At 41.8% G+C, this 72,089-nt stretch overlaps 1 protein-coding gene across 7 annotated transcripts; it reads right to left on the bottom strand.

Moving 5' to 3' along the window:
* Positions 1-36,182: 36,182 nt before the first annotated feature.
* Positions 36,183-68,308, bottom strand: SOCS5 (suppressor of cytokine signaling 5). 7 transcript variants are annotated; one of them, XM_036435218.2, is made up of 4 exons: positions 67,767-67,989; positions 66,998-67,116; positions 57,554-57,640; positions 36,183-39,557 (listed from the first exon to the last, which is right to left on the bottom strand). In XM_036435218.2, exon 4 carries the CDS (start codon positions 39,543-39,545, stop codon positions 37,935-37,937), a length of 1,611 nt encoding a protein of 536 aa, XP_036291111.1. In that variant the 5' UTR covers positions 39,546-39,557; positions 57,554-57,640; positions 66,998-67,116; positions 67,767-67,989; the 3' UTR covers positions 36,183-37,934. The 7 variants fall into 7 exon arrangements, with proteins under 7 accessions (XP_036291111.1, XP_036291113.1, XP_036291117.1 ...); XM_036435220.2 differs by lacking the exons at positions 66,998-67,116; positions 67,767-67,989 and adding an exon at positions 68,115-68,308; XM_036435224.2 differs by lacking the exon at positions 57,554-57,640.
* Positions 68,309-72,089: the final 3,781 nt, after the last annotated feature.

Below are 72,089 nucleotides of genomic sequence, written 5' to 3'. Positions count from 1 at the left end.
CAGTGTTTAGAGCGTTGGCGTGAGCATTGAAGGATCGAGGGTTCGATTCCCAGTCAAAGGCATGTACCTGGTTTGCAGGTTTGATCCCAGGTCTGTCTGGGCTCCTGGGATAGGAAACCAATCAATATGTCTCTCTCACATAGATGTTTCTCTCCCTTCCTTCCACTCTCTCTGAAAAGCAATGGAAAAAATATCCTTGGATTAGGATTAAAAAAAAAAACAAGAGAAAGTGAGGCAGTGAAGTCTGAGGTTAAACGGCAGAGTAGCAGGTACCTTGATGGCCTGGATACAGTGTCCTCCCGCATCACTTCGCCTCGTGGCACCTCAGGTCCTTTGATTCCTCCAATGTGAGATGGAGCAAGTTGTCCTATCATCTCTACTGCGGAGGGGTTACTTGATGATCAAAGGAAAGGCTCTGAACAAGGCCATGGAAAAATCCAGAGGCAAGGTAGAGTCCCCAGGGGCCACTCTGTCCACTCCTCCCTCCGCGTGGGCACAGACGAAGCCTTGTGTTAGCTCCGTGAGGCTCCCTGCCCCTGAGCCCCGGGAAAACCACCGAAGCCTCTGTGAGGGCCCCTGTGCTCCTGGCTCACCAGGCAGGAGGCCAGGGCTGGCTGAGGCCCCAGGAAGCAGAGCCTGGAGGTGAGCAGCGCCCGGCCCAGCTGTGCTCAGCTTGGAGCAGCTTCTGAAGACTCAGAGGGCCAGGGTGAGGAGGAACCTCAGGTCAGCCAGGCCACCCCCACTTCACAGTAGTGCAAGTTCAGGTTCAGGGCGGGGAGCCAGTTAGGGGCAGTGGCAGACCCTGGGCCGGAGATCCTGCTCCCAAGTCCAGTACACTTTCCACTTGGCCTGCTGCTGCAGCGGCCTCTGTGGGAAGGGCTCCTCTGACCCTTCTGGAAAATTCTTTGCAATCTGATGACATCTGAGCGGAACTGCACAATGTTAGAGTATCAGAGTGTTTTGACAAGCTCTAGCAAAGCACGAAGAACAAGTTGCTCCACAGTCCGGAGGGAATTTCCTGCGAATAGACTTTTTCAGGTAGGGAAGAGAGGGTTCTGAGCAGGAACATGGCCTTACTGGAGCAGCTGGAAGAACGCGGGGGCAGTAGCCGGAGGCAAAGCTGGTAGAGAAAACTTGGTGCCACCACCCCACCTTGAACTGGTCCACCCCAGCCCAAGGGGTTGGTATCTTTGGGGGAACATGGTTTTCTGGTCAATACTCTCTATCCCCTTCCTCACCCTCTACCTCGAGCCACCTCCTTCCTCAGTGTGGATGTGGGTGTCAGCCGCTGTCCTCCTGGGCAGAAGGCTTCGGGCGGTCCCAGCACAGGGGCACGTGATCTGATGGGGAACGAGAACACTGTAGATCTATTGAATAAGTTATCCTTCAGAGACTGGAACATATGGTTTCCAGAAGCATCAAGGCACTGGTTTCCTGCAGAGGGGGGAGAGAAAGTGTTGAAAGGGTGGGCAAGGTCAGGGGAGTGGAGGTAAGATCTACCTGGCACTAGTCCCGACTTCCTTAGGGCTGGCGGGGGGAGGACACTGCCTGCCTACAAGTGTGGGTCAGCTCCTCCTAGACCCTGGGCCCCCCCCCCCTGCCCTCTGGGGACCCTGCTCCCAGCACCTTTCCTGCAGCATCAGCAACAAGCTTCTGTTTCTGCCCATCTCCCTGGTGCAGCTCATGCCACCCACCAAAGTGAGCCTGTGGCCAAATGCTCCCCTCCCTCTGTCAAGAGATGTGTGTGAGGGAAGGGAAGTAAGGTCTTCCTAGTCCCCAGGCTGGATGGCAGGGCCCCGAACTCACCAGCCAATTGCAGATGTGCCTTCAGGATTGGGCCCAGAATGCCAAAGTTGACTCATGCTGGCGGAGGCAGGGAGACTTTCTCTTTTAAAAACAGTGCTCATTGCCAAAGCCAGTTTGGCTCAGTGGTAGAATGTCAGTATGCAGACTGAAAGGTCCCAGGTTCGATTCCGGTCAAGGGCATGTACGTTGGTTGCGGGCACATCCCCAGTAGGGAGTGTGCAAGAGGCAGCTGGTCGATGTTCCTCTCTCATCGACATTTCTAGCTCTCTATCTCTCTCCCTTCCTCTCTGTAAGAAAAAAATCAATAAAATATATTTAAAAAAAATAAAACACACCAAAAAACAGTGCTCATCGCTGCTAGATCTATAAAGGTAATGCGTGCTCTAGCTAGAAAACGACAGAGAGGAAAATAAAATCACACCTAAACTCTTTGCATGGCGATCACTAAAGTCAAGATTTTGCTTTTTTCCCCTCGAAATATTTTGTTGTTACATCGCTGACGTAAAGCTATAGAATGCACAGTTTTATTGCCTGCTTTTCCCTTAGCGAGTAGTTAAAAAGTCTTCACTTTGAAGGTGGCCTCATGGGGGCTGTCTCGGGTTCCCCCAGCCTGTTGCCTCCAGGCCTTGCCAGCGGGAGAACACGGGTGCCCAGGCAGCTGACTGTGAGGATCACTGGGGACCCTGGGGACCGCCCAGGCCTCTGCAGCAGAGGTGGGGCTGGAGAATCTACATTTTTTAAAAAGCCCCTCAGGATGCCCTGAAGCTCCACCAGCACCTGGACCCCCCCTTCTAGGAGCTCAGAGTGGAGGTGTCTCATTCAAATCTGACAAAATGAGATCTACCTTGTTGGGAAAGAGGGGTCTTGTTCATGGAGCCCAGGGTTGGGCGAACTGTAGGAGCTCAACACAATAGTAACTGCTGCCCAGCCTGTGGAACTCAGCTGGTTGGAGCATCATCCTGTGCACCAAAAGGTAGGGGGTTCGATTCCCGGTCAGGGCACATGCCCAGGTTTTGGGTTCGATCCCCAGTCAGGGTGTATGCAGAAGGCAGCTGATGGATGTTTCTCTTTTTCTCTCTCCCTCTTTCTAAAATCAAAATCGATAATAAAAAAATAGTTCTTTTGCACTATTTCCCAATAGGAGGGCACTGTTTCAACCCCCACCCCCACCCCTGGCGAGGGGTGTGCTGCCCCAGCAGGCAATGCTCCTCATTCTCCTTTGCATGAAATACAGAAGTCATGGTCACCTTTTCAGGAACACACCTGCTGTATGGCAGCCTTTAAAAAAGTCAGTACAGCCAAAACCAGTTTGGCTCACTGGATAGAGCGTCAGCCTTAGGACTGAAAGGTCCTGGGTTCAATTCCAGTCAAGGGCATGTACCTGGGTTGCGGGCACATCCCCAGTGGGGGTGTGTGTGTGTGAGGAGGCAGCTGATTGATGTTTCTCTCTCATCAATGATTCTAACTTTCTCTCTCTCTCCTTTTCTCTCTGTAAAAATTCAATAAAATATATATATATTTTTAAAAGTCAGAACACATTGCTATGAGAAAACACGTATAATCAGGCGGGCCCAGAAACACTGAGGCAGGTGGCCACAGGACCAGGGAAGACCTGGGGGGTCTCCATGGCGAGGGGCTCTCAGAACCCCTCTTCCCATTCAGTGACGGAGGTGAGACTGAGAGAGGGGGAGAGGGCAGAGCCTTCACTGAGTGTCTGCTCCTGTGCAGTGCAGCTGCAAACATCTGGCACAAACCATTTGTCACCAGCTGCTGATGAGATAAGCCCAGAAATTGTGAACAAACGCTCACACACATTTAGAGCCACTTGCTATTGCCACAGTACAAGTGTGTGATCTTCTTCTTCTTCTTCTTTTTTTGTGTGTAATTCATTTCTGTTGTATTTCACAAAAGCATGGGTTGGTGACTACTTGGGTGTTTTAAGATCGGTCCTTCACAGGAAGGTTCAAAGCACCGGACTAGAGAATATCGTCTGATGTCTGTCCACACACAGCTTCTGCAGGGGCTTGCATTAGGGGTTCTTTTATCCCTCATCATCTTCCCAGGAAGGCAGAACCCGCCCTGATATTTGCTAAGCTTCAGCCAGAGGAAGGCAACTCTACTCTTGCGTCCCCTGTCCCACCCCAACCACGAGGTGGGGCCCAGGCTCCCCAGGAAGACCCCAGAGAGAGTTTGGGGCTCCCGATTTCCCCAGGAGATGGGGGCATCGACCCTCAGGGTGGGCTGAGCTGACAGAGGGACTGCTATGTTCCCAAGGCCTCACAGGAACAAAATTCCCAAGAAAGTCTCTGCTCTTCATTTAAAAAAAAAAAAAAATTATTGAAGAAGGAAGAGGAAGAGAAAAATAAAACACTTATGAGAGAGAATCATTGATAGGCTGCTTCCTGCATTCCCCCCACTGCAACTGGGCATATGCCCTGACTGGGAATTGAACCGTGACCTTCTGGTTGACACTGAACCACTGAGCCACGCCAGCCGAGGCCAGGCTCTGCCCTGTCTTGAATCACCTGTCCATGTGATTCACCTGGCCTTCCCTCCTGTTCCATCCTGTCCCTGCTGCTGTAGCTGCTGTCCTGAGCTTGCAATCCACTAATAGTCAGGATCTGCGATACACTGAGGTGGGGACTAGCTGCCCTGGGACACAGCAAATGAAGGTATTTTTGGTAAGCACTTACTCTGATTAACTTATTTAATTTTCATGATGACCTCGTGAGACAGGTCCTATTTTTACCTTCATTGCATAGGAGAATCTCGAGGCGGTTAAGGGACACGATTAACATCACTCAGCCAGGGGCAGGATTGGAGGTCACCTTGAGCCTGTCCTATTCCAGGCCCCGGGGCCCAAACCACAGTTGGACGGCATCGTGGACCTGCCCGCCAGGGGACTGCAGACTGGTTGGCACCGCTCCCTGCCCCTCACCTGGCAGAGAGAACTTGGGTAGGCCGCAGAGGCACCGGGACTCTGCGGGACCTTTGAAGGCTCCCAGGAGAGGCAGGCACTCTTGACTGCAGGACCAGAAACCTAGAGGGGGGAGGACAGCGGGGCGGAGCCAGGGAGGAGTTCGGGGAAGGAGGCCGCTGCCCTCAAGGCTCTGCTCCATGGCCTCGCTGGGATCCCCTGGGAGCACACTCATATCCTGTGTCCCTGGCCCTCTCTCCCCAGACATGATCTCACTCCTCCTCACCCCCTGGGCCCCAGAGAAGAGGCTATTGTTTCCTCCCACACTCGAGAATTTAGAGAATCTCAAGACCCTTTCCCGATGTCAGGGCAGCCCAGGCTCTCCCCGGGACAGGGCTGGGCGGCCCTCTGTACCCCATGCTCCTCCGCCCCTAACATAGCACCGCCTCTGCAGCTTATCCCATCGTCTCTCAGCCTCCAAAGTGCATCTTTTGTGCTTTTTCTTCCTTTAAGAAAGAAGACTATGCACTAGGAATCCTGGAGGAGGGAAGAGCCTGTTGGGAGTTCTCCTGCCTTCCACTTCTCAGTGTCCCACTGCCACCTCTGGTGTTCTGTGCTCTGTGGAGGGGGCAGAGTGGGACCAGGCACCTGGCAGCCAGAGCTCCACGCCAGTACCTGGCTGCCTTAAACTCTCAGGGGCCAGTCATTCACACCCTCAGCCTCCTCATCCTATAAAATGGGGGGAGGGTGAAATGGGAAATGGCTGTGGGAGCTCTTTGCCAGCTCTAAGTGGCTCTGTCTAATTTGGTTCCCTCCCACTCGTGGCTTATTCTAGTCTTGGCCAGCCGAAGTCTACTGCTTCCAGGAAGACCTACCTGACTACCCCAGTATGGACTGCGTCTTCAGCCTGGAGGGTCACCACCCACGTTTGGTGACCTGTTTGTTGTGTGTTCCTGCAGCCTTAGAGAGCCACGAGTACCCAGGCATCCCTTTCATGAGTGTCTGTTGGAATCCGCCATGCTGCCTCCACAGCAGGAGCTCAGCTTGATCCACTCTTAACCTCCATGTCTTAGGGCTTCTCCTGTTCCAAGTGCTTTTACCGGAAGGGCCAGATTTGAGGGATCTCTTAACCACACAGACAGACGGTTGTGGAGAGATTTTTATTATTCCTACTATACTGGTGAGGAGAGTGAGACTGTGAAAGCCCAAGAGACATGGCTAAGATCACAGGACTGAGTGTTCAGTTGCAGAGTCCGAATCTGAACAATCTTAACAATCCCCAGGTGGCCACGTTTGCTCGGACCTGACTGAAGCCAAGAGAGCACCCAAAGTGCTTGCACTTGGGGTCCTGACCTCTGCAGTGGGCTTTTGCCTTTTCAGCTTCCCCCTGATCCTCCTGCCTGGCACTCTGATCCCCTCCCTGCCCCTCACCTGGCAGAGAGAACTTCTACAGGCCTCGGAGGCACAGGGGCGCTAGATACTCGTAGGTCTGCATCCCGGAAGCAGCAGGCGGGGCTGTGTTCTTGGTAGGACAAACAGTCCTGGTTCCCATGGGCCCCAGAGGCCAGGACGGGGTTTTAAATAGCCAGTGACAGGCCGATGGTGAGGCCCAGTTTAAATTAGTTGTCAGTGCTTGATTGAATCAGGTTTAATTGTTAGTTGGTGCTGAAATGATGAATGAGGCATGGCTTTAAATAGAAACCATAAGTGTTCCGGCCTCGCCCTAGGCGGGAACTGCAAGTGCAGTTCGGGTCTCATATTCAAAGGGCTCCTGGAAGGGGAGGGGAGAGAGAGGGTGCACTGAGCTGGGCTGGCTGGGCTGCTTCACCTGTTCCCCGGTGGTTTATTATTTTAGGAGAGTGATCCGAGAAGAGCCTGATGGGTGCTCAGGAAGGGGAGGGCTCAATGGTTCCACCAATCAATCAATCAATCCATCAAGCAATTCATCAATCACTTTTTTAAAAATATGTTTTATTGATTTTTTACAGAGAGGAAGGGAGAAGGATAGAAATTTAGAAACATCGATGATGAGAGAGAAACATCGATCAGCTGCCTCCTGCACATCCCCAACTGAGGATGTGCCTGCAACCAAGGTACATGCCCTTGACTGGAATCGAACCTGGGACCTTCCAGTCTGCAGGCCGATGCTCTATCCAGTGAGCCAAACTGGTTTCAGCTCATCAATCACTTTCTCATTGCCCTTTGACTCAGCTGGCTTCTTCCCCTCTGCAACTTTGCAGTTGTGCCCAGACCAATCTTCCCAGATTCAACAAAGGAAGGGGGTGGGGGGGAGGGGATGACAGAGCAGGAAATAAAGTTCACAGAGTTTGGGAGCCAGGGGCCCTGCCTTTGGCCTCACTCTGCCCCTCATTAACTGTGTGGCCTTGGGAAGTCACAGGAGCTCTCTGCATCAGTTTCCACATCTGTATACTATACTAAGATGCAGCTCACCCTACCTACCTCTTGTTGAGGGACCGAGAGGGCGAATGTGGAGAAGGAGCTCGGAAAGCTGTCACCCATGCCGTCACTGCTGTGGATCAGTGTCTCCCCTAGTGGCCCTGGGCAGGCAGTGGAGTGGGGAGAGTAAACCCCAGTGTGATCTCTGGAGCCTAAGGGCCCTCCTCACCCACAGGTTACTGACCACCCAGCGGTGCTTTGGTGCTTTTCTTGGTGCCGCTGGAAATTTCTGGTTCTCTGGGCTGTGGCAGGAGTCCCCATTGGTCCCTCTCACTTGGGGCCTGCCTGGTAGGCTCACCTGGTCGTGCTCTCACCTCTGTCTTCTCCTAACTCACACCAGAGCCACGTGGGGCAGTCAGGTCAGAGAAGCCCACAGACCAGGGTTCTGACGACCAGTCTCCTTGAGAGGCACCCATGTCCATGTCCACCCCAGTTACGGGGCAGGACCAGGGGCAGTTCAGGGTCATCTGGGCCATCTTCCCATGTCTGAAGGGCGGGTGTGGCCAAGGGAAATTTAAATGTCCTCTTCTTGCCTGCAGCTAGACTTAGGACATCTGCCCGTGGGAGAAAGTGACAGGGAGGCAGGTCTCAGCTCGAGCCTGACGCACCTTTCCAGAGAAGCTTGCTCAGGGAATACTGGAGGGACTCAGACCAAGCCTGGAGGGACCTTCTGTGGAGAGTGGGGCAGGGGGACGCCTCCCGGGCTGGGACAGACAGAGCTGGGCTCAGAGCTGGAGGACCACACTCTGGTTCCACCGCTGCCTACCCGCTTCATGTCCTTGAGCCAACTGCTTCCTTCACCTCCCGGAGCCACAAGCTCCACGTTTGTGGGACACGGGGAAATCAGGTCTTTCTAAAAAAGGGTGGTGCGAGGGCTCCCAAATATAAACCAACAGGTGCAAAAGCCTTCTTGCGTGGCCCAGGGCTGGCATTTGATAAGTGTGGCCCAGACTGTGAACCTAAGTCAGGAGGGGACTCAGGCCGAGGACAGCGACCATCCCTGCAGCCCTGAGCATCGGTGACTCTCGTCAGTGCACTGGCCACAGGTGGCCAGATACCTGGGTGCAGACGCCGCTTGAGGAAGTGCCCTCAGGGTGGGCAGGGGATCTGCTAAGGGTAGGCAGTGGACTGCAGCCCCATGTCCTCAGTTTGATTTCCCCTCCTCCTCCTCCTCCTCCTCCTCCTCCTCCTCCTCCTCCTCCTCCTCCTCCTCCTCCTTCTTCTTCTTCTTCTTGTTCTTCTTCTTCTTCTTTTTAAAAAAATATATCTTATTGATTTTTTGCAGAAAGGAAGGGAGAGAGAGAGAGAGTTAGAAACATTGAAGAGAGAGAAACATTGACCAGCTGCCTCCTGCACACTCCCTACTGGGGATGTGCCCGCACATGCCCTGGACCAGAATCGAACCTGGGACCCTTGAGTCCGCAGGCTGACATTCTATCCACTGAGCCAAACTGGTCAGGGCTCCGCTTGACTTCTTTCGGGAGGGATTGTACAGAGGGGGCTGGCAGATCTTATGATCTGTCTGAAGCAGACAGAACGCTCTTATCACTCCCTGCTCCCAGGTCCACGTGGTGGAGAGGACTGTGGTGTGGACGTGCCGGGGGAAGATGGGAACTGACAGGCAGGGCCGCATTCTCCAGGTCCTCTTCCCACAGAGGCGTCCAGCGCGAGGAAGTCAGGCCCTCGCCGCGGTGCCAAAACAAACTCACATTGTTTCCAGCAACACAGAGGCCTCCAGTGAGGCCAGCTTTTGCCAAACCCTATAAGGAAGGAAGGCCAGGGGAGGGTGGAAAGGTTTGAAGTGGGAGGTGCCGCTCCCTCCTCCCCCAGCTTTCTCCTGATTTCCAGAAAACTCCATGGAGGCAAGCTCTACAGCAACTCCCAGAGGGCCCTGTGGAAACTGCGATTGTAGAGCAAAAAACGAAGGGACTGGAACTCCTATTTGCCAAATGTCAGTGTGGCAGGGCCTTTGCTTATGAGGAGAGTCCTGTAAGTGGGCTGGGGCTGCACACCGGCCTGGGTTCAAATTCTGACCTTGTCATTTTGCCGAAGCCGGTTTGGCTCAGTGGATAGAGCATCAGCCTGCAGACTGAAAGGTCCTGGGTTTGATTCCAGGGCGGGTGTGCAGGAGGAAGCTGGTCGATGTTTCTCCCTCATCGATGTTTCTAACTCTCTATCCCTCTCCCTTCCTCTCTGTAAAAAATCAATAAAATATATTTTAAAAAAAATTCTGACCTTTGTCATTTTTGAACTCTGTGGTCTGGGAGAGCAAATAACACCTCTGGGCTTCCGTGTCCTCCTCTTCTCAGGTGCAATGGAACGTACCGAAGGTTAGCTCAGATGACATAATCGAGTACTTGGCATGTCAAACGCACTCAGTTTAAGTGAGCTGTCCTTACAGCAAATGGCTGCTGTTGGTATTCATATTGATAACTTTCATGTGGACACTGAGGCTCAGGAGGGGTTGGGGCCATTTTCCAGAGCCTGGTGGTGAAGGAGGGACCGGCTCAGGATTCAAACTCGGGTCCACCTGGCTCCAAGGCCCACGCTTGCAGCACGTGCGTCTGAGATGGAGGCCCGACCGGGTTTCCCGATACAAGTTGCTCTGGGGCTGGGGAGTTGGAAAGCAGTGAAAACAACCTGCCAGGCATCATTTTCATGGCCCCTGTTCCCTAGACTTCACCGGCGTGGCCACCGAACAGCTGGGCCTGGCTGACCACCAGTGCCAAGGGTTCCCCTCGCCAGGCCCGGGGCTCCTCTGTCTCCGGAGCATCCGGCGGGAGTGCGTGTCTGTGCAGTCGGACCCCAGGCTCTGCACAGTTGGCTTCCCCTTCCTGCGTGGACAGCTCATTGAAGCTGAGCCAAAACAGCCCGGGGTTTTAAATTCTGGCGCTGTCACTCACTGGCTGGGTGACTTTGGGCTTGTTACTCACTCTCTCTGAACCTCTGTTTTCTCATCTCCAACACTGGAGCACTAATAGCTAGCTTTCGGAGTCCCCTTGAGAATTACATGAGAAAAGAAACATGACAGGAAGTGTCTGGAAGGTGTTACCCTGCCACCCCCCGCCCACCATCCCTGTGTCTTGAGACAAGTGTTCCTTAGGACCAATGGGGCCCAGGCCAGGACCTACTTTTCATCCTTCGATGTGGACTTTCTGCATGCCACTTTTAATGAAAAATGAATTACTCATGTGTTCATTTCATTAAGTGCTGCCCCCACAAAAGTGTGGGCTTATGCAATTCTCCAAAGACTGTCAACTGGAAGATATCTCAGAATTCCTCATAAATCAAAGGTTTCATTTTGCTGCCAAGACAGTCAACGTTCTCTGCTTTGAGTCAGGCGGAGGGTGGTGCCGGGCTGGGATTAGAGTCAGGAGACCCGCCTGCTGGCCCAAACACTGCCAATTATCAGCTCGGAAAGGAGCACCCTGCTTCTTGTTGCTGGGGCCTGGTTTCCTCTCTGGAAAATGGGTGATGTGGGGGTGGGAGTGCGAGCGGTGCTACCGGATGATCTTCTGTCTCTTCCACTTCTAATATCTGGGATCTTCATCTCTCCTTCTCTCTGATTCTTTCTACCCTCCAGGCTCTGCCTCTCCGGACCCCTTCCTACCCAATCGCTCTCTTCCTAGAATCTCTATCTCTCCTGTCAAGCAGGCCAGATCAGCCCAAGGCAGAGACTGTGGAGGGAAAACATCCACTCATTCCTGGCAGACAACAATCTTCTAATGCCCCTTTATTGCAAAAGCAGCCCTTCTTGGGGTGAAGAGAGGGGCAGCCAAAATTTGTGTTTCTATTATGGGGTCCAGAAAGGAGGGGTATTTGCCTTGGGGCTAAGGATGAATGCATTTAGAAGTAATAAAATGTCCCCTTCTCTGGCTGTGGGCTTTGTGGTTGCCTGGTGGTGCAGATTCTGGGCCACCCAGAGAAGTCCGTGACTATGGAGAGAATGGGGAAAAGGGCCCTGAGAGAATTCAGTCTCCTAAAAACCACAGTCATAGTTGGTCTCCTGGGGAGGAGAGGGAAGAGGAGAGCTAAAATGTTTGGGTTTCTCTACCACTGAGTCCATCTGATGGACAGTAAGAGGTATAAATAGAGGACTGGAAAGATTGCCAAGTGCAGAGGTTAGAAGAGGAGAAAGAGCTAGAGAAAGGGACAAGACAGAGATGGAGAGAGGCAGAAGGGATAGAGAGAGAAGCAAGGAACGGAAAGAGGAAGAGAGGAACAAGGAGAGGGAGAGGAAGAGATAAGGGAGAGAAGGGGGGGGGGGAGAGAAAAGTAGTCAAGAGGAAGGAAGGAAAGAGGGTCAGGATGTATCTCCAAACCCTGTCATCTGAGTGCCCAACCTCCATGACTGAGGGCTGGGGAGGGCAATCAGTAAGCAGCACTCACATGACATGGGTTTCCGACACCCCTCTCTGGGGTAATCTCTGTGTCCCAGGAAAGGCAGGTTTTGAACCTCCTCATCGCACAATTCTGGGAGCACTATTTACCTAAAACACAAAGTGAGCAAGTACCCTGGAGCTGTGGAAGGAAGTAGCAGGCCCTGGGTGGCTGGCAAACCCAACAGCATAATTAGATAGAGATATAATTAAATAGACAAAATATAGATGTATGTTTCATTCACTAAAATCATGCCTTAAATATGCTTTAAAATCTCTTCACTACTAAAAACAAACAAATAAATAAATTTTCTTCACTAGTTCTGAAAATAAAATCCCCTATTTATGCCCAGCTGTTGTGGCTGAGTGGTTGAGCGTAAACCTATGAACCAGGAGGTCACGGTTCAATTCCCTGGGTTGTGGACTCAATCCTCAGTCGAGGGGATGGGAGGTGGGGTGGGGTGGGGAAGGGTAGTATGTACAGGAGGCAGCCGATCATGATTCTCTCTCATCATTGATGTTTCTGTCTCTCTTTCCCTCTCCCTTCCTCTCTGAAATCAATAAAAATATATTAAGACAACAACAACAAATCCCCATTATGATCTCTATCCATCCATTTACCCTTCCATCCATTCATCTGGAGTCTATCCTTTTAAGCCAACTTTTAGTTGAGTATCTATAGTGTGCCCTGTACCCTATTTCATTGGGTCATCCATGAAAACTTCTGTCCTTGCCCTCACGTGGCTCACCCTCTATTGGGGAAACACACAAAAATATTTTTTGTAATATGTCATTATAAGTGGAATAATAAAAGTCTTACCAGTTGTTATCTGGGAAAAACAAAAGAAGACAATCTACTGTGGCAGGTAACTGTTTCAGGGAATCTATTATGTGGGTTTCCTGGCTGCCAGCAGGAGGTGCCCTGCTCTCTTGGTCACTCAACCATAGATAGACAGCTTGTTTGGCTACACTGACCTGACTTCAGGATTGGTGTCTACATTTTTCTTCCCTTTTAAAAGAATATCATTTAAAAAATGTATAAAACTAAAATTCGTATTTAGAAAGAACTATAAAGCATGTAGCTTTGTAACCACTCATGAGGTCAAGAAGTAGACTGGAGCCCGGTTGAAGTGACTCAGTGAGTTGAGCATCATCTCATGGACCAAGAGGTCCCAGGTTCGATTCTTGGCCAAGGCACATGCCTGAGTTGCAAGCTTGATCACTATTAGGCATGCAGGAGACAGCCGATGGATGTGTCTGTCTCATCAATGTTGATGTTTCTATCTCTCTATCCCTCTCCTTTCCTCTCTGAAATCAATTAAAAAATATATATATATATATTTAAAACTACATCCTCAAAAAAGAAAAAAAAATAGACTAGAACATCTCCAGTACCTATAAGCTTCCCTAACCCCTCCACTTCTCCCAATCAAAACTCCCCCCTAGTCCCCAGAGGTAACCATATCCTGACTTTTCTGTTCAGCATAACCTTGCTTTCCTACATGGTTTTACCATTTATATATGCACCCTAAACAATATTAGGGTGAACTGTAGAAAATTGCTATAATAGTGAAACAAAACTGGTTGAATATCAGCAATTTCATATAGGTTAAACTAGTAGTTTACTCTATTTTTAGATTTGGTAAATAAGTTATGCTTTTTTTCTTTTCTTTTCTTTTGTATACCAGCGATTAATTGACTCTGTGAAGCCTGCCATGCCTCCCTCTTCTAGGACCTATGAGTGTAACAAATTCTGTCATTTCATGTGCTTCTCTGAGTGTAATTTCCATGGCCATGTTGGAATGATCCTTAAAGACCCAACCAGGGAACCATTTAGAATACATTTTCCCATAGCTCTTTTTTTCTAGCATCATTTAAAAAAAAAAAGTCTGTTCTTTCCTACTGCTTTGTAATCATGCATATATCAAGTGTCTATATACATGTGGATCTGTTCATGGGCTCTCTATTCTGTTTTATTGACCCATTTCTCTATGCCTGTGCCAATGTCACACTGCCTTAATTATTATGGCTTTATAAAAGTCATGCTACCTGGTAGGATAATTCCTTCACCTTGTTTTTGTTTTTTTTCTTGAATACTTTCATACAAACTTTACAATGCATTTATTAAATTCTAGATGCATAGCTTTGTTGGAATTTTGATTGGGATGCATTGAATCTATATATAAATTTGGAAGAAATGACTTCTTTACAATGCTAAATCATCCACCCATGAATATAGTATACTCTTGTATTTCTTAGAGCATCCTTTAATGTTTCTCAGTAAAGTTTAATAATTTTTAAATAAAAATCTAGCATAACTTTTGTTAGATTCATTCATAAATATTTCATTTCTGTTGCAAACATAAATAATCTCACCCTCTATTGGGGAAACTTTTAAAATATTACATTTCACAATGCTTATTGTTCATATATTGAAACAAACTCATTTTTTGTACATTAATCTTATACCAAGCAATCTTGCTAAACTTTCTTACCAGATCTTAATATTATTTGTACTTAATACAATTTGTACTTAATATTATTTGTACGTACTTAAAGTTTTGTTTCTTTTATCTCAATATTAATCATTACTTTTTTTCCCTTTCTTTATTGACAAGTAGGGCTTCAGTACAATGTTGACAGAAAAAGTGATAGTAACCATTCGTCTTGTTCTCTGTCTCAGAGGTAGTAGTTGGACAAGATAACCTCTTACAATGCAAAGATTCTGATTTTCTTCATGATCATATGCTTACTCACAGCTCCCTAGTCTTTCTCCTGGTCCAGAGAAAGAGTCCTAACTTGCATTAAAAACTTTGAGAGTTGCTTATCTCTTTGGCCTAAATCTAGAAGATCCTGTAGTCTGATCTTATTCTCTCTCACAGGTCATAGGTGTTGAGTCATTTCCTCTGAAATTCAGTTCCTCCCAAACTCCCAAACCATTTCTGTTCCACATTTGAATCACAAATAATCTTCAGGAAAAACAACTAGTACGATGAGGAGAGGTTGGTTGCAACCATCTCCCTTTTTTGAAACTCTCCCTGACCTCCTTTAGGGTGGGAGAGAGGGACAGTGTCTTTGCTCCCTCATCGAAACGCTGCCCGAGAGAACGTAAGTGTGCTGTGCTACGCTATTTTCTCTCGGTGTCCGCGTGGCGTCCAGGTGTAAGAACGCCAGAAATTCCAATACAACTGGAATCACCAGATTAGCCCCCTTTCACCAGAGCAATGCCTAATGGTCCAATCTACAGTGATTGAGGACTGATATAACACACAGTTATTGGGAAAAGGTTTGCCAAATAAGTATTGAAGATAGTATTCACCATGTTAGTCAACATTCCTGGTATAAGAACCCACAGAATGCCTTTCTTTTGGGATGTAACATCAGCATGGTTCGTCTGGCCTGTTGAATGAACATGTTTCTGCCACGAAGTAATTACTGGAATTACTTTCAGAATATTTTAGATGCATTTTTATATTCTGTAAATCTTATTGTTCTGGGGCTTCTTGTTCATTGAAGCAATGTTTGGGGCAAGAGGTAAGAGGAAGGCAGATAGAATATTAGCTTGACATATTCAGATTAGATTAAAAAAAAAAAATATATATATATATATATATATATATATATATATATATATAAAATTAATTTTTTTACAGAGAGGAAGGGAGAGGGATAGAGAGCTAGAAACATCGATGAGAGAGAAACATTGACCAGCTGCCTCCTGCATACCCCCCCACTAGGGGGTATGTGCCCGCAACCAAGGTACATGCCCTTGACTGGAATCGAACATGGGACCCTTCAGTCCGCAGACCGACACTCTATCCACTGAGTTTTGTCTGGGGCTGTAACAAGGTTCTCAGATGGAAAGCTAGTAATTGTTAAGAGAAAAGGTTTTCTAAATGCTTTTGAACTCTTGTTTAACATAGCAAGAGTTTAGTGTATCTGACTCGATCTTTGAACAAGAAGAGGGGAAAGCCTGTTCCTTCCACTCTGACAGATTGCAGGGGAACAGGTAGTCAGGCACCACTGTCACCTCTTCCTGTCTTCCTCACCAGTGTGTCAGGGCACAACCTGGCATGTTGGGAGTTTTGAAGCATCCAGAGAAATATAAAGAGATAGCGAGTGTCTGGGCTGGAAGGGCCTTTATTCAGGCAGGTGTTGGGAGAACACAGTCATGGAGAAGCACCCACTCCGTGGCATGGAGGTGTGTCAGGGAGTAGTATGCGGGGGATCCCAAAACAGCATCTGAGCAGGTTCTGAGAGAACAGACTGCATGGCGGAGGACAGGCCTGGCAACGAGACCAAGCGGTCACCGGTCCTGGCACAGCACAATCCAAAGCCAGACGGGGCCGTTCCACCACAGTGACCATCCAATCAGGGAGCGGGCTAGGTCAGCCCCGGGCAGTGCAGAGCAGCGAGGATCCGGGTCATCCCTCAGGAATGCCAGGACCTTCTCCTGGCTCCCGGCGGTGCCTGGTGGGAGCCTCTCACTGCATCCCGCCGGCAATGAAAGCCGTTTCCCCAAGGCTGAGATTCACCGGAATCAGACAAGTCACCTAGAAAGACAATTTTGGTAACCGAATCAGATCGCAGATTTGACCAAATTGGACAAAATGGAGGGATTTTTGCCCCCCTCCTGATAAGTAATAGAGCTGATAAGAAAAAAGTAGATTATCTATAAGTAGAAAAATCACATTTTTTCCGCATTCACATTATAAAGTGGGTATGTGTGCCCCACTACTCATCGTTTTCACGGCACTAAGAACTATTTATCACATCACAGTCTCCTTTTAGTTTCAGAACCGACTGGCAATTGTACTCAACGGCGGCAAGTATCCTTGCTCAGGCGTGGACACCGCGCAGGCATGGAACTGAGCAGGTGGAGTTTGAGGTCCGCGGCTGACTGACGACTTTTCCGGGTCCTAGGAACTTTGACACTTGTGAGCCCCTTCCTCCATTAAAAAAAATAGCAAAAGTTATGTTTTAGAATGATGTTGGTACAGAGAAGACTATATAATGTTAATATTGTATGTTAACACATTTCCTCCAACCTAGATGTCCTTTACTTCTTCTGATATTAAAAGAAACTGTAAACATTTTCCTGCCAAAACCAGTTTGGCTCAGTGGATAGAGCGTCGGCCTGCAGACAGAAGGGTCCCAAGTTCGATTCCTGTCAAGGGCATGTACCTTGGTTGCAGGCACATCCCCATTGGAGGGTGTGCAGGACGCAGCTGATCGATGTTTCTAGCTCTCTACCCCTCTCCCTTCCTCTCTGTAAAAATAAATAAATAAATAAACAACCAAATAAATAAAATATATTAATAAAAAATAAATAAACATTTTCCTGGCCTCTTGAAAGTATCGTGGGCCCTGGGCCCCGTGCCTGCTGTGCCTAACAGAGGGGTTTTGCTTGCGCCTGCCCTTGCCTGGGCATACAGCTTTGCTCTTGCCTTTCTGGTCTGCAAAATGGGGTTGTTCGATTACAGGACCGAATGCGCTCAGGAACTCGGTGCACGGCGCTCATAGATGCTGCTTCTTTCCTTCAATTCCATGGATTTTTTCTCTTCAGTGATCTTGCTGCCTATGTGGTTTCCATTGTGAGTCACTTTGGGAGTAGGTGGATAGAACTTATAAATACAAATTCCTTTGTACTTCCTCAGCCCTCCGCACAATGCTTTGCTTTATAGGCTCAACCTTTGTTTATTGATGGTGCCGGTAAACAGCTCCCTCCCTTCCCAGCTTCCACCCACCACCCTGTCCCACCCGCGCCTGACAGACTCCAGAAGCTTCCCTCCTCCCTGTCTTTCCTTTCAGTTATCTCTCTCTGAATCCTTCTTTCCGCAGCGGCCTGCCCAGGGGGCTGTCCGAGTGAGGAAGGCACCCACGGGATGTCAGACACCGGCCTGGATGGTTTCCCCACAGTCCCACTTCCCTGAGGAGAAGACGGGGAGGAATTTGCTCCATAAATCACGGGACAAGGATGTCCCTGGGCCTGCCTGGCCACGGCCATAGTGTGTTAGGGCTCCGTGCGTTGCGGTTTCTATAAAACTGCCTGAGCGGTAACCCAAAGGAAGGCCTCTCCCGTGTCAGTGGAGATGCTTTTAGATGTTTCTGGGGGATTTCTGGGTGCTGTTTCAGTCAAACCCCATGGAAAACATCAAACCTCTCTAGGTGTGCACTCAGCTTTGTCATTGTCAGCTGGGCCTTGCCATTCACCCAGGTGAAAGCTTGTGCTGAAACCCCCTTCCTCAATGTTAGAGGGAGTGGCCCAGAAGTTAAGAGAGAATAGTAAGGAGCCACCACGATCAAGCTGTGGATTTTAAATGATGTGTCTAACCAGTTTGGCTCAGTGGATAGAGCGTCGGTCTGCGGACTGAAGGGTCCCAGGTTAGATTCTGGTCAATGCCATGTACCTTGGCTTCAGGCACATTCCCAGTAGAGGTTGTGCAGGAGGCAGCTGTTAGGTATTTCTCTCTCATCGATGTTTCTGGCTCTCTATCCTTCTCTTTTCCTCTCTGTAAAAAAAAACACCAATAAAATATATTTTAAAAATAAATAAAATGATGTGTCCACTGAGAAGGTAGAAACCGACCACACTTGCTTTATTCGCTAGGCCTTGGAGCGCTCATTCTCTGCCCGGCACAGGGACTTGCAGAGGGCAGGAGAGCCTTCAGAGAAGCAGCACGTGGGAGGTGCTGAGCTCCCTCGTGGCTCGAAGGGAACCGAGTGCGCTGTCACACATGGAGCGCCCACCGCCGGTGCATGAATAAAACATCTGCCCTCTGATTCAAGAGAAGACAAAGCCAAACGTGCCCCGTGATGGGGTAGAACCTGATACTGAAAAAGACACGCATGCGCAGGTCTATTTATGTCCCATTACACAAGCTCCTCCATTCTCCACCTCCACCTCCACCCCCTCCATCTGACACATTCAGGGATCTGAGCATGAGAATGAATTCACCAGATTCAACGGCACGGCGGCAGGTTTGCAAGGAGGAGAAAGAGAGAAGGTGGAGGAATGAAATGGAGGGGGACATTAAAGAGAGGCCGGATATTAGAAGTCAATGCACGAACCTTCTGGAGAAGAGAGTGGGGGTCGGACAGAGACCTGGCGTGTTCCAGCTGGAGCAATCCCAGCCTTAAGGACAGCGATAAAGGGCCGTGTGTATGAGTGTTTCCAGGGCCAGTGGCTGTTCCGAGTCTCTTACACGATCAGCACATTGGATCCTCCAGTACCTTGTGCGGCATCGCCCACCACAACCCTGACATCCCTGATGAGAAACCAGGAGCTCAGAGAGGGACAGTGACTTGGTCCAGAGTCCTGGCACCAAGAGGCAGCCTCCCACCGGAGCCTGCACTCGTCTCTGGCTCCCGCTCAAGTGCCTGTGAGCCGGTGGGACAGGAGAGGTCAGGGCTGGCTGTGCAATACCTAGTGGGGTTTGGAGCAGAAAGTGTGGAGTGGGACTTCGGGGTGAGTGTCCTGGCTCACCGTTCATTAACTCTGTGGCCTTGGACAAGTGTTTTGCCCTTTCTGTGTCTCAGGTTCCTTATGTATTAAATGAGGACTGATAATGAAACCGATTTGGCTCAGTGGATAGAGTGTCGGTCTGCGGACTGAAGGGTCTTAGGTTCGATTCCGGTCAAGGGCATGTACATTGGTTGCGGGCACATCCCCAGTGGGGGGTGTGCAGGAGGCAGCTGGTGGATGTTTCTCTCTCATCGATGTTTCTGGCTCTCTATCCCTCTCCCTTCCTCTCTGTAAAAAATCAATAAAATATACTTTTTAATAAAATGAGGACTGATGATGCTGGTGGCAACTACCGGTAGTATCTGGTGGAGTAATTGTAAGCATTTAATACGATTCTGCATATAAAGGCTTTAGCACAGTGGGCTGGCCCAGCAAGCGCTTGGTAAATGGCAAGCTTTCCTGAGACCAGTTTGCTTCCTGTGAGAGTTCCCCGCCACCCCACTGGGGGGTTCGTGGATGCCTTGTGGGCTTGTGTTGACCCAGACCCAGTGTCCAGCCTTCAGCACTCACACATGCAGGGGCTGGAGGCCTGGGGAGGAGGCCAGTGCACGACGCACAGTGGGAACCACAGAGAAGCTGATGAGAAGGGTCCCCCCACAACTCCCACCACCACCATCAGCACCCCCGCCTCGGGAGCCTGGCCCCATGGGAAGTGAGGATGGCTATGCACTTAGACACAGGCAGCCTGTGATTGGCCACGGGGATGCTGGAGGACGTGGGCTGGTCTCTACCTCCAAGTGCAGCAAAAAGACTTGCCTACACAAACCAGTTAGTGGACCAGGCAGGGTCTTCCCAAGGGCCCAGCAGTTCTGGCCATCAGAGAGCAGGTGTGGGTGGAGCAGCAGGGAGGGGAGGGGGCATAGGGTCAGGTAGGCAGCACGGGGAAAGGAATGCGACCTGGCCACCCCTAGAGCCAGTTTCAGGTATTTCGGCCCCACCTTCCATCGGATCTCTGTGCTTTTGACCAGGTCTGTCTGATTTCCTCTCTCCTTTCCTTCCTTCGGGTGAGGGGCCCAGCAAGGCTGAGGCCAAGGTCCTCCTTCCAGAGCGGCTTCGCGGACTCTGCAGCTTGAATGTGCAGGGCTCAGCCTGCAGGATGCCAATAAATGCGCCAACCAGAAGGAAGGCCTTCCGAGCTGTGTTCATGCAGATGATTCTGTCCCACCTGCCGAAGAGGGAGTCACGCCAACCATCTGTTAGAGTCTTTATTTCCACCCAGCCGTGTTCATTTTTAACCACAGATTTTCACAGTTTGCCTTACTTATTTAACTCTGTTATATAAAAAGACACATGTGTTGCTAAGTAAGGAGACAGCAGCTTTTGCCCATTGAAGCCTGTTCTCTCCTCTCCATAGTTGGCTGTGGCCCCGTGGGAGGCCGTCATGAGCATCGCTGGGTGTCCCTTGACCAGGCTGGACTGAGGACTGGGTTCACCCTGGACTATTTGCTCTGGCTCAATTTATTATTTAGGGCCTGATACTCTGTATTTGCGGGGTTGCAAAGCCTGTTTCTCTCCTCTCTGGGGAAATGAGTTCGTGACCAGCAAAAATCCACAAGTCTAAGTGTTGTCTGAACAGGAGTCCAGTTCCACATGCCCCTGCCAGGCTGACAGCCTGATCCTGCATCCATTCACCCAGCTCTCAAGGATAGCGGGCACTAGCCAGACCCTTGACACAATTGTCTTTCATCTCACTCCAACAGTCACACCCATGAATCTGATGAGGAAACTGTGGTTGAGTTTGGCTAAGTAACTTGGCCAGAGTCACACGGGGAGGCAGCAGGCAGGGTTGAGATTCAGACCAGCATGACTGGGCTCCAAAGTCCATTTCCTTCTGAGCACCACATTTTTTCTCTAGCCCAGTCTCCTCTCCCCCCTCTCCCCCACTCTGGAGTAGATTCAATGACCAGGGGAGGAGACCGTTGGGGCTTCATCCCAGGCCACAGAGAACGGGAAATACCTCCTGGAAGTGTTAGAGAGGCAGTGCCAAGGCTCTAGAGGGGGAAAAGCAGTATTTACCTTGAGAAACTCAAAACCAAAGGTGAGGCAAGACACCGTTCATTCATATGACACAGGTCATATACAACCCATGCCTGTTTCGGGGGAAGCAAGCGGTGAGTGCTTTACGACCTGGAGAAAGCTGGACTTTCAGGGTGGAGGCCTTGAAGATGGATCTTGAAGGAGGGGAGGAATTTGGGAGGAGGGCACAGAGGGACATGAAAGAGGTCGGTGGGGGAGGTGAGAAATAATATTTATTAAGCACCTTTTGTGAGTAATGAATAGTGCTGGGAGCTTGTGTATATTAGTTCATGTAATTAAATCAATTCTATTTTGTTTCACTTACACATAAGACACTGCACACATTTTAAGTGCACCGCACAGCCTCAGGGACCTGTTTGACAAATATGAAGCAGTCTAGTGTTTATAAGATTGGAATTCCAGAAAGATAAAAGGGAGGAGGAAATAAACACAAGAATGTTTGAAGAAATTATGATCAACCTTTTTCCAAATCAGATAAGAATTATATATCTACACATCCAAATGTCTTACGCTATGCCACAATTTGGTCAAGTTTCTGAAAAACAGTGATAAAGATAGTGTCTTTAAAACATCTAGAGAGAAAAAAGACACATTTTTGTACAAAGGAACAAAGAAAAAACTTAACTATAGACTTATTATTAGAAACAATGCAATCCAGAAGGCAGTGGAATGCATGTTAAAGTACCGAAAGAAAAAAAAAAAATCAGCCCAGAATTCTAAATCTAGCAAAAACATAATTCAAAAGTGAAGGTGAAATGACTTTTTCAGACAGAAAAAAAGACAAGAATATTTGCTGCCAGTAGGCCTGAGCTTAAAACATATTAAAGTTCTTCAGGCAGTAGGAAAATGATGCCAGATGGAAACCTGGATGGACACAAAGGACTAGAGAGATCAGGGTATGGTAAATATGTGGGTAAAAAGAAATTCCTTTGTTTTTTCACTTAAAAACTTAAAAAATAATGATTCAATGCAAAAGAGTGTATTGTGGTGTTGCGACCTATGCAGCTGTAAAACGTGTGATAACAATAGCACCATAGAGGAGGGGAAAGTAGAATACATTTGGAAGGTTTTTGTATTATATGTGAATTAGTATTTTACATGAAGGTGGACTGTGACACATTAATTATGCATATTTTAAACCCTGGAGCAGCTACTAGAAATTACAACTAGGTGATATAATTATCAAATCAACACTGGAGCTAAAATAGAATACTAAAGAAATGTACAGTTCATGCAAAAAAAAAAAAAAGAGAGAGACAAAAGGAATGAAAAGGAAACAAAGAACAGATGGGACAGATAGAAAATAAGTAGCAAGATGGTAGCTATAAACCTGACTATATCAATAATTACATTAAATGTAAATGATCTAAACCCTTCCCTTGATGAGCAGATGTGTTTCAGAAACAGAGGCCCCCTCCCCCCTTGAGGTGGTTTGGGGAAAGAGGAGTTAGTACAAGGATCTATGTGGGAAGAATGGTGACTTCTAGAACAGGGGCCTTGACTTAATTGTCTCTCTTGGGAGCTGTGACTGAGACAGGAAAGCCATTCAAAGCTAAGGCCCCACTCCTCAGGTGACTGGGGTGGGAAGTCATCTGCATGCCTGTTCAGGAACAGTCCTCTGAGCCCGCAGGAGACCTCCAGCGGGCCAAGGGTATGTGTGTGGGACACAGACCAGCCACACTGACCAGGGTCTCCAGGCTGCTCTCCCTACAGGAGCTAACACAATCCGTGGTGACCCAGGAAGCAGGCTCTGCAGCTGGAGCCAACCCCGAGCAGCTATCTTTACCTCTAGGTCTTGTTCTCCTCTTCAGTTGAAATGGAGGTGCACATACTTGCTCCTACAAGAATGCGGTCAGTCCTGATGGAGGAAATGGATGGAGGAAACGTGCTCTAGAAACATACATGCTCCTGGAGACCAAGCAAGTCCCCAGCACCTGAAATAAACAGCAGGATGTCCGCCCTTCTTCCAGGCTGTCCCTGTCCCCAACCCTCAACACCACTGCCCAAACCAGAAAACATATTCCAAAATGGCATTGCTGTGTAGTTTTTGAGACAAATGATGCATGCCAAAATTTATATCATTCGCTTCGGTCACCACGTGCTGCAAGCAGTTACTGATAATTCGCCACCGACCACTGTGCAAGTTTCACTGTGAATGAGAACCAGCGTGGCCATCCTGCTACTTCGCCACTTGCCTAGTTTTATACGCCTGATCCCAAATGTTCCTCCAGCCTCCAGCTCCCCCTCCCTCTTCTCTTCCCTCATTCCTATCCTGCACCCTCCCAAAGGAGAGGTCTCTAAAGGGCAGCTTCACCCCAGCATTTGCCTTCTGAAAAGCAAGGGGCTTTCTTCTTTCTCCCCTTCTTGTACGGGGGACACCAAGACATTCAAATAAGCAAACGAAGCAAGACAAGAGTCCTTTCAGTTGCCGTGGGGGTGGGGAGAGGGATGGGGGCGGGGACGGGGAAGCCAAGCGTTTAACTTTTAACACTTCCTGAGGCTGGCTCTGTGTTCAGCCAGTGACAGTGCTGGTGATGCAATGAGGGACGAGATGTTGTTCTCACTCTTCAGGCAACCACAGCCAAATGAAGTGTCTGGCATAAGAAATAAAGGAGCTATAATGCAAACAAGCCCCCCTAGAAACAAACACATGTATGTTTCTAGAGCACATTCCGGTAGTTTCTTCCCCCCGCAAAAAAAACATATGTGAACTATAATAGAGGTGTGACAGAGTATTTGGAATCCAGAGGAGGTGGGCGATGTCAGGGAAAAGAACAGAGAGGAGACAACAGGGCCTGGGTTTGAGCAGCGCTGGGCCAGGCAGATGGGAGAGGGTGGCCGGCGGGCAGGGCAGCAGTCGAAGGAGCAAGAACAGCAGGCTCAAAGGCAGAGAGTGCGGGGGAGTGGTGTGCCCCAGGACAGGGAGAATTCCAGAGTGGCTAGAGCACAGAGTGCATGGGGGAAGTGTGGCTAGAGGGAGGCTGGGAAAGGTGGTCAGTGGTCAGACCACAGAGGCTGTTATGTGGGGTGAGCCCAAGGGATCTGGGTTGCATCTGTGGCCCTGGGGAGTCCGTGGAACAGCGATCAGAGGTGATGCTCGGGAGCTGTGGTGAGAGGCACAGGCCTGAGTAACCCGGGGAGGCAAAGGAAGGAGAGGTGGGAAGAACACTAAGGATGGCCCTGCTCGCCTATAGTCAAGCCCAGGGATGCCCAGCCCCCTCCACCCCTGCCATCCCACCGAACCTGGGTTTCATGAAAGAAATGCTTCTCATGATGAATTTTAGGTTTGTCACATTCACTCATTTTATAGAAAAAGCTTTGCCTAAAATGAAATTTAAAAGTCACCATTTAACCTACTTCTCAGGATCCCAAATAACCTATTGAGGCAACAGACTTGGGACCTGGGATGTTAGAATAAGAGGGATCACAGGGATCCTCTAGTCCAGCTCTTTATCTGATGGCAGCTATTGCAGAAAAGGCTTGAGCTTGCTTGAGATTAGTATAATCAGACCATGGTCCTCTGTTCTGCCCACGGGGCTGAAGGACCAAGAAAACAGAGGGTGCAACATGAGGGGTTTCACCAGGTACTGCTGAGAAAGTGGCTTTCAACCTTCTAGATAGCATAGTTTTTTGTTTTCAATGTTTTTATTGATTTGAGAGAGAGAGGAAGGGAGAGAAATAGAGAGATAGAAACCTTAGTGAGAGGATAGAGCTAAGCTTAGCTCTACTGGGGATAGAACCTGCAACCCAGACATGTGCCCTGACCAGGAATCAAACCTGTGATGTCTTAGTTCACGGGCTGACACTCAACCGCTGAGCCATACCGGCTGGGTATTTTTTGTTAAAAAAATAAATAAATAAAAAAAAAAATATATATATATATATATATATATATATATATATATATATATATATATATATATATATTGATTTCGGAGAGGAAGGGAGAGGGAGAAAGAAATAGAAACACCAATGAGAGAGAATCATTGACCGGCTGACTCCTCTATGCCCCACAATGGGGATCGGAGCCTGCAACCTGGGCATGTTCCCTGACCAGGAATCAAACTGTGACCTTCTGGTTCATAGGTCAGCGCTCAACACTGAGCCACGCTGGCCAGGGCCAGATATCATAGTTTTGAAATTATAAATGGACTATTTTCCATCCTTCCTAAGAGTTATGATTAACATTACTGAGGCCAAAACAGTCATGCTGGAAGCAGGGATGTGAGCTGACATCCGTCTTGGAAGCCTGGTTCTAAGTCAGCTTTGTTCCACCTCCAGCCTGGCTTTCAGAACCTGCTACCAGTGTTGCTTGCTGTATCATCTGTAATTTGCAGCAAATGCCCACAGTGATCAGCAAAGTACTTGGTTGTATCTGTTTGTTTCACCCTATAGTTCTAAGCAAATGATGTGTATTTAGGGTCTTAATGTCTCAAAAATGGGCAAGCATTACATTGGGATTAGTGGAAAACAAAAATTATTTTGTTATTATAAAATTTTTTTTTGGTAACAAAGATTTCATCAGAGGGACATAATAGCTATATTTAGAATAAATAAGACAACAGGTTGAAAATAATTTGCTGACAATTGGCATATAATGTGCTATTGAGTAAAGGAAAGTAATTAATATAACTATTATGTACATACATAAACATATAAACACATACATCTATAATGTGTTTATATATATATAACATAGATATATGAATTCAGTTCTGGATGAAAGAATGGGCACAGGTTAGATTTTCTGGAATCAAATACTAAGGCAGAATTTGGGGAGCAAGATATTCTTAGGGATCAACACCTGTATAGAAAAGAGGGAGGACGTTGGGTGGGACAGAGGGAGAAGCTGAGCTGCAATGCGGCCTTGGTCAGTCCAGCAGGGGGCTCCTCAGGCAGCCATCTGAAATGACTGTGCCTTTGCATCCCTGTCTCTCGGTTACTGGTTGCAAACTGCCTGGGGAAGAGCATGGCCTTGAGCAAGGCAGCTCTTTGGAGGGAGGTGGCTCTCTGAAGCTGGGGCAGACCCTGAAGGAGCTGCCAGCTGGAGACTGACGACTGCCCACACTTCCTGCAGACACAGAGCCAGGGTGGGGCTCTGGGCGGCGCCTCCACATCCACCTCAGACAATGGTCCTCTTGGTCATTTTATTCCAACAGCCTCTTCTGGCTGACGGTAGCTCACTCTGGAGTTTCCCTCCCACCGCCTTTTGCGGCCTCTCCCATTTCTCTTGCTTCATCTTTTATCCTCCTTGAACAAGCTTAAAGGCAGTTTGAGGCTAGAGGGTGCAGAAGAAAAGAACAACTCCAGATCTTTGTCTTTCTGGCTCTGGAAGTCTGGGAGGTCATAATGATGCCAAGACATCATTCGCTTTTTTCCCCACTTTCATTCTCTCATGAGTGTGCAGTGTAATTTTCCAGAGGCCACCCCGCATATGACATCATTGCTCTGGCCACTGATGGGATGCATGTTTTATGAATTCTTGTGTTTTCAATAATTTTCTTAGGTAGTAGGTTCAAGGTATAAATATGTGCCTATTTAGAGACTAACTCAGTTTGTTCTTAATGCTTTATACTCTTACTATATTTTATTATATTTGCTATAATTTCTGTAACTTCATTATTGCCCAAAGAATTGTTTTGAAGTCCCAAAGTTTCCCTTGCATCTGTTTGGAAACTCAACAAGACATAAGTATCCTTTGTTGTTGTTTTTTGCAATAATATTTTTTTCCCAAAAACATTCAAATTTTAAAAAGCTTATCTCCAACAGTTATTACTTCATTTTTTTTTTCAAAAATAAAGAGAAAATTATTTATCAGATATTTTTCTTATCTTTAAAGATAGATCATTGGCTTAAATACAAGAGAAAAGAAGACTTGCTTTCTTAGTACATACCTATAGCATCTATATCCAAAGGTGCTGAAGAAGATGACATTGAAATAGAGACATTGACTCATGGAAGAAAGAACCAACCTCAAAGAAGTGGGATGAAGCTATTGACAAGAAGTGAAAATACAATGAAAGCTACCTTCACCTCACCTTTCTGGAAGTTAATGATTCATCAGTTGTCATTTGAGATTGATCGGAGTTTGAAAAAAGGAATAGTTTAAATGTGGGCATGATGTGCTCTTTAAAAACTAAAAATTGTTTTACATTTTCAACCTAGAAACGGAAAAGAGACTGAACCACCTTACGGGATGAGTTATCGTACTGCAGTGGGCTGGGGAAGTTCAACAACTGAGGGGGGAAAACAAAGCTTTGATAATTGGATGAAAAGTCAGTAAAGTAAACCAGTGTCCCTTCCCAAATAACTTGTCAAATTACTAATGTCACTGCCAACAGGAAGACTAAGTCAATATCTTACCTGCAGAATTGCACTTGTGCCTTCAAACTGAAGGATTTGCAAATGTGGCTGGATTTGCTGTATTGTCCATATTAGTCCCAACGAATCACTGAAGATCTTTTATTATATGAATGCTTGGAAACAAACACATCTGAAACAGTCAAAGTCTTTGAATTAACTTACACAACTGTGTCAAAATTTGCATTGATGGCACAAGTGCAATGGTGGGCAAAAATGCCTCCAGAGGCGAAGATCTGGAGTTGTTCTTTTCTTCTGTACTACGAGTCATTGAATCTTCTACCACTATGCACTGGCAAAACAAAAATGCCAGCTTCAGCTAAGAATGTTCTTGATGAAACAATATAGATATTAATTTTATTAAATTTTGATTCCACGAGTACACACTTTTGAATATTGCAGGACAGAACTGGAGTGAGTGTTCTGTTGCATCCCGAAGTAAGCAGTCCTCTCCAAGAAAAACACTGGCATGATTGTTTTGAGTTTCAAGCTAAACTAGCCCCTTTTTAATGGAACACCATTTTTATTTGACTGACAAACTCTGATTGTTCAGATGTGAGTATGTGGCAGCAAAATTTGAACTCTAAGCCAAAATTAGAATTTTGGAATACTTGTATCCAATATTATGAGTTGGCCAATACTTAAAGATGAGATCAGAGGTGCTATTACCAAATGTGATTTTTAAAAATATTTTATATTGAAATGAGTAAACATTTGGAAGAACTGCATAATTCAGTTAACTAATATTTTCCAAATGACTGATGCATGATGCTACAAAATCCATTCTGAGTGCAAGGTGGACCATTGGACTTTAATGCAATGATTTTTAAAGTTCATTGATAGAATTTCAGATTCTAGTTTGCAAATAGCCCTTAAGAAACTACCATTTTGCTCTAGTATCATTGAAGAGTGTCTACAGTTATTTGAAAAGTCTATGAAAATCCTCCTCTACTTTATAACTACATGTCTGTGTGAGGCCAGATTTTCTTCATATTCTTTAAACCAGAGCCACATATTGCCACAGGCTGAATCCAGAGGCAGATAAGAATATCCAGATGTCTTCTATTAAGCCAGATATTAAAGAGACTTTCAGAAATTAATGCTGTTCTTCTCACTACATTTTGTTTTTCAAAATATAGTTTTTTCAAAAAATGTTATTTGTGTTAATTGGTTTATCATTTCTTTTTAAAAGAAATATACATTTGAACTTATTTTTATTTTAATTTCTAATATGGCAAATATTGATGAATAAGGCAACGAATAAAAGTTTTTTGGGGGTCATCAATAATTTTATAGAGTATAATAGAGTCTTTTATTTTTTTTTATTGATTATGGTATCACATAATTGTCCTCATCCCCCCATTCTATAAAAGAGTCTTAAGACCCAAGAGTCTGAGGACCACTGTCCTAAACTGATGGAAACAGGATATGTGGGGAAATGAACTCAAGTGGCCTAAGGTAACTAATTCCAGAAAGAGACAAGAGAACGTAGACACAGATAAAAGGCCACACAACTGCCATGCTTGAATGTCTGGTGGGGACTAGCGCTTTTGTAGGGCTTGACCATGCCCTTTCTTGAAGGAGTCATTGATTAGACACAGTGACTTCCTGGTATGAGAATATTCTCCTTCCAAGATGTGGGGCTGGGACATCCAGATGGTTATTATTATTTTTGACCACTTACTATATTTGACCACTTAATATATTTCACACACAAAAAAAAATCAAATTAAGTATACTTTGGGTCATTCAAGTTTGTTCTTCATTCAGTAACAGAATAAAATAATCTTATGATCAAAATTGCAAAGCTTTAAACCTAAAAGAATGAGAATCACCCAAAGAACAGGTCAGTGGTAAACTGGTTGTAAAACAACCACAAGAACATGATATTAGCTTTCTTGAACTTGAAGAAGAATCAAATAATTTAAAGTAGAATTGAGCTTCAATTCTACAAGTAAGGATAGGGTTAGAGTGGTTTGTTTTAGAGTTCCCTTCGTTCACCTTGACCTTCCTTCCCACTTAGCCAGACTTGGGAGAAACGTGGGCCTCTGCACTGAATAGCACACACAGTTCCTCAAACCAGACCTCCGGACAAGACATGCACTACAAGTCACTAACCATTAAAATAAAACTGCCACTTTTCTTTGGCTTGATCTATATGGTGATGTTCAGAGACATTCCTTAAAAGGGAAATGTAATTTTCAAAACATTCTGTTAGAAACTGCTCCAGGGCAAGTCCCAAGAATAAGATCCTAAACATGTTGTCTCGGAAAAGGAAAGCACCACTCTGGAATCCTTTGCCATAAAAAAGTACATTCAGAAGTGACAGCTACCGCGGCCTTTTACTTATGTCCCGCTGTCTCTTTTTACGAAAAATCTTTATGTCAATTCGGTAGAAGCAATTTCCTCCTTATACTGGAGCACTACAGGTCCTCAGAGCTTCCCTCCTCAACAAATGGCAGGCACTTCAACCTCAAAGCAAAACTGACGTCTTCTAAACCTCCAGCAATTCTAGAATCAGATGTGAATGCAGCCTTTTTATGGTTTAGAGGTTAGGGTCTAGAATCAGCAGAATGATGCGATTGAGTCTCAATTTCAAAATTAACAGAAACTTTTAACTACTCAGCTAACTGAGTCATAAGGTTAGAATAAAGCACAACAAATGACTTTTTATCAAAGTTTTTGACATAAGGCCAGGTAAAACTAGCAATTACACGATACTCTGATTATTTCAAATCGAGATTTGGGTTTAAGGTCAAAAGATCATGTTTCATGCTTTTAAAATATGTGCTCAATAGATATTTAATTACTTAATTTTTGAAAATTAATTCATTCTCTCACCTGATATTACTGCCTGCCTGCCATGAGCTAAGCACTGGGCTGGGCAGTAGGCATACAGCTGGGGACAAAAATGGTAGGCATCTGCCCTCAAGAGGCCCATAGTAACAACTTAGCAATGATTTTGTGCATAAGATTATGAGTGGCAAACACATCTGATGGAAAGGGATATAAGAATTTTTCCAGAAATCTCAATCATAAAAGAAGCCACATTGATTTTCAAAGTCTCAGCCAGTAATCAATAATAATGTAGATTTCCTACAGGATGTCACGGTTGCAATAATTTGTATTGGTGGTCCAGGCGGCTACAAACAGGTCTTATGGCTTACTGCAGTCATCCCTATGCAGTGTGCGCATGTGTGTGTGTGTGTGTGTCCCAATCCTGTGGTCATAGCCCCAGTTATAAAATAGCAGGGTGTAGAGAAAAATAATTAAACTTTAATAAAACTTTTCTATGTAGATTGCCACATTTCTACCAGGATGTAAAAATATGAACTAAATTTATAATAACTCTACTTCTATTGATTCCAGAGATAAATTCTTTCATTTTATAGAAAAAAACTACAATATTTTATGAGCCTTGAAATAAAAATTTGAATAGAGTTATGGTTGGCTTTATCTTGGTTCCAAGTAATTTTCTGAGCAAGTTTTATAGATTTATTTCTCATAAAGATTTAGAGATTATGTTTCAACATTTTGACTATGTCCTTCAATAAAACTCCACATTAAACCAACAGTATATAGAACTACTGGCTGAATTCACACGTTAGTCAAGCCTTCAGCAAAAGAAAGACCAAAGTGAACTCTAGATTTCAGTTCTGCATTTCTACTAATGGAATAATATGCATGATGAATGTAAGGATAAAGAAAACAATAACAACATGTATTGAGCACTTATGATGTGCCAGGCACTTCTCAAAGATTATTTAGCACAGTATTTGTTCACCACAGTGAGGTAGGTAGAGGAGGCAGATGAGAAGAGTTAAGAAACAAACTGGTTAGTAGGTAGCTGAACTGTAGCACAACCCAGGCAATTTGACAACAGCTACACAGCTATGAAGTTTGAGTTTATCTGAAGAAAAATGTTATGTAAAGAACAACTTTCTTAACTTAAAAATTCTCTATTATAAAAGACCTGTGCCCGTAATGCCATAACGACCAAATGACAGGTCACCTGGAGGTGCATTGATGGGTCCCGTCCGCAGCAGCATGGCGGAGTCTGGGGTCCTGCCCATGGCGGTGTGGTGGAGGGAGTCTGGGGTTCCCTGGCACAAGGGGTTCTGGGTCCTGCGGCACGGGGGTCGGGGGGTGTCTTTGCGTGTTGTGTGATTTTGCACACTTTGTCTCTAGTTTTGAATAAATCCCTGTCTTGTATTAACTCATACATACAAATTACAAAATGCTATTTTTTCCAAATGCCATAGAGCTCTGAAAACGATTGGTGATATATCTGCCATTTCTTATCTGAGATGATTTTCAAATTATGATTCTGTGAGATAGGCAGATATTTTCTTTTTGACAAGAAAAAAAGGAAGGCCAAGAGATACCGTGATTTGACCAAGATGACCTGAGTGGGGGCCAAGTCTCCTAACTTTAACCCAGGTCTGCTACTCCCCTGCAACCAACTCCTAAAATCTCATATGATGTTTCTTCAAAGTCATTGGTTTCCACTAGAAAAGATGACTTTCAGTAGCATATAGCTTTGGACCTGTAGTTTCACAGATATAGTTACTTCCAATGGCAAGAGACTATTGCCTGAGTGTTTCCTAAGGCATTCATTTGTTCTGTGAATTATCCATGGATTTCTCCATTCACCACAGGAAGGCCTCCATATTAGTTATGTCGTTGTCTTTCTTTTAAAGCTATCTGGATGGATAGCTTTGAGCCCATAGAACCAGTTAGAACACAATCCCTATTTCATCCATTCCTACCTGATCATGAGTCCCCTTGGGTCTCTGCCCTCATTTAATAAGAATTGAAGACATAGTAATCCTACACCTGCCCACCAGAGGTTCGGTTCAGTGAACTGAGACTGTAATCCCAAGCCATTTGAAAACATGATACCATGTTTTTGAGTACTTCTCCATTTCCAGTGCAGCATTCTTTCACGGCTTTCCTAAAAGTTCTAAATAGCTTTAAGGTGTTGGTATAAAAGCAATTTATTTTATCTATCTAATCATCTATCTATCCAACTATCTTCTTTGTATTGGAATTCACTAGAGGCTACCTGAAGGACTGTGAAAAAAAGCATGTGTGCTTAAAAAATATCAAATTACAAAAAAGGAAGATAATTCGAACACTAGGTATGAAAACAAGTTGGGGAAACAAATAAAGGAAGTGTGGGGGTGGGAGGGTTGGGGAATAGATGTGTTCATTTGATTTTATCACTCCAGGGCCCTGCGTTCTGGTTATTCAGGTAGATAATTTATATTTTTTGTAGGAAATTTACTCAGAAACAACTTTTAAATGTCTCAGATATGGCATGTTATCAATCTTTTACTTTTAATAGAATGTTTAACTCTGGGTAACTTTAAATAGAGGTATTTTCAGATATTCACATTACACCACTTTGCTTTTATGAGACCTACAGTAGTACCTATTTTTGCTAACTGAAATATATCCTAAGAAGATTTTCGCTTTTATGATAGAAGACAAAAATTTAAAAAACATTCAGCTTTTATTTTGCAATGAGTCATTATAGAGTCTGATCCAAATGCATGCTACTTACCACTGTATTTCCCCATCTTCTCCATCTTCTGCTAAGTCAAATTCTTAGACATTCTTGTGATGAAACAAATCCAAGACACCAAATCACCCTGTTTCTACTCATGTTTCTGTTTTTCCATATCAAGCATGCAGCCAGTTTTTGTTTAATTACTCTTTGCTTGGTCTATTTCCACATATTTGCATTATTATTTTTTTAAAAATATATTTTATTGATTTTTGTACAGAGAGGAAGGGAGAGAGAGAGTTAGAAACATCAATGAGAGAGAGTCATCGATTAGCTGCCTCTTGCACACCCCCTACCAGGGATATGCCCGCAACCAAGGTACATGCCCTTGACCGGAATCGAACCCGGGTCCCTTCAGTCCCCAAGCCGACGCTCTATCCATTGAGCCAAACTGGTTTTGGCTTGCATCATTATACTTTTACTAGAGGCCCAGTGCATGAATTCGTGCATGGGTGGGTCCCCTCTGGATGGCCTGTGGTGATCAGACTGAAAACCAGAGTTCAATGCTGCCTGCAGCTCCTACCTGCCGTCCCTGCTCATCCCAGCCCCACTGTGCCTGCCACGGGCTCACGCTCAATCAGTCTCAATGGGGAGACGCTCGAGCTGCCGCAGCAGTGCTCCCCAGCCAGGAGCCCTGCATCTGGTGCCCTCCTGAGGGCAGTGGCCTGTGGGATTGGGGGCCTCTATTATTTTATAAACTTCGATCTCTTAACTGTTAAAATGCATGGAAAATGGTGGAAGGAAATAAATGTCAATAACAGTTACTATTGGAAGACTACAAAATGGGAATTGGGAGGAGGACTAGAGTTGCTGATAGTAGAGAAAGAGATAATATGGAGGTTTTTTTCCTTTTTGGTACTGATTCTTTATACTTTTAGTACTTTCTAACTATTCCATAATGAATTTGTATCTCTCATGTAAAAATTTGTACTAAAAATACAGAAGTAAACTTGACATAGAAGCCATGACAACCAAATTTGACATGGAAAAGTATTAACAGTGAATGCAAGGTTATGATTCTAGTATTCTAAAAATTTGAGTCTCCTATTAAAAGTAGTTAGCTTAAAAAACACACCTAATTTTGCAGAATCTTGAATTGTCCAAAGATAAATGTTGTCATAATTACTTCCCCCAAAGAAATGCTTTACTCCATGCAAAACCCCTAGCTGTTGCCCTCCTGTCCTATGGTTTTAAATACTATCTATCTAGTGAATCTTCAGATTTTACTTCCCCTTTAACTCTACATTCATACATCCAATTGCCTACACAGTGTCTCCATTGGGGTAATTAATAAGAATTTCAAAACTGAGCATATCAAAGATACCCTCAAATTTGCTCTTTCACTGTTTTTCTGAAATTGTAGCTATTGGCATCACCACTCTTGCTCAGGTCAAAAATTGGTGTCTGATTTCTTCTTCACATAGAATCCATCACCAAATCCTTTTGGCTTTACCACCAAAAGACAATGACTTCTGACTTCTCCCTATGACTACCACCCAGTCCACCTTAGCTCCCACCTTCTCTCACCTATTAAAAAAGTTTAACTTCAATAAACATGACACTCTGAAGTAAAGTAGCCACGAGAATCGTGCTACCTTCACTGGTTTCATAATCTGGAACAAGGTTCAAATGCAACTGCCCCACAATCGTTTCCAGCAAGTTATCCTTATGGAAGGTGAACTGAGCTGACTGTGGGCACAGTGGCCCCTTTGCCTTCACTCAATCATTTAAAAAATGAACTTTCCAAGTACCTGAGTGTGTGTGTGTAACTTATTGGGTAGTGAAACCTGGTGAGGCTGTCAGAATGAGTGTGTGTTACTTTTAAACGTTAAAATAAAATAAAAATTTATATATATATATACTAGAGGCCCGGAGCACGAATTTGTGAATGGGTGGAGGCCGGCTGGCTTGCCCTGATTGGGGCTGATTGGGGCTGGCCCAGCTGGGGGGAGGGGCCAAAGGGGCTGCAGTGTGGGTCAAAGCAACCAGTCGTTCTGGTATTCTGGTCACTTGGCTTTTATTACCCGCCTCCCACACACGTAAATGCACATATACATGGAATAAGGCCTCTAAATGACTTAAAATCAGATGGCAATATTGTTTAAAGTAATATTAACACCACAAATATCTGTCTGTCTGTGTACATGTATGCATATACAAAGAGAATGAACAAGTGAATGAGTGAAAGAATGAGAATATATGTGAATCAGAGCAATTTGTCTTTTGGTTAATTAGTTCATTGTGAAGATGTATCTAAACTTATTTAAAGAATTTCCTCATTTGTATTAAAATACACTTCAAAAAAGACCATAAAAACACAAATTTAGTTGACAGACTACAATGGGATTCAGAAAAAGACACAGTGAATATAGACTTCAGTGCAATTTCATGCTGGTGATTTTTCTTTTTTAAAATGTAAGCCACTAATATTTCAAGAAAAAAATTTTAAACCAAAAGTTGCATATTAATATTACACACAAACTGAAACATAAGTGACTTTTAGCACAGTGTATACATGCTTACAGAAACTCAAATATTTACACATTTAAAACAATTTCCATTTAACATATAAAGTTCTGAAATACATAAATGCATTAATACTTTCTATAAAACTACAATTAGAACATTGATTTGCTACAAGCATATAAAACATCAAGTGCTTTCTTGGAGTTTCAAGTTATCTCTTTAAAGCAAGATCTTGCTTGCACATATAGTCCGTCTCCAAAAAGCAGTAAGAACTTTTCATTTCCAAGAGGTTTATTTTCCAGGTACATAATAAGCTCGAGAAAATGAAGCCAACAATTATGCAATATAATTATGTCATAACAACTTAATTGCACATAATGCTGTAAAGTAGGTTTGGATGAAGTTCTCCAACACTTTGGTATATGTTCTTCAGGGACTTCTATTTGAAATAACAGGAATTATAAGTTCCTTCAATTCCCATTTTGCTTTAAAATGGACAAATCTTTGGTTAAAGTTCTACATTTCAGGCATTTGTTAATTAAAATGGTCCCCTAACCAATAAATGGCGCTGATGTATTAGTTTTCAAGACTTCTTTTAACCTGTTTCTGGTGTAGTGGGAGGCTAGAAATACTTACTGTGACATGTCATTGGCAGTTTCTATTTCCCACTTAAAAGCAGAGAAATCAACAGGTTTAGTCAATATTTCTCTGTTCATTTTCTGTTACAATCTGAACTGCACAGTAATTTGCAGTAACTATAGTGTTGCACAGTATATGTGATGATTGGAAAGATGTATAGCATTGCATTTAGAGTTAGTTTAGTCAGAATAAATCAATATTAGATTGTACAGTAATTCTGCATTGACTATAGTAGGTTGTCAGGTAAAGCTTATTTAAAAACCCAATTCATTCCATTTACAAGAGAAATTGTTGCAAATGTATAAAACAGTAGATATACAAGAAGAACACCAAACATACTTTATTAGCACAAAAAAGCAGCCATAACAAGGCACAGCAAGCAGAGAAACATACATTAGCAGGAAAAGGGTTAGTGTTGCATACAAATATAGCTTTTCTTTTTTGTAGCCTTGGCAATAAGCCATCAGGATGTAAAATAACTTTCTGTGGCAGCAGGTAAGGGAACTAAGGAGCACTCACCAGTGGTACAGAGCACATAAACAAAAAGACACAAGAATGGATTCCACTACTTTAGTGCAAAATGTCTAGGACAGAATTGGAAATTCAGTTCAAAGTAAGAAGCAAACACTAGAACTTGCTATTACTTCCAAAATAGCTCACTCAAGTAGTATTGCATACTATTCTAAGTGACAAAAAGGTGCTAAGTTATTTACAGATACAATGGTTGTACAGTACCTTTTAAATCTGCAACTTAGATTTCAGATTTTCCATTAAAAATGAAATTCTTTCAATTCCATTGAAATTCTATAAATCGTACTTTAAGCAATTCATCAATGAGCATTTACAACAAAGAGATAAATACTGCCATCCAAATTATTACAGTTTAACAATAACTTCAACATTAGCAATCACTGTCGTTATTATTTCTGACTTGTTTGGACATCGTCTAGTCTCATTTTCTTCATGGTTCACAAACTTGTCATGGGCATAGGAAAAGATGCAACATTAATAAATCAACAATTAGACTGCATATGTCAACTTTAAACATCACACACAGGACTAAATTGCAGCAGCTATTCCCAATATGTTTTAAGTTAAAGTACTCATTAAAAAATTAACACCTAAGGCTTATAAATAAAATTCTCCTATCAACTTTATAAGTCTGAAATTTTAAGAAAAACTGGTTTCCTTAACAGTACCTTTTGCAGAAGAGAAAAAACTAACTATAAATTATATCAACAATTAAGTGAACTGCACTATGCCCTTGTGGCCAAAAAATTGCATTTATTTTTTTATTTTTTTAAAAGAAAGGCAGTCTTTACTTTTTGGACTTCCAAAGCTTGATTTGTAGTAACTACAAACATCACTACTTTTAGAAGGTAATAGAAAAATTCTTAGAAAAAAATAATTTCAATCATTAGTCACACTGTTGAAAAACTCATCCAAAATTAACAATTTGTTCTTTAGTAAGAAATAGAATTCTTAATAGCAAATGCCTCAGAATTGACTCATTCAATAACTTCAGCCATTAAAAACCAAACAGCTAAATTGGCAAACTATTTTTGTAGCCTTACTGAACACCTCAGTTCTATCTTCTGTTGTCTCAATAGCCACCATGTTTTTCTGAGTAACAGCAGATCACATCGGACGGATACTAACACCTCTGACAGATACTAACACTAAGCTTACATACTATACTGAAAAAACCTAACACTGATATGTGTGCTTGCTATAGGTGTACTGTCTGATGCACATAAAAGCAGACTAGGACAGGAGAATTTACTTTGCCTTGACTGGTTCTCGCTCTAACCAGCGAACTCTAACTTTTTGTTTATAATGATACTCTTTTAGAAAATCCTGCAACATTGATGGTAAAGGGAGCCCATCAATTCCATCGTACGTAGTGCATCTGCAGATGACTGCACGGCAGATATACTGCAAGCTAAAAGGGAAAGTCCTATTTAGTGAGATAGTAAGCAAAGGTTCAAAAAACATGCAAGAACTGGGATCTTTATAGTGTTCCAAAAGTCCCGTTACAGTGGAGGAGTGAAATACACATGGGTCGTGGGCATCAAAACTAAAGTTGTGATTCCACTGTTCGATTCGGGCATGCAGGGATCTGTTGTAGCGACGGAAGCTCACCGAGAAGAGGTAGTCCTCTTGTGCAGAGTCCCTGAGCAAAAAGGTGCCTTCAGGCTTCCCTTCAAGAAGGGCTTCTGCTTCATAGCGGTCCATCACCCCCCAGTAGCAGGGACTGCCTGTAATCTGAAGCAGATCAGGCACAAGGCAGTGGATATAATCAATCTGCGTATGGACTTTCCAAGCTCCCTGTCTGCTAACGTGGGCATGGCTATCTCCAGATACCTGGCGTTGCTTCTGCCTGCGTGACTGCAAACACAGTGTGGTGGTGTCCTCTTCGGAGTCACAGTTAGCTTGTGGCATTGCAGAACTGTCCCCACTTATTTCAGTCATGCCAGGAGCTAACTTTGGTCCCAGTTTATATAAGGGGTTAACCTGTGCAGTGGCTTCAAATGTATGTATTTGTGCATTGGGAGGGGGATCAACACCTTCTTCGATACTAAGCCGTCTTCTCTCTCTAAGTCTATCTTCTTCATCTTCTGTAGAAACCAAGGATGGATCAAATGTATCAAAAAACGTTGAATGTGGGCTCACTGGGGCTGTATGCTGTTTAATCAAATGCCATTTTTGGGCTAAATCTGAGCCAGCAGGAAAAGGACATTTCTCAAGCATTAATTCAGAAAGGTGTATTTTTCTTTTATTAGAAAAGAGAGGCTTTGACTGCTTGCTATAAGTTCTCATGGGAAAGCACAAGCCCACGGTATCCTGTAACCTCTGTCTCAGAGAGCGACTACCTACAGTTCTGCTGGAAACACTGTCCATGTCATGTACGGAGCTTACGCCGTATCGCCTCTCTCTCCTCTGAAGTCCACTACGAGTTCTACCAAACTTTTTATCAGTATCCAGTGAACTCTGAGTCTTTGTAGAACAGGAATGTTTCTTCTTCCCACCCCACGGAGCATGTCGAGAGTAGGAATCTCTTCTTGCAAGTCTTGATCCTGTGGTGACACATGGATCGTTGTCCTTTTCAATGCTTATTTCAACAATCTGAGGAATTTCAGTGGCACAGTTTGGGTTTCTCCTCGAAGAATTCTTTGAAGGGCTTAATCCCAGTTGTAAGGCAACATTTTCTCTTAAGGGACTGCTTTGTTGCTGAGGAGCTGAGTCTCCTATACTGATGCTTTTCTCTCTGACAGCCAAATATCTGTTGGAGTTCATGTCCACATTTTCACTACGGCTTCCTCCCTCATGACTGAAGAGATTCTGACACCTGTATTTGAAGTTATTCCACATTTTCCCCACTTTATCCATTGATTATAAGACCTAAAGACAAAACAGGGAAAGAAGAAAAATACGTTAAACTGGTGTGTGAAAACAGAAAAGGCAAACCTACTTCCCCTCTTTTTGAAAATTTCAGCAATACTAGTCAAGAGTCCGCCTTCCATTACTAAAGTGATAGGACAGACATCCCGCTAGGTAGCTGTTAAGGTTACCAGGCCATTTGTGGCACTCATTCAAGCTAGTCCTCACTTCCCATTTTCTTTCAGATAACATATTCAGGACTCAGGGGAAAGGAAAGAAACACTTTCAATTAAACTCTGGTTTCTTTTTCCCATGTATCAATCTAATTTCATTATGACATTGTCTCCTTACTTTGAATAATTTAGGTACTTGCCTCCATATGAAAAGGAAAAATCAGTCTATATTATTGAAACATATCTGATTTAATTTCTCAAAAGTTATAAGTAGGACCACATTTATATAAATATTAAAATTAGTTAAAAGCCTTTACGTAGCAATCTTCCCAATTTCACTTACCAATTATTACTCCACTAACCTAGCAACCTAAAGCTTACAGTTAATCACTTGTAAAAATTCCATATCTTCCCTCTCCACCCTACAATGTATTATATCTTATAAGATATAATCCTTTCCTTTTCTACTGTCTGATAGATTTCCTTGGTGTCACTTTCCAACATTTCTAGTTCAGTTACAATTTTTCTATCACAGTTTTAATTTCCAAAACAATTTTCTTGCTCTCTGTTCTTCTTTATTTAATATATATATATATATTATATATTATTTAATATATATTATTTAATACACACACATATTATATATATATATATATATATATATATATATATATATATATATATATATATGATTTCAGAGAGGAAGGGAGAGGGAGATAGAAACATCAATGATGAGAGAGAACCATCAATTGGTTGCCTTCTGCACGCCCCCTACTGAGGATAACAACCCAGGCATGTGCCCTTGACTGGACTTGAACCTGGCACCTGTTAGTCCAGTGGCTGATGCGCTATCCAATGAGCAAACTCAACTAGGGCTCTCTGATGTTCTTTTTAATAGCATCCTATTTTAATTTCTTGGCTGTAATATCTCATTTCACTAATGATACCAAAAATTTTAAAAGTTTTCTTTTAACATTTTAAATATTTTTATGTTTCTATCAGTACTGTTTTCTTCTTAAGTCCCTGTCTGATGAGTCCTGGCTATCCATCAGCATTAACATGCTAATCAGAAGCTCTGTCTACTTGAGAGAGTTGTTTGCCAACTGATTGGTTTTACTACAAGGTAATGAGTCAATGAGTTATTTTTTTATCCCCAAAAGTCAGTATCTATAAGTCTGTCTGCTGGCAGGCTCATCCCAGGGACAAATGCTCCAATCTCTTCTCTAGAGCATACAGGGGTGGGCAAAGTAGGTTAATAATAATAATAATAATAATAATAGTAATAATAGTAATATAACTACTTAATACATAGTAATACAAGAATAAACTGTTGTGAGTACTCATAACTGAAAGCCTACTTTTGCCAACCCCCATATATACCTGACTGCCATGTTCTGAGAACAGGGCAAGAGAATAACCTCAACCTTAAGTCCCTGTTTTTTCAAAGGTGTCCTTATTTATAAAAGCTGTCCCAGCTCCAGCTGTACCCAGACCTCTTAATTAAATTTCTCCAGGTCCAGCTATACCCAAACCTCTTGACTAAGTTTCTCCCAGCTCCAGCTATACCCAAACCTCTTGACTAAGTTTCTCCCAGCTCTAACCTCTGGTTTCATTTAAGGTAAAGGAATGGTGATCTTCTGGCTGCGGAGGATGAAGGACAACACATGGGAGCCTGATGCATACACTTTCAACCATACCTGGTTTCAGCGTATACTTCATCCTTACCCTCTGAAGGAGCTGGTCCTCTAATTTCTGAGCCAGCAGTGTAACTTGGTTTGCTCCTTTCTAACAGACTCATTTTGCAGGTGCTTAGATTGCCGTTCTCAGCTCTGTTAATTTATAGTGACTTGCTTTTACCAAAAACTTGATCAATTAGGCCTATTTTTGTCTTCTCTCATTTGTTTTCTGCTTGTGAATTTATTCCTTATGCTTTTTTTTTTATTCCTATGGTTTTAGTGGGCATATGCAGGAGGCAACCAATCGATGTCTCTCTCTCTCTCTCTCTCTCTCTCTCTCACATCAGATGTGTTTTTGTTTTTTCCCCTCCCTTTCCCCTTCCCGTCCATTCTCTCTAAAAATCAATGGGAAAAATATCTCAGGTAAAGATTAAAAAAAAAAAAAAAAAAAGGACAATGCTCTGAAGTAGGGTGTGAACAATACTAAATAAACTATGTGCCACAATCTCATCACTATTTCTGATGTTTTTATTTTTGTCATGTAGGTCTATAGAATCCTAGGAGAGACTGTCTAGAGCACTGGCTCTTTTTACTAAAAGATGTAAGAACAAATTACTGGAAATAGAAAATGTAAAAAAGACACGAAATGCAAGTGCATTATTAGATTGAACAGACATAAAAATAACTGTCAAATTGCTATAAAATATTTTAAATGCTTGCTTTTAATTTCTATACCTAACTTATCATCTTTCTGGCATTAATTCACAGCCCATACTTTTAGGAGCTCTGGTATATAGTTGTGCTATCTAATACATGTGGTTATTGAGTCCCTGAAATTTGGCTAGTGTCACCTACTGAAATAATAGCATGGATATAACTGGTTAAATATATCAATAAAATTAATTTCATCTGCTTTTTACTTTTTCAATATGGTTACTAAAAAATTAAAAATTACATATATGGTTCAAATTATATTTCTTTTGGACAGTACTGATTTAAAGCAGGGGTCAGCAAATTCTATAGCTGAGGACAAAATATGGCCTGTGGCCTATTTCTGTATGGACCCTGGCTAAGAATGTTTTTTCCATTTCTAAAAAATATATTTTATTGATTTTTTTTTTTTTTTAGAGAAGAAGGGAGAGGGATAGTTAGAAACATCAATGAGAGAGAAACATTGATCAGCTGCCTCCTGCACACCCCCTACTGGGGATGTACCTGCTACCAAGGTACATGCCCTTGACTGGAATTGAACTTGGGACCTTTCAATCTGCAGTCCGACGCTCTATCCATGCAGCAAAACCGGTCAGGGCTGTTATTTACATTTTTAAAGGGATTAATAAACAACAACAACAAAAACCCACAAGAACATTGACAGAAACCACATGTAGCCTGCAAAACCTAAAATATTTTCCATCTGTTCTTTTACAGAAAGTTTAATGACCTTGGTCTACAGGATGTAAGATTACAAACCATACCATGATAGACATTAGAATAGCAATATTCAAGAAGTCAGAGTCTTTTTTCTATATGTTTACAACATAAATTTTGTAGCTATCTAAAAATATTTCTTTGACAAGCAAATTATACTTGAAAAATGACTGTTTTAGAAAGCAACCAAACTTAAAACCATTTATCTCCCTATACAGCTGTTTATAAGTTGAATAACCAAGTGGGACATGCAAAAAACAACTGTACTTGCCAGGTTACAAAAGGCAGTTTCTAATACTGAAACTTTGGTTCAGTTTTATAAATAGAGCATGAAACTTAGTGATTTCTCTATTTCTAATCTGAATAGTGCTGATAGATTACATCGTGACAAAATACTCTAATTTAAAGAAAGACTATTATGCTTCCACACCCTTTGGGGATATAAAGAGGAATTTTTCTTGATGTGGGAAATGCTATGTGGGCGGCTGTAATACTGGGAATAAAAAAATTCTGATAATGATTCATAGAAGAGGCCATGTAAGAATCAGGCAGGCATTTCAGCTATCTTTATTTTATTTTTTTAATGTTTTGCCTTGACATTCTCAGGAGAAGTTTTGTGTGTTTGTTGTTGTTTTTTTTAATTTTTATTTATTTACTGATTTGAGAGAAAGAAAGAAACATCAAGTTGTTGCTCCACTTATTTATGCATTCATTGGTTGTTTCTTGTATGTGCCCTGACCAGGGGTCAAACCTGCAACCTTGATGAATGTGGACAACACTCTAACCAATGAGCTACTGGGCCAGGGCCTGCATTTCAACTATTTTAATATTTACAATGTCAGTTTTGAGGATCTTTTGTTTTGTTGTTAAATTTTAGAAAATATTTTTGGCTGAAACCCTTTGAAACATAAATTACAACTCTATTACTTTATATAACACTAGAGGACCAGTGCATGAAATTTGTGCATGGGGGGCGGGGGCGGTGTGTCCCTCAGCCCAGCCTGCACCCTCTCCAATCTGGGACATCCCTTTCACAATCCAGGACTGCTGGCTCCCAACTGCTCGCCTGCCTGCCTTCCTGATTGTCCCTAATGCCCCTAACCACTTCTGCCTGCCAGCCTAATCACCCCCTAACCACTCCCCTGCCAGACTGACTGATGCCTAACTGCTCCCCTGCCAGCCTAATTGCTCCTAACTGCCCTCCCTTGCAGGCCTGATTCCTCCCAACTGCCCTCCCCTGCTGGCCATCTTGTGGCAGCCATCTTGTGTCCACATGGGGGCAGCCATCTTGTGTGTTGGAGTGATAGTCAGTTTGCATATTACTCTTTTATTAGATAGGATTAGATAGGATAGAAGCCCAGGTGGGATCTGGCTGGTTTGTCCTGAAGGGGGTCCTGAATCAGGGTGGGGGTTTCCTTGTGGCATGGGGCAGCCTGGGCGAGGGGCCTGTGGTGGTATGCAGGCCGGCCACGCACTCAGGCGACCCAAGCAGAGGCCCTGGCATCTGGGATTTATTTATCTTCTAATATTGAAACTTTGTAGCCTTGAGCACAGGCCAGAAAGTTTGGCTTCCTCCATCACTGGGGAAACCCAAGTCTCCTGCTTGCTCCATGGCTGCAGCCATTTTTGTTGGGATTTATTTATCTTCTATAATTGAAACTTAGTAGCCTTGAGAAGAGCCAGGGTAGGCCAGGGCAGGCAGAAAGCTTGTCTTCCTCCATTGCTGGGGAAAGCAAGCCTCTTGCTTGCTTCGTGGCCGCAGTCATCTTGGTTGGGTTGATTTGCATACTTGCTCCTGATTGGCTGGTGGATGTGGCTAGTGGACACAGCAGAGGCACAGCCAATTTGCATATTACTCTTTTATTAGATAGGATTACACATAGTTAAAAAAGTGTTAAATTTAAACGGTATTGATTCTGGAATAAAAGTCACTCATTCATTACAATCTTTTCATTTCCACTCCCATATCCTAAAAACTAACAAAAACAAATTTCTAAAAACTCATTTCTTCCTCGAAGGATAATCAGAATTTAAAACTGGTTTTATAATGCCATTTTTAACAACAGCATTTGTTGAAAAATGACATTTAACAGGATAAGCTATAAACCAGAATTATGGAAAAATTATAGGTCAAATTTCATTACTAAAAAAAATTACATACATAAAATATTAAAGACTACAGTCAATGGCAAGTTGTATCTATTACAAAATCCCCACAAAACAAAATATCTATCTTAATGCCAAGTTGTATCTATTACAAAATTCCCACAAAATAAAATAATTAAAAGTTTCCAGGAGTTCATTTTAATGGGACTCAAACCACACTTTATTAGAAATAAATTAATTCAGTAAGTTTTAAGACTACATGGCATGCCACAATGGTTAAAGAGTAAGAATATGACTCAACTCAAATCCTTCGTCTACTGTTTAGTCTACCTGTTTAGTCATGATAATACCTTCCCAACAGAAAGTCCTTTAGTTTCAGTAACAAAAATTGGGACACATGATTGAGGAAAGTATTTCTGTGTCAAATTCAGAGTATAAGAGATAGTATAAGAGTTTCAACTTTTGATTGATATTTTGGTGGTATTTCAATAATTTTTAGAAAAATAAAACTGGATGCCTATCTACTAGAATCTCTTATACTGTTACTCAATGTTATGTTTAACCATATAAAAAATAGTTTTGTGGGTAATAAATGTTGATATAATTCAACCTTAGAGTTCTACTATTGGAATATACATAACATTTATATGTAATTTATATATAATCATTTAGACAATGATTTTCAACTGGTGTTCCACAGGAATTTTCAAAATATGCAATACCTGACTATTTAGTCAGGGGCACTGTCCTCTTTTCCCTTAGATTGTCAAATAAAAAAGTGGCAATTGCCAATACAATAGTAGCCATCTGGTGTGAATCAAAATTATACCTATTTTTTTTGTCAGATCAACAAAAAATATATTTTTTGATGTGCCAGGGAATTTTAGTAACTAGTTTATGTGTACCATGAGATGGATTTGAAATGTTTAGAAGTCAAATCTACAGGATTAATAAGTGATTGATAATAAGTAATAAAGAAGAGAGAGGTATAAAAAATGAATGTCAAGCCCGACTGGTGTGGCTTAGTAGTTGAGCATCAACCCATGGTCACTGGATGATTCCTAATCAGGGCACAGGCCTGGGTTTTGGGCTTGATCCTTAGTAGAGGAAGGGCAAGCCAATTGATGTTTCTCTGTCATTGATGTTTCTATCTCTCTATCCTTTCCCCTTCATCTCTCTCTCTAAAATCAATTAAAAAAATATAGAAAAACAAAAACAACCAATGCCAAGTTTCTGACTTGTGAAAATAGGTGGATAGAGAAGTTATTCTGTTATTTCTGAGGTAGAAAACACAATAGATAGAGAAGTTTTGGCAAGTAAGGGGTTGGAGAGAGTTAATAAATTCACTTTAGAAAACGCTACAGTTGAGACTGTCGTTGAGATATTTAAGTAAAGCCTCATTAGTCCCTCAATATATGTTCATATAATGGATTAATAAACAGCAGGGATGATAAAGTACAGTTACTTGCATCTATACACATGAATCTTAAAAACATAGTGCTTAGAGAAATAAATCATACAGATGATATATACATTATTAATTCATTTACCTTTTACACTGGCAAACCCCAAAATATATTGTTTAGGTATACATACATAAATAATAAAAATATAAAAAGCAAGAAAATGGCCACCTATTTGGGGTAGGGATATGGAATTAGGGAGAGGCACTCAGGAAGCTTTGAGACACAGATGATTTTTTATTTCTTATAGTAATGGGGACATGGTTTTTACTTATTAACTATTCTTTAAACTGCACTTACATTTTATAGACTTGTTCCTGTACATGATACATTGCATAATAAAATTTAAAAACTATGTAGGCCACCTTTTGAGCACAATGGGAATTAATAACCAAGTATTATACAAAAAAAGCCACCAGGAAAATAAAAAGTTCTCATAACTCTTAGGTAAAAAAGGAATTCAAAACTAAATGTTACAGACTATTTAAAAAATAGTATATTCATATTTTGCAATTTTTTCCTATACGATAATTTGGCAATATTTATCAAAACACTCTTACTCTTCAACTTGGCACTTATTCTAGAGTAGAAAGTTACCCTAAAGTAGGCAAAATTTAAAACAAACAAACAAACCACCAGAAAAATTATTAAGCTAAACTGGTTTTCTAATGTAATACAGAGGTCAGCAAACTTTTTCTGAAAAGGGCCATATAGTCCATATAGTAAGTAAATATCTTAGGCTCTGTGGGCATGCATGTGGAAACTACTGAACTTTGCCATTACAGCCTGAATGTACACAGATAATATGTAAGTGAATAAGCATAACTGTCTGTCAATAAAACTCGGTCATAGCTGAGTTTTTCAATATTATGAAACAGAACAGAATACACAAATTATGTTATATTCATATAGTAGGATAGTATGTGTACAACGGATTAGAGAGAGGGGAAACATTGATGTGAGAGAGACACATTGATTGGTTGTCTCCTGCATGCACCCCAACTAGGGCCAGGGATTGAGTCTGCAACCCAGGTATGTGATCTTGACAGGAATTGAACCCTTGACAGTTTAGTGTGAAGGCTGAGGCTTTAACCATAAATACACCAACCAGGCCTGGCTTGTTTAATTTTATTATAATGTATGAAACAATACTCTGACCAAGAGTCCAGAGTAAAAACTATATTCACCACCTACTGCGAATATTTTGATGTCTATACACTATGCTTACTTATTATGAAAATCATTTTTTGTGTAGAACTTGTATACCACTCAGAAATGTTCTGATATTTTTATAACTAATGGATCTATATGACTAAGTTCTATTTCTTTGCTCAAATACTACTTTTAACCACATGGTCAGTTAAGAATGTGCTTGAAGCCATATGCTTAATTCAAGGAATGAAGTTCAAGAAGTTCTTATATTTCTTTCTGCATATTAAGAAAAATATAGTAGTCCATTTTTAAAAAGAAAACAAAAGAGGATATAAAATCAAATTAAGAGTCACAGTGTTATTAAATACTCTGAGTGACAAGATTATTATGATCTATGAATGCATAATAATGTGGCCACTCAGTGTGTATATTAGAGGCCCGCATGAATTTGTGTATGGGTGGGATCTGACCAACCTGGCCAAGGGGAGGGGACATGGGTGGTTGGCTGGTCTGCCTGCTGGTTGAACTCCTGTTCAAGGTGCTCCAGGCCTCAAAAATCCCATTCTTAAGCCAAAATCACTTGTGGATGCACTGCCTGTGCTTTACTTAGGGCAGTGGTCGGCAAACTCATTAGACAACAGAACCAAATATCATGCTGAAACCGGTTTGGCTCAATGGATAGAGCGTCGGCTTGGGAACTGAAAGGTCCCGGGTTCGATTCCGGTCAAGGGTATGTACCTTGGTTGCGGGCACATCCCCAGTAGGGGGTGTGCAAGAGGCAGCTGATCGATGACTCTCTCTCATGGATGTTTTTAACTCTCTATCTCTCTCCCTTCCTCTCTGTACAAAATCAATAAAATATATTTTTTTAAAAATGCAAGAATATGGCTACTTCTGGGGAATGGACAGGATAGAGACATGTAGGGTTTGACTGGAAAGGGCACATAGCACAAGACTGGCAATGTTCTATTTCTTAATTTGGGTGGTGAATGCCTTATAATTATCCATTAAACTGTACCTTTATATATATTTTACACACTGTTCTGTATATGTTAGATTTCATCATGGGAAATAAAGAACAACAAAAAGTATACACAGAGATAAAAAAAAAAAAGCAGAAAGCAGTATTTGTTGTAGGTATTAGTACTAGCAAAGGGCTACTTAATAATCTTTAGGTATCTTCAGTAAAATCCAAATAATAGTCTATCTCTACACTAGACTATTATTTCTTTCATTATATTGCCTTTATAATTACTGTTACATATTATATTTTAATAAAATTTCAAATCTAATTATAAGAGAAATAGTCCTATGCCAAGTTTTTTCTACTTGACTCTATATGGCTGATACATTCACAGAGAACCAGTCTGAGAGAGAAAAAGCCATAAACATTTGGCACAGCAGATATAACTAAATGTTCCACAAAAAATGACCCATAAAACATTCAATTACATAGTGGTAGATTTACTTTAAATTGTATGAGGTTAAACTACATATTAAGTAGTTAATTCAGTAACTTAACTTACATTATTCAAGAACATAAGTATCCTTTATATGACATTTTTCTGCCACAATTTCTATTCAAATGTGGTTTTTTTTTTTTTTTTAAATGAAAGACTCTAACTTTTTCCCTGTTCTGCATTGTACTAGCCATATAAGGCAATTTGGATTCCACTTTCTTACTTAATAGCATGGGAGAACTTCAGTTTTCTGGATGTAATTTATATATTTCATCTATTTAAGTAACCAAGTCCTTTCAATTGAAATAAAACTAAAGGGGAATTTTTTTATTTAAGAATATATATATATATATATATATATATATATATATATAGAGAGAGAGAGAGAGAGAGAGAGAGAGAGAGAGAGAGAGAGAATGTATGTTCTTATCTTTACAGTTATAATCAGGTATTTTCTAAAGCCAATTGTTACCTCCTTGAGCACACCTGGATTTTTATGGGAAGCACATTTGCAGTCCTTATATTCCACCCACTTTGAGTCCACTAATTTGCTACAAAAAATGTCTCAATTTGGTTATTCCTCATCGTCCCTCAAATTCATTATGTCTAAAACTAACTTAAGATTTCTCCCAAATTGGGATACTATCAGAACCATGTTTCTGTGGAATTTCTTAGAAAAATTTTATATTTTTCCACTTAACACCATTATCATTTTTAAATATGGTTTTTATTGATTTTAGAAAGAGAGGAAGGAGAAGGGAGAAACATCAATGGGAGAAACATGAATCAGCTGCTTCCTGCACGCCCCCAACTAGGAATTGAACCAGTGACCTTACAGTTCATGAGACGATGTCATCCACTCTGGCTGACATTATATTTAAAGTTACCAAGTTGACAATTTCTTTTCCAAAATGGCTCTCAAATTTACCTTTGCTCTGCACTTTCACTGCCAGCAACCTTGTCCAGATTTCTATTGCTACATTCCTAGATTCCTACAATACCTCAGTCTCTCCTCTCTTCCTATATTCATACCACTACCAGACATTTCCTTTCAGCAACATTCAACAGTTGCACACATCTTGTGCCTGACTTTCACTGACTGACATCCATAATTAGGCCCCATTTTATCCAAACTTAATTCTCCTTACTCTGAAACACCTCCACCACTACTCTGTCCTTCACCATTCAATTCTATTTTTAATGTCTACATCAAGTTCTAATTTCTCTAAAAAGGTTTATTATTAATGCTACAATTTGTTGTTTTCTTCTCAGACCATTTCAGGCATGTCAATTTTATCTCTGTAACAGTACACCTAGGGGAGAAATGAAAAACTTTACATCAGATTTTTTAGGAAAAGACAAAAAGGTGTCAAGGCCAAGGTGCTCTATTCTATTCTGGTACTTGGGTCTTGGCTCAGATAACTAAATCAACAGCTGGTCTGTGAGCTGGCTAGTGAAGTATGACTCATTCTGCCAAATGGATTAAGCAATTAGCTGCAATGGGAAAGCATCTATGAAATTCTATTTAAACCTCTGGGCATGTATTCTCTATAAGTAATTATTTGAAAGCTTGGTCAGAGAATTTTAGTAAAAGAATCTGATTGCTAATTTGGAGAATGTGTCTAGTGGGATGGAGGCCAAAAACTCAAGAGTTTACTAGGCAATCTAACATTCAATAATTATTATTTGATAACAAAAGAGGTCAGGTGATAGCAATGGGTCTAATTTTCCTTACTCCACCGATAGATATTTCTCTATCACATTGATGTTTCCCCTCCCCTTCTCTTTTCTTTTTCCCTCTCTCCCTCCCTTCTTCTAAAATCAATTAAAAAATTTTTTTTAAAAAGAAAAAAAAATTTTTGATACCTGCTGCATCATGGATGAACCTTGATGATATTATGCTACCTGAAATAAGCCAATCACAAAAGGACAAATATTGTCTTATTCCTCTTACATGAAGTTCCTGGAATAGTCAAATTCAGAGACAGAAAGTAGAATGATGGTTGCCAGAGGCTGGGGGCAGGAGGAAATGGGGAGTTAGTGTTTAATGGGTACAGAGTTTCAGTGGGAAAGAGAAAAAAGCTCTGGTGATGGTTGGTAGTAATTAGTGCACAACAATGTGAATGTACTTTAATGCCACAGAAAGGTATACGTAAAAAATGTTATCATTCATGTATATTTTATCACCATGAAAAGGTAATAAAACAGAGAAGAATATACAACCTTTTAAGTAAACACAACCTTTTGTGTTCTCTCTGTGTGGTTGATCAATTTTGAAAAGAAGCTGTGCTCTCTATTTCTGAAGTATCCACTTCTCTCTAAGAAATCAGTGTCTACTTATGCAATTACTCTTGCTCACAGGAGTACTTAAATATTGCCTTATGTCTCTGATAATTTCATTATAATTTTCTTGAATGTCTTTATCCCTTCACTCAAAACTTTATGAGCACAGACTAGGTACTAAACTTTATGTAAGCTGCTAGAAATAAATAAATAAATAAATAAAATAAAGAATATCATAATCTCTGAGAAGTACATTAGTAGACAAGACAAACTAATTATTATACAACCTAAATGCTAATTAATTAGAGGCCTGATGGGAACTCAAAGCACAAAGCAACTCCTCTAGCTGGGTAAGTGTGACACACAGCTAGTTGTACCCCCTACTTGTTCTTCCTTTCAAATATATATATATATATATATATAAAAGCCTAAGCGACTGTTATGACCAGTAGATCTCTCAACTGGTTGCTATGACAATGCACTAACCATCAGGGAGCAGATGCTCAACACATGAGCTGCCCCCTGGTGGTCAGTGCACTCCCACAGCGGGAGCACTGCTCAGCCAGAGGTCAGGTTCATGGTGAGGGAGTGCAGCTGCAGCAGCGGGAGCCTCTCCTGCCTCCGCGGCAGCCTACCAAACAGTGGTGGTGGCAGCAGTGGTGGCAGGCAGAGCGGGGCTGAGTTAAGTGGCAGCCGAGTTGTGCCTGGCTCCAGCTCGGGCTCTTCCCTGGCCACCTGCCGCTTTGCACACTGCTACATTTCTCAGGGGATGTCGGACTGCCAGTTTAGGCCAAGTCTGCAGGGATTGCAGGAGGGAACAGGCCAGGCTGAGGGACCCACCTGATGCATGAATCTGTGGACTGGGCCTCTAGTAATAATATAATTAGCTAGCACACAGTTGCCACGAATAAAGACATTATTCAGTCTTCGTTCAAGCCAATGAGATGCAAGCAGAAATGTCGTGTGGGAGCTTTAGGGAAACTTTAAGAGAGAGCTTGCATAAGACCTTTCTTTTTTGTTCCTTCATACTCAAGCTGCTTAAAACAAAGATACCTCAACTTTAGACCAGGAGGACAAAGGTCTGTGAGATATAAGAGATTCTGAAGCAGTTAGCTGGAAACTACTTTCTTAGTGATTTTGTGAAGAGCTGTCATTTCAGCCTTACACTGCAAATTCTATATTTTTATAGGAGAAAAATAAATTCTCTCTTGTTTTTAGGTCATTGTTATTTTGGTGGTTCAGTTACTTGTCACTGTACATAATTCTAACGAATGCAGGGGGTCAGGGAAGGCTTCACAGAAAAAGTGATGTTGAGCAAGGTTTTGAAGAATGAATAGTTGCTTGCCAAGTTGAGAAAGGCATTTCAGTTTCAGGCAGGTAATGTAAAGGCACAGACGCAGGAAAGGGTCTGACTTTCCTAAGGATGAGGAATAGTTCAGATGACTGATGTTTAAGGTAGGTGGAATGAAGTAAAAGAAAAAGCAACCTGAAAGCTGGAGAAACAGACTTAAAGAATATTCGTCCATGCCATGCTGAAAAAGATGCTTTTACTCCTATACTTGGTCATCTATAATACCAAAAGCATAACGTGCTAATTATACCAGATGTCCCTTCCCTAGACGAAGCTGAGGAGGTGAGGGGAGCTGGGTCCTGGGTGCCTGCTGGCAGCTGCAGGGAAGCTCAGGCCCCAGGTGCTAGAGGGAAGCTGCTGCTGGCAGCCGAGGGAAGGAAGCCCTACTCTTGCATGAATTTCATGCATCAAGCCTCTAGTATTAAAGGACTATGAATTCAGATGATCCTCTGCATATTTTAGAAGATCCAAATGCCTCCTCAGAAAACAAAGCAGTAAGGATTAGGGTATGGTAATAGAGAGAAACTTAGTTCTATAAGAGAAAGGCACACTAGTATTTCTGTACCTGCTGAGGACTAGAAGAAATAATACCTGGCAGAAAGAAAAGATTAGTACTCTCACAATAGTTAAGGGAGAGGAATCTGGACAACAGAGAAAAGAAAAGCATCCATATAGTTTGGCAATGTCTGGCTGAGGTAAAGATTGCAATGCCAGCTGTTTAAAGAAAACTGAGGTCAATGAATTACAGGGCAACTATGAGCATCTGATTATAATACATTTTATTTTTATTATCTGCCTGCACCCACTGTATCCTTTTACGAGTGGCTGTCATAGCTGAACAGCATCTAGCTATAATAGGAACCTGGTATTTGATGATCAAATACCTTTTCCTATCAAAGAAGAGTTAAAAATATGAGTGAGGAAAAAAAAAATCAGTGCTCCTTACATTTGTTTTAATTTTTATTCAAGCAGGTAGTATTCCTTTATTTTTCTGTAATATCGTATTATTTTTGTAAACTTATAGTTTTAAAAACAACCATGCATGCCCAATCAAAAAAATAAAAAGTGGCAGCAATTATTACCTCATAGAAGTATCAGAGACAAAATTATTGAGAAGGGTCTATGGCCTCTGTGAATACATCATTTATCCCAAATTATAGGAGACAATAAATAGACATCAACATTGAGATGATGCAATGTTGGAAATACCTGATGAAGATATTAAAGCAGTTATTACCAAGGGCAAACATTCTTGAAATGAATAGAAAGACTCAGCGAAGGAAAAGAACCAATGGAAATTTGAAAAGTGAAAAATACAATAATTCACTTCAAGTCTCAATAAGCAAAATGGAGATGACAAAAGGGAGTCAGTGAACTTGAAGACTGATTGATAGAAATTATCTCGTTTGAACATCAAATAGAATAAAATATGAAAAGAGCCTGAAGAACCTTTGGGATAACAAAGGTCTACTATCGTTGTTATTGGCATCCCAAAAGAAGAGTGGAAGAGTGCAATGCACAAAAGTATTTAAGAAAATAATGACTTTTAAAGTTTTCAAACTTGGTAAAAGCACAACATATATACAAATTTGAGAAGCTCAGATGACCAAAAAAGAACAAACCCCCAAGAAACCCAAGCCCAGACACATCATAATCAAACTGATAAAAACTCAAGACAAAGAAAAACTTGGAAAGCAGACACACTCACACACACACACACACACACACACACACACACACAATATACTACTTATAGGGTAACAGCAATTTGAATGGATCTAAATTTCTCATCAGAAACCATGAAATGCATAAAGAAATGGCATATTTTTAAGGCTTAAAGAAAAGAACTGTCAACACAGAATTTCTATATCCAGTGAATATATTCTTCAGAAATTAAGTCAAAATAAAGACACTCTCAGGTGAAGGTAAAATTAAGAGAATTCATGGCCATCAGATATACTCTAAAAGAATTACTAAATGACAGAAGGAAAATCATGCCAAGGGAAAAAAATGGAACATTAGTAATGAAGAAAGAACAAAAGAATGATAACCATCTGAGTAAATATAATAAATTATTTTTCTCTTCTTGAATGTTTGGGTAGTTAAAAGCAAAAACTATAATGTCTGATGGAGTTTTCTGTATATGTATAAATAATATATAAGAAAATAAAATAAAAAAAGAGGAGGGTAAAGAGACATAAATAGTGATAGGACTTCTACATCCCACTCAAGTGAAAAAATATTTATTCTAAGTAGAGTATGAAAATTTAAATATGTATATTATAATCGCTAAGCAACCATACATACTCTCACTAGTATGAGATATAGTAAAAAAAACAAAAAACAAAAAAAACCCCCACACAATAGATAAATTAAAATGGAATACTAAAAACTGTTCAAATAATCCAAAATAAGGCAGGAAGTGAAAAAAAGTGGTACAAAACAAAAGTCCTTTATACTATCCCTTTGTGTCATATCCCTAACCCCTAACTATCCTGTTTTAACCCCCGACAACCACAGATGTTATATAAATGGAATCATACAGTAAGTAACCTTTTGAGACTGGCTTCTTTTACTCAGTATAGTGCTTTTGAAACTCATCCAAGCTGTTGCATGTGTCAATAATTCATTCATTTTATTGCTCAATAGTATTCCATTGATGAACTGCACTACAATTTATTTATCTAGTCACCTGTTGAAAGACACTTGGATTATTTCCAGTTTGGGGCAATTACGAATAGAACTGTTAAAACATTTATGTACAAGTTTTTCTGTGAATACAAGTTTTCATTTCTCTAGGGATTGGGAGGCAGGAGGGGGAATGGGGAGATATTGGTCAAGGGGTACAAACTTCCAATTATAAGATGAATAATTTCTGGGGTCCTAATATATGGCATTAACTATAGTTAATGTACTGCATTATATACTTGAAAATTGCTAAGAATTGATCTTCAATGTTATCACAAAAAAAAGGGGGTATAACTATGTGAGGTGATGACTATGTAAATTAGCTTGATAGTTGTAATCATTTCACAATGTATATGTGTATCAAATCATTATGTTGTATATCTTAAATATATACAATTTTTTTTATTTGTCAATTATACCTCAATAAAAAAACTAGGGCAGTAGAAAATGCTGACTGGGACCAAGTACTAAGACTGGTTATAATTGCACCACTCTGCAAACCATCCTAAGCAGGTATAAGATATTTCTTTTTGTGTGTGTGTGTCCCAAAAAATAAACTAGTCCACTAAACTAGACACTGGGAAGATAACACACAAAGGATTATAATTCGAGACAGTGTTTTCTATAACTATAATATATGTATTTTGGGGTAGCTGCCATAAAAGTTAGATCTTAGATTGTGAGTTTTAACAAAACACAACCATATGACCAAAGTAATTTATTTAGATAAGTAACCAACCTCACCATCCCTAACTGAGTCCTAGTTTCTAAACATTAAATGTAAGTTATCTGTAGAAACAATCAATTTCTTTTAAAGGACAACAGCATTTTTATAACTTTTCAACCTTTAATCTTCTGGGGATATGAGTTGTAAGTAGCAAAACCAGCTCTTTCAATAGCTGAAAGTATGTTAATATGTAAAGCTTGGGGCAATGAAAATTTGACAACAAATATTTATCTACTGCTAAACAAATTAATTATTGAATACTTAAATATTCCAAGCCCTAAGGGTCATACAAAAGAGATCAAAATGGTACAGGTCCTCAAAGACTTAACTGAAGAGACAATACAGACTCATAAGACAGACACCAGAACTGTAAATAAGAAATGATTATGTACAACAATTAGAGAATAACATCTAAAAAGACATCAAAACATTCTGGTAACTCAGAAGAGAAAATAATTTCATCTGATGCAGAGAGACACTGGAATACAGAGAAAAGAAGAATGTATTGGAGTCTAGAGGCCTGTCTCAGCTCTGCCATTAAAACCTCTTGGGTAAGCTGAAACCGTTTGGTTCAGTGGCTAGAGCATTGGCCTGCGGACTGAAGGGTGCCGGGTTTCGATTCTGGTCAAGAGCATGTATCCTGGTTGTGGGCACATCCCCAGTAGTGGGTATGCAGGAGGCAGTTGATAGATGTTTCTCTCTCATCGATGTTTCTAACTCTCTATACCTCTCCCTTCCTCTCTGTTAAAAAAAAAAATAAAATAAAATAAAAAAAAATAAAATAAATCAATAAAATATATTAAATAAATAAATAAATGATGCTCTAAGAAATACAAGGAAGAAGGGCAGGCATGGGCTCCTTCTAGAAGGGATTCTGAAAACTCAGGCTTATGGTAAGCTTACTATTTGAATTCAATTCCATCTTTTCACAACCATGTGAAAGAAAGGATGCTGACACCCAAAAGAAGGAGTTGGCTGCTCTCCTTGCCTCCTCTAGAGCACAAACTCTTATATCAAGGGCCTCACTGTCCTGGGCCCAGCTGCACTGGCACCTCACAGTCCCAGGAACCCCCCATGATGCATCAGCTGTCTGGCTTAGTTTCAGGCTGGTTCTTTGGGTCTTAGTAAGCTTATCTGAAAGAAAGGGAATCAATCAGGTCCTTTAGAACATCGTGATCTATAAGAATTAGAAATATTATTCATAGAACATAAACCTTACTAACTGTCAGCTATGAGTAAAACAGCTTATAAAATTTGTTATCTGGACTTTATTTGTTTGTTCTACAAGAAATATCAAACTGTTTTTAGAAATGCCAAATAGGAAACGTGAACACTAATGAATTCTTTATAAAAGAACAGTTCTTACTTTAGTCTAAAAATATTAAAATGGCTAGATCTCACAGTAAAACATAACCTACGTAAAGATTCATCACAATTCTTCGCTAGACTGAGTTAATTCTTATGACTCAGAACAATATTCTTGTAAATCAAATACTCTTAGTACCGGTACCTCTAGAGCACCAAGTGCAGTAGAGTTCCCAGTAATGTCTGCAGGCAGCAAGAAAAGGTCAAGAGTTGCCCTTCTTAACTTCCAGACCTAAAACTCAGAAGTAGAAAAAAACAAATCATCTTAACAGTTACTGAATGACAACTATGTGCTAGATGTTGTCCTCGTAACTTTAAATGGATTACCTTATTTAGTTCTCACAACAATCCTATGAATCGGCTAGTTATTATCACAATTGTCATGATGAGACAATTGAGGCTCACGAGTTTAAGAAAATGTCCCACAGCTACATAATATTTTACAAAGCCTAAAAATAAGATAATCACAGAATGTGCCACTGTCTTAAGCCTTTAGGAAAACACTCCATCAGTAGACCCAACTGTTCATATATCTTTGATAGATATAGCCCTATAGTGAAGATGTGGACTATCAAACCATCATGACTGGATATTATATCTTAACGTAACAAGAAATTAGCTTTGTTTTCCACATGAGTCTTCAGTAATTTGCTTAGCATGAAACCAGTTCCCCTCATAAAACTGAGTTTCTAGATCTACAATTGCTAAGGAACAGACACCAGACTATTCAAATTAAGGTCATTCTTTGAGGTCTACTATGAATGGCACCTCCCTGAAGGAGATGTCTATTTCTTTGCTCATTAACCATACCATTGTTTTGTCTCTTCTTTTGAATATTAACTTTCTCCACTGGATTGCTAACATGTTCTATATATAGCAGAAAATGTGAAGCTGAGCCACTAGAGTGAGTTCTTGAAGAGTATCAGGTCCATATGCCTAAGATGCCCTGGATAGAGACAGCAAATATAATCTTTTATTAAGAAAACTAAAAACAATGATTTCCATTCTTTTTTTTAACATAAGAACATCCGTATCTGCAAGGAGGTGGACAGTACCAGTGGCTGAGAAAGGAAAGCAAAACGTCTTTAAAAAATACTCTGGACCCCATGGCTCAGATGGTCACAGACCAGGAACCAAGAGGTTGCCGGTTCAATTCCTACCCTGTTTCCCTGAAAATAAGACAGTTTTTATATTAATTTTTTCTCCCAAAGTTGCTAGGTCTTATTTTTCAGGGGATATCTTATCTTTCCAAGCCCTAGGTCTTATTTTCGGAGGATGTCTTATTTTCGGGGAAACACGGTAGTTAGGACACAAGCCCAGGATGCAGGCTGAATCCCCAGTAGGGGGCCTGCAGGAGGCAGCCAATCTATGATGTTCCTTTCTCATGGATGTTTCTATTTCTCTATCCTTCTCCCTTCCTCTCTCTCTAAAAATCAATCAGAACATATTTTTAAAAAATTCTAAAAAAAAGAAAAAAGGAAAGAAAGTAATAGTAAATATCTTTAATTATACAAAGAATTATTTTATAGAAACCTGCACTTTTAAACGATGAAACATGGACACTGCCTTAGTTTAGGAAAAGTTTAGAATATATATTACACATATAGTGTAAGAATAAATGTCTCAGTCTATACTGATAAAGATCAAGTTAAAATATATGCAAAAATGGAAAAGAGGCATGGTTAAGATGAGAAAAACTAAAATCACTTAAATCATTTTTCCCTTATCCTCCCAATCATTAATTTTACCAGAATTTTTAAAACTAAAGTAGGTTTTCTTGTTTGTTTGTTTGTTTGTTTTTTTGGGGTGTGTGTATGTGTGTGCACGCACACGAATGAATACATGTTTATTGTAGAAAATGTAAAAAATATTAAATGTTGTATTAAGAATATGTTATCAGAAATAGATCCAGAGATATGGAAGCATACAATAGACAGAATCTCAGAAGGAAGGGGGAGGGGAGAAGTGTGTGGGAAGAGATTAACTAAAGAATTTATGTGCATAACCAATGAACACCGACAAAAGTTTGGTGAAGGCCTGGGGTTGGGTGTGGGAGTGAGATGAGGGGAGGAAAAAAGGGAACATCTGTATACTTTCAACAATAAAGATAAATTAAAAAACAACAACTATGTTCTCTGACTAAAAAAGCATTAAATGAAAACACAGTAACTAAAAGATACGAGGAAAATCCCAAATATTTGAAAATTATTTGACAATACTCTTTGGAACAATCCATGGGTCAAAAAAAAAAAAAAAATTACAAGAGACATTAGAAAATATTTTGAATGAAATGCTAATGAAAATGTATAGCTTTAAATGTTGATATTTAAAAAAAAATGAATTTTAAAATCAATGAACTAAGCTTTCACCTTAAAAAATTAGAAAAAGTAGAGTAAATTAAACTCAAAACAAGGATGAAGGAAAGGATTAAAGAAAGAGCTCAAATCATAAAACAAAAAACAGAAAAACCACAGGAAAAAAAAATCAAAAGAACCAAAAGTTGATTATTTTAAAGGATTGACAAAATTGATAACCCCTAATAAGACTAATCAATGGGGGGGGGGGAGGGAGAAGAAAATGAATCCAATATCTGAATGAAGGAGGGAGTATCTACATAGATCCTACCAACATAAAAAGGAAAACTGTTTTATAACATATATAATTTATTTTCGGGCTGATAAATTTGACAAGTTAAGATAAAATGGGCAGATTACTCAAAAGGCATAAATTACCAAAACAGGGATAAAAAGAAATAGAAGATCTGAGTAGTCTTATATCCATTCTTTTAAAAATTGAATCCTTAATTAAGACTCTTGCCACAAAGAAAACTGCAGGCCCGGGTGGCTTCATTGGTAAATTCTATCAAACTCCTAAGGAAGAACAGCAATTGTACCCAAACTCTCCCATAAAAGAAAGAATAAAGGAATACTCACTGCTGGTAGAAATGTAAAATGGTAAACCCACCTTCAAATTTGTCATCAGTTCCTCATAATGTTAAACATATACATATTCTAAAACACAGCAATTCCATATCTAGGTATTCATCCACAATACATGTGTCACAAAAAGCCATGTATAAGAATGTTCATAGCAGTTTTAGTCATAACAGTTGAAAACTCTTTCTGCAATAATAATAAACAAAGTACAGTATATCCATACAATTGAATACTGGTCAGCGACTAGAAAGAAGTAACTACAATTACATGTAACATGGATGAATCTACATTTTAAACAAGAGTTTCATAAAAGTTTTATGCCCAGGAGAGTCTGAAAACAATTGTTATGGAAGTATTTAAGAAAACAAAAAGAGAAAATATAAGGGATTTGGGTAATTTATAAATTAATCAATGCCATATATACTATAAACTATATGTAACAGTTGTTATCTTCCATTAATTGCCATTTAAATCATGTTACACTATTCTTCTGTTCATGTTCAATTTTCTACTTATGTGCTTCAAGGAATTCCAATTCCAAATTTTAGTCTTTAATCATCTAACTACCCTAATTTCTCATTAATCCCAACTCATACTGTGCATTTTAGATAAAAATCCTGTTCACCAGTTCCCTTTCTTTTTTTTCTTTAATGTCCCACTTTCTTGGTACTGTTTTCCCCATCTCTTTAATAGTGTTATTTTTACTCTTCCCTGCAGAGACCTGTCTTTCTACCTCCTTTAAGACTGAACCAAAAACTCATCTTTTCCACTAAGTGTGAAACCTCAGATTTTTCCCAAATTCTCTCAGCACTTGAAGATCTTGCTCCTAATATATGTATTTATTTTACTGAATTTGGACTTCTCTTATAATGACTCACTAACTCCATCCCCTGGTTATAGAGTAGACTCTTTGGGCTCAGTGAATTAAAAATATGACAGTCCTTTTCAAGGTCCATTCTCTTGTGCTGTTTTTACTTTTCTACCTGGGATTCTAGTTGCCAGAGGCTTAAACTCTATATGGATGGAGGGGTAGAAGAGAGAGTTAAGAGATAGTTGATTGTGGCTGCTCCTGGATTAGATTTTAAAGAAGGTGAAAAAAGCCTTTAGGCTTCAATGTTGTTCAGACTTGCTCACTTGCCCAAGGAAGCAAACAGGATTCTAAAAAGAGACTTTAGGAAAGGAATAAGTAAGTATGTTGTTTGTCTATGAATTCTCTGTGTTGTACAGGTGATTAGACAGGATGCAGCACAGTTTCAAGGGCATTCAAATATTCTGACAGCAAATATTTCTATGTATTTTTTTATAATGTTAGAGGGTAGAGGTTTGACTGGAGGTGGGCAAAAATTAAAAATCAAACTAAGCGCCAGTACTCTTTGTTCTGCATACATTATTACTTAGGAACTACTCGTCTAATATCACAACTTTCAATTTTAAACTATGCCTTCCAAATCATATCTATAAACCTGATCATGCTCCTGAGCTAGAATATTTCCAACTGATATCTTGATCACATTAAACTAAAAAGCATAATGAGTTATCTGAAAGCAAACTCAATATTCCCCCCCTCTCTCAAACTTGTACATATTATTCTACTGCCAAGTCAGAAACCTTAGACTCATTCTCAACTTTCTCTACCATCTCCAAACACTAACGCAGTCTCGAAGACAGACTCCTAAATATCTCTAAAATCAGTGCTCTTGTTTCTATCCCCACTACAAATTCCTTAATTCGGACCAGCATTATCTCTTTCCTGAACTGGGGCAGAGCCTTAAATGACATCCTTGACACTAATCTACCTACTAGAGGCCAGGGGCTGCCACATTCACTCAGCTTGCCATATGTTTTACTTGATGAATAAATGTCTCCAATCTCTGTTCCTCCAGACTATTCTCTTTATTACTGCTATAATCAGTTTTCTAAACTACCAAACTATTTGTGTTACTTCCCTACCTATAAAACAAAATAAAATCCAAATTCCTACTATGGCATATAAAACTACTCACAATTTGTTCCCAATTCACCTTGGTTCTAGTCTGACTTACTAATTTGTTTTTTGCACCCATTTCAGCAGATCAAACTTCACTCTTTTCCTTAGACACACTATGCCTTTTCTTTTTAATAATCTAGAATAAATAGTAACTCAGTCTAGCTTATTTTGTTTTTATGAGTACCTTATACTATTTTAAGCCATTAGCTGAACAATCAGATAATACAGCCAACTCTCAGTTAGCTTATCTATTAACATGGTCAGTATAGAATAAGTGGAAAAGTGATTAAATGTTTCAACAACTGTTGAGCTTCTTCCTTACAATAAATTAATGTTAAAATTCTTCAGTGACAGACTTATCGTCCTCCTTTTGATTCCCAGGTACAAATAAAACTAGAATTCAATTTTCTTCATATCTATCCATTTCCTTTCTTTCACCTTTAACACCTCCCTTCCCTTGTTTCTCCTCTTGCAGTTTTCTTCTTACTATAAGCTTTTGCATCTAATTCTCAGTTAAAGCACTAAGATGTAAATTCACCTAACATTAACCTGACTCAGCAGTTTAGCCAATTACCCTTCAAGGTTACTTCTGCTTTAATCAAATTCAAAAGCCCTTCCCCCCCCCTTAAAAGTAGGATAGTTGGCTAATCCAGATAAAGAATTTTTAAGTTAGGCAAGGCAAATGATTTGTATTTCCCCTGTCATTCTCTAACATCTACAATGAAGCTAAGAAAGTAATTTGCATGGTCCATATCTACCCAGTCCACATCCCCATGAATTTTAAATATGGGTACCAGGCAATTCACAATGCCATACTGTTTTTAAATATATAAAGAAAATGTCAACTTAATGAAAAATTGAGCAATAGTTGTATTTTATTATAACATGGTATTGCTAATGTCTTTTGAAACCATATTTAACTAAATATTGTATTCATATAATTAGATTATATAATAGATGGAACAAAGTATCTGTATGTCTAAATTCTATAAAATTCCTAAAGGCATGTAATGAGTCCAAAAAATGTACAATAAATTGTAATAACTTCATAATCTTTATAATAGTTAATCAAAAGAAGGTCACTCTCATATATTAAAACTTTGTATCAGTTAAAAATTAATACAACCCTAGAAACTTTTGATGGCTCCATGTAACTCTTTTAGTCCTGCTAGCATTACTTCAGATTAAAGGGATGATCCATGTATTTATCATATGAAGACTATCAAAAGAATGCCTGCCTGAGATCTAAAACAATATAGCAAGAACCTACTACTATCATAATGAATAGGCTTTTGAGCTAATCCTTATTTCTGATTTTAATATCTAAGTTGTAAAATAAACTCAATTTAATAAACTCTAAAAATAAGAGGAATTAAAAATATTATGTGACATACACTTAAAAATAATTGAAATTAATATTTTAAAAGAAGCATGAAAAATAAGCTCATATGTTACAGGTGGTGAAGAGTTACATGTTGCTACAGGAAGTTGAAATGTTGTGAGAAGGAAAGACCACAAATTTGCTTGAGAGTCAAGGAAAGATGATAAAGATGCTTGAGAATTAAGATCAATCTACTATAATCATAAGAAAAGCTACTGTAAAAGCCATAGAACCTCCTAAGGCAGAAACAATACAGTTTTCTTCTTACTATAAGCTTTTACAACTAATTCTCAGTTAAAGCACTAAGATGTAAATTCACCTAACATTAACCTGACTCAGCAGTTTAGCCAATTACCCTTCAAGGTTACTTCTGCTTTAATCAAATTCAAAAGCCCTTCCCCCCCTTAAAAGTAGGATAGTTGGCTAATCCAGATAAAGAATTTTTAAGTTAGGCAAGGCAAATGATTTGTATTTCCCCTGTCATTCTCTAACATCTACAATGAAGCTAAGAAAGTAATTTGCATGGTCCATATCTACCCATTTTTAAGTTAGGCAAGGCAAATGATTTGTATTTCCCCTGTCATTCTCTAACATCTACAATGAAGCTAAGAAAGTAATTTGCATGGTCCATATCTACCCAGTCCATATCCAAAATAAATCTACCACTGTCAACACAAAATACATTTGATAAACCACATGCTTATGATACTAATTAGACCTAGGTTACAGCAAATTTAAAAAGAACAAAATGTTACAAGGGCATGTAACTTGGTTGTGGGCACATCCCCCATAGCGTGTGTGCAGGAGGCAGCTGATCTCATGGGGAGAGCAGTTGGGGGTAGCCAGGCCTGCAGGGACGGGGGTGGGGAGGTTGGGGGGAGGGGGGAGGACAGTTAGGGGCAATTGGGCTGCCAGGGGAGCAGTTAGGTGTCAATCAGGCTGGCAAGGGAGTGGTTAGAGGGTGATCAGGCTAGCAGGTAGAAGCGGTTAGGGCCAATCAGGCAGGCAGGCAAGCGGGTGGGAGCCAGCAGTCCTGTATTGTGAGAGGGATGTCCGACTACCGGGCATCCCCCAGGGGTCTCAGATTGGAGAGGATGCAGGGTGGGCTGAGAGACACCCCCCCACCTCAGTGCACAAATTTCGTGTACCAGGCCTCTAGTTGATTTATATAAAAGTCTAGAAAATCCCAAATAGTCCACAGTGACAGAAAAGGTTGCCCGGGAATAGGGGAGGGGCAGAAGAGAAGGATTACAGAGACGTGACATCTTAGAAGATGATGAATATGTTCATTATCTTGACTGTGCTGATGGTTTCATAATTGTATATTTTAACGTGTGAAGTTTACTGTTTGTTAATTACACCTCAGTAAAGGTGTTAAAAATGAGAGAAAAAATCTGTCAGCTCAACTTTTCATCTTTACAAGGGAATAACATCACAAACAATTCAAAAGTCATGGATGGTTGGCACTAGAATGTTTTAGTTTAAACACTATGCTTTTCCACCATCTTTCTGTACCACCATGAGGCACATGAATGTACTGGCTGAGGCTAGTCTAAAGAGTATCAACAATGCCAAAAAGAGAGGCAAATTCCAGGTTCGTATTGGGCTGTGCTCCAGAGTCATCGTCCGGTCTCTTAACTGTGATGATGAAGCACGGTTGCATTGGTGAATCTGAAATCACCGATGATCACAGAGCTGGGAAAATTGTTGTAAACCACATAGACAGGTTAAATAAGTATGGAGTGATCAGTCCAGATTTGATGTGCAACTCAAAGATCTAGCAAAATGGAAGAATAACCTTTCAGTTTCATTTCACTGTGCTGCCAACCTTAGCGGGCATGATGGACCATGAAGACAAAAACACACAGGAGGGCAAATCCTGGGATTCTTTTCCTATAGGTATAATACATATATGCAAATAAAATGCCTCAATGGTAAAAATAGAATAAAATAAACACTGTACATGTGATAAAATAGAAAAACCCTAGACTACAGTCCAGAGATCTGTCCATCACTAACTAGCAATTTGTCCCTCACACTATTCTGGGCCTAGGTTTCCTGATCTGCAAAATAATCATCTCTATGGTCTACAATTCCAGCTCTAGAAGAAATGTGACTCATACACACATCTTTTCCCAAGCTTCCCATTCTCATTGTTTAGTTATTACTGCATTATTGTCCCTTAGTTCTACAAATGGAGAAAACAGCCCATTATAAACAAGGGAACAGCTTTCTAAAATCACTGGTTTGCTACAGATGAATCTCAAGGTGAAAAATGTAGAAGCTATTATAATGTTAAGAGGTGTTAGGTTTCAGTATTTTAGGCTACTGTTTTGTGTGCCAGTACATTCTCCTTAAGGACAAACAGTAAAATTCAAGGACAATAGGGAGGGGAAAAAATGTAATTATCCATTAATTATTCAAGAACTAAAGAGATGCCAACTGAACATATTAACTTTTTTGCAAATTTTTTCTGACCATTGAAAGGCAAAATCTGATCTACAAAATTTTATCAAATCTCTTTAAGTACTCCCTTAAAAAAAACTTAGATTTTATAAATTATGAGAAATTAGTAAGATAACATATGGGTTAAGGAAATATTTAAAAGATTTAGCTGCGCAATTCTTAGCTGCTGCTTCTCAGAGACAGGAAGTGCCTCTATGGGCTGCCAGAGAGCTGGATTCTGTGAACTGCCACTCACTGCCTAACCCTGAAATGCATTTTCTATGTTCCTAATCCATTCTTAAGAATGTTACACAAACGCACGATTCTTAAAATTAAACTAAGCACCTGACATCAAGATCCCCAACTGTTAGAAACCTCAACCTGATTTTAGTATTGGTTTCTTAGGCTGCTAAGTTACCAACATCTTCCCAATTCAACACCAAGTTAAAATATCTTAAAACTTCTATAGAATTTGTGGTTCAATCTTGCATGACCTTGTAAAGAAACAATTAAAAGCAAGGGAAAAGAAAGCATGCGAATTATGTATTAATGTTGCAGAATAAAAGCCAGTAGCAAACTGAACAATACAGTCCAATCTAAACGTCAACTTGGTAGGAACGGAGCCACTGCTATAGATGAAGAGACCCGAAGAAAGGATCGTCAGCAGCTGGAGCGGCTGCTACAAGAATTCCAAGGTGCAGCCTCGAGACTCTCCAGCAAAACTAGTAATTGTAAAGCACCATCAAGTACCTACATGCATTTAAAATGAAAGGATAACGGAAAAGGTCTAGCTGCCAGCAGGCTTTGAGTGGGAATGCCAACAGAAAATGTCAAAATCACCCCGAGACTCCAATCGCCCAGCCTTCCAACTTGAGCCATGACAAGATGTGTGCTTAAATTGTTTCTTAGCATCCTTCTTTAAAATGCAACCCCCTCTCTGGAAAGTCACTCCGCTTCAGCTACCTGACTACCCAAATCCCAGCACCCAAGAACCTCAGAACCCCCAAGCAGTGGCAGAGAAGTCTTCCTGCACCCGCCAGCGCATCCCTTTCCACCTCGCGTTATAAACCAGGAGGTGCTCCAGTCACCTCCACATCAAGCGTCCCAGTGGCTCCTCTCTCCCAGTGGACCCTTTTGCTTCGACCTTCAGGACCCCTCACTCCGGTACGAGCCTTCGATCCCTAAGTAAGTCGGCGGGCGCCTCCTTCCCTGCAGCGCCCGCATTGCCCACCATCTCGGGTAGCCTCGCCCCCATCCACCTCGACCTGGATCCCTAACGTTCTCCTACTAGACCCCAGGGAGGGGACCCTGTTCCCCTTAAGACACCTCACGTTTCTCCAAACCAGAAAACAATTGCATAGAAATGCATCGAGAGCCTACTAAGCGCAAGCTCCCACTACGCGCGGCGCGGTCTGCCCTGGGCTCGCTGTCCCGCGCCCGCGGTCTCCTTCCCGGCCAGCGGCACTCACTGCGCTGCCTCCGCCCGGGGTGCTGGAAGCGCCAGCCGGAGGCGGACTGCGCCGGGCGCCGGCACCGGGTCCACAGGACGGGAACAGCGGCCGGGGACCGGGTGCCGGCCGTGCTGATCGCGGGCCGCGGGGACACTCACCGGTCGGGGCGCGCGGGGCGGCCTCATCCAGGGGCACCTGCGGCCAGGCAGGATGGGCCCGGGCGGCGCAGTCACCGAGAGGGCGAGTCCGCCCGCCCTCCCGCCCGCGGTCCGGTCCCCTCTGCCTGCCCGATCGAGCGCAGTCTCCCTCCCTCCCTCCCTCCCTCCGCACCAAGCTCGGGGACACCAGCTCCGCCGGATGCCCCCGCCAGGCCCCCGCCCCCTTTCCCGGCCACCTCCCCCTTGACACCCTCTTTCCCTCCCGCCTCACCCCCACCCCTCTCGGAATGGAAAATACCTCCCGGGGTGGGGGGCGGCGGGGGCACGCCTCTCGGAAGGGCAGCCTACCGCGGCCAATAGCAGGCGGGGCTCCGGAGGGGCGGGATTCCCAGCGGCCAATCCGGAGGCCTGTAGGCGAAGGCCGGAGGAGGGGGGCCGGGAGCGAGAAGAAGGGGGCGGCCCGGGAGGCCGGGAGGTCCGGCCACTCGGGTGCGCGCAGTGCGCGGCTGCCATTTTGGAGTCGGGCAGTCGCTACGGCGGCGGTCGGGTCGGGCCTGAGTGGGGGGGGGGGGGGGGGGGGAGGGCGGAGCCAGTCAGGTGGGAGAGAGTGGGTCACGTGAGCTAGAGGGGCGGGGCTAAGCGGGCTGCGGCTCGAGGGGTGGGGTCGACGGCAGTGACTTAAGGGGGAAACGGACGGTGGTCACGTGGTCGGAGGAGGGCCCCAGGGGGGGTTCGGGGGCGGAAGGTCAACGTGAGGTGGGAGAAGGAAGAAAGCGTTGCCCAGGTTTCAACTCCGTTCAGGAAAAGGAAAGGAAAGAAATGATGAATGGATAGTGAAAATGTGAATGAGCCTCCGCCGAGCTTCTCCCAGCGTTAGAGCCTCGTCATTACTACATCACAAGATCTGCGGGAAACTGGGCACTTGATTCAAGTATTTGCCATCCCTGCTCCTAGCTGTCCCAAACATGACTCACAAATCCGAAGGAGGGGTGTTTGTCTCCCACTTTTTTTGCCTTCACCTTTGTAGGGAAGGGCACCCGCTCTAGAAATGGCTGAAAGGGCAGACGCTTCTACGTTGAGGCCTTGTGACGCGGTCAGGACTCTTTCCCGCTGGCCTTCTAGAAACCTGGCGTCATTCACCAACGAATGTTTTAGGTAAGCCCATGATTGGATTCCAACGCCTCCAAACACAAAACAAACTACTACCTAACACACACACCCCATCTCCAAGGGGGAAAAAAAACACTTGCCTATGAGACCCTATGGAGCTTCCAGTTCACACTCCAAGTACAGCCCAATTCTACTCCCTGTGAGGCCACTGAAAGCACTCTTCTTAAAGCTGCCAGCGACACCCATGCATCCAAGAGTAAGGGTCACTTTTTAGTTCTTACTGGATCTCCACTGCAGTGTACTCTGTAGACTACATCCTTCTTGAAACTTCTCGCCACCCAGATGCACACCTGACCCAGTTTCCCAGAAACTATAATTCCCCTGAAACTACAGCTTCAGGTTGTATTTGTCTTCAGCAAATCCAAATCTGTTCTCTGTTGGCTCTTTGAGTCCAGCATCTGATCCCTAGCCCTGTCCTCAGTAGTAAGTACATAATCATTCTGTTGCACAGTAGGTGATGTAATCATTTTGATGGCTGGGTATACCTTAGATGTGCTTCTGGACATCTTCATCATTGGAACTCAGATAACTTTCAGAAGTCCACACAGTCTGTTCCTTATCTTCTTTGGAAACATCACCATCCATTCGCTTCGCCAAACCAGGAGCCTGGGAGTAATCCTCCATGCTAACCCCCCCCCCCCCCCCCCCGCACTGTGTAACGCCTCTCTATCCCTTCTAATTTTGCCCCGTTGATTCCATTTACCAAATGCCTTTTCCTCTCCATTTCTACAGCCACTGCCTCACCTGGGCCATTTATTCATTAGGTCAATATTTACTAAGCACTTCACTATGTGCTAGGGATTGTTTGAGATGCTTAGGCTGTAATGATGAACTAAACTGATAAGGTTCATGAATGGGGTGAGACATACAAGAGTATATCAGTCAAGCAGCGAATAAACAAGATAATTTAGGAGATGACAGTTGCTATGAAGACAAAAGCAAACAAACAAAAAAACCCTACCTCACAACAACAAAAAAGATGGGGACACCTGCTAGACCCTCCAGAAGTTGTTGCCCAGCTCTTCACCTATCTTTGCGTACCTCCCCCAACTCCCACCCCCTTCTTACCCCCGCAACATTCATCCTTCCTTCTTATTCTTAAAGAGTAAGGCCCAGAACTTTTCTCGATCTTTATGTTAACAGTTGTCTGAATACAAAGCCCCCAACTAGAAGATAAGCTACTTTGAGGGCAGGGATTATGCCTTACTTTATACATCTTTGTGTCTCCTCAGCACCTTGGTCCAGAATGGGTGCTCAGAAGTGTGTTAAAGGAATTGGTGAATCGCCTGAGACCTGACTCACAAGGCCACAAAAGCGTCCCTGGCCCAAATCAGAATGGAAGGTCAGTGAACTCACCTATTAGAATCTAGTGGTAGTGATGCCTCATGGTAGGCAACAGGGTCATAATAAATTAGACAATCTGTGTTCATCCCTTCCAGGCCTGGGATTCCGTGACACTGTGCCCCATGTGGAGCAGTAGTTGCTTCATAAACACTATTTATTTGACAGTGCCAAGTACATGTGGGCAGTTTAAAAGAGTACTCTTTGTTTCCCATGATAAGCTTCCAACTCAAAGCACTTCGGGGTGAATTGCCAGAGTAGACTCTGCAGGAGAAGGTTGCAGTTGCCACTTCACTTTGTATTTCCAGGCCCTTGGGTATTGCACCCCGACAGGGAGAGAGTTGTTGCCAGTTCCGGCATAGTCATTGTAATTAAATCCAAGTTCTGGCAAAGGGCAGTACATAATTATGAAGTATTATTATGGTTTTTATCATTATTAGACACCCAGCTGCCCAGCCCAGGAAACCATGGTAGTAAAACACTGAGAAGCCAAGCTCCTCTCCCAGCTGGCATGAATTGATGCCAGGTGTATTGGCACACAGGCTTGCAGCTCCACTCATCAAGATGGGTCCTTCTGTCCCCTCTTTTTAGCAAGATAATTTTTTAAATAAATGGAAAGAAGAAATGTAAAGACCTTTGCCATCATCTCTGGATCTAGTTCCTCACCCCACCCCCCACCCCATCTCCCCAGAATGATCTCTTCTCATCTATGTATGTATTATATAAATCCTTTTCAACTTTATCCTTGACCTGTCAGCTTCTTAACCGTCATTCCCGAATGTCTCCTGAGGATATATTAGTTAGGGTGAGAGTGCAGAGTGCAGGTAAGAGTGCTTTTACATTGAGAAGGAAAAAAAAAAGCAACTTATGATACAGACTAAATAATTCAGAAAGTATAGTCAGGCTTGACAAGATATCTTCCTTTCATTAAGTGTCTACTCAGTGCCATACTCAGCATTTCACTTATGCTCTCTGACTTCATCCACACCATCCTGCAAGGTAGATTTTATTCGTCTCATTTCCTTCAAGGTCTCAAAGACTTAGTAAGTGACAGAATTAAGATGTGAACATAAAGATACAAATTTGGTAACTGGATACTCACGGTCGATATGTCCACACTGATGGGTGAATATAGGTATCTGACTTCACCTCCTCCTATCAAATTAAAAATGTTTTGTTTTGTTTTTTTGAGCAAAGTAGGTTTTAAGCTGAGCACTGAAAGGACAATTCGGAAGTGATGCTGAGGAAACGGTGCCATAAAAGGAGGCCAAATTGGCCTTGAGCCTAAAATCAATCAATAAGGAAAGATTTCTTGTTCAGCAATGAGTCATATTGTATTCTCCAAGCACCTTTCTTGTCTCAGCTCTTCCAAATACAGAAGTCAAACCAGGTGGTACAAGGTGTGCTGAGAATGGGGAGGGTGGTTTGGGGAGGGAATACGATTCTCAATGCAGAACTCCCATACGGCCCATAAACTGGCACATCTAGCACTGGCTTTTGGAACAACAGAAATCATGGCAGCTTTCCGTGCTGATGTTTTCAACTGATGTGTGTAGAACAATTTCCCATTCTCTTCTCTTTTTTTTTTTCCCTAAAAAATAACTGATTAAAAATAAAAAAAATTATCACTATTTATAGAAAGCAATTCACTTCTATTTTTAGTTTTATAAAGGATTTAAAATAACATATACCTATTTATGTGTAAAATTTGATCTGTTTTAAGTCATGTAAACAGTGTAACCACTATCATAACCATGAAATAGCACATTTCTAGCAAGCCAAAAACTTTCCTATGCCTCCTTTGCTATAGAA

The sequence above is a fragment of the Pipistrellus kuhlii genome, unplaced genomic scaffold (genome assembly GCF_014108245.1).
Source record: "Pipistrellus kuhlii isolate mPipKuh1 unplaced genomic scaffold, mPipKuh1.p scaffold_m20_p_13, whole genome shotgun sequence".
In the NCBI taxonomy this organism is placed as follows: domain Eukaryota; kingdom Metazoa; phylum Chordata; class Mammalia; order Chiroptera; family Vespertilionidae; genus Pipistrellus; species Pipistrellus kuhlii.
Note: the sequence above shows the minus strand (reverse complement) of the source record. Positions and strands in the feature narration are given on the sequence as shown.

Bases quoted from the DNA above. Each gene is read 5' to 3' on its own strand.
- SOCS5 (XM_036435220.2), bottom strand. From the start codon at position 39,545: ATGGATAAAGTGGGGAAAATGTGGAATAACTTCAAATACAGGTGTCAG.